This window comes from Symphalangus syndactylus, chromosome 13 (assembly GCF_028878055.3).
Source record: "Symphalangus syndactylus isolate Jambi chromosome 13, NHGRI_mSymSyn1-v2.1_pri, whole genome shotgun sequence".
NCBI classification, from domain to species: Eukaryota; Metazoa; Chordata; class Mammalia; order Primates; family Hylobatidae; genus Symphalangus; species Symphalangus syndactylus.
The window spans coordinates 22,514,602-22,584,643 of record NC_072435.2 but is presented as its reverse complement, the minus strand read 5'-3'; the positions used below and the strand labels follow the sequence as shown (position 1 = coordinate 22,584,643).

The window sequence follows — 70,042 nt, the reverse complement described above, 5'->3', positions numbered from 1 at the left end:
AGCATTTCTGTATTGCACCAGTCACAGTGGCGAATGCAGCTAAGGAGAGGCAGGTAGATGGAGGCACAGAACCAGATGTGGTCTGGGCAGTGTTTCATCCCACCAGAAATGACAGTGCATCTGCAGCTCCCAGAGGGCTGACACCCTAGATCCAACTGTGAGCAATCATCTTTACCCCCTCATCCAGAGGAAGGAGGCCAGTGGGATGCAGAGCCTCAGCAGCTTCAGCCCAGGCTCAGGGTTGAAGTGGAGAAGCATCCAGGCCAGTCCTGGCATTGGTGGAACCAGCTGGGCTGGGGCTTGCCCCGAGGTGAAAGGAACAGGACCTGTCACTGAGACCACAGGACACAGAACGCTGAGAAGATAGATTCAGGTGAGATGCACAGTTGAGGCTCGCTTGGTTTCTGAGAACCAGCATGTTGGATTACACCCAGAATCACTATAATCCTTTGCCCAATTTTCCCATTTTCCCTCCCAGACACATACTAGGACTGTACTTCCCAGCTCCCTGAAAGCCGGGCATGGCCATGTGCCTTGCTGTGGGGGATGAACTGTGAGCAGAAGAAGGGTGTGTCGCTTCTGGCTGGAGACTTCAAGAGCAGTACAGGATTTGCCAAGTCCCTCTGCCTGGACACGGCAAATGGTGAGTCCCAGAGAGTTGACAACATGGAGCAGAGCTCCCCACAACCCACGGCAGGCACGGAACACAAACAAGACAAAACGTTCAGTGTTGTGAGCCCCTGACATGGGGGCTGTTTGCTTGCAGCATGACCTGTCCTATCCTGACACATACTTGGGGATGAGGGCCACAGACTCAAATGCCAGGCAGGCGATGTGAGGGACCGCATGGGAAAGAGTGGGTGAGGGCTTGTTCAAACACAGGTGACAGGCTGGGTGTAGCTGCTCAAGCCTGTGATCCCAGCCCTTTGGGAGGCCGAGGCAGGCAGATCACCTGAGGTCAGAAGTTCGAGACCAGCCTGGCCAATATGACGAAACCTCATCTCTACTAAAAATACAAAAATCAGGCCGGACGCAGTGGCTCACACCTGTAATCCTAGCACTTTGGGAGGCCGAGGCGGGTGGATCACCTGAGGTCAGGAGTTCGAGACCATCCTGACCAACATGGTGTGAAACCCCATCTCTACTAAAAATACAAAAAATTAGCCAGGCGTGGTGGTGGGCACCTGTAATCCCAGCGACTTGGGAGGCTGAGGCAGGAGAATCGCTTGAACCCTGGAGGCAGAGGTTGCAGTGAGCCAAGGTCGCACCGCTGCACTCCAGCCTGGGCGAAAGAGAAACTCCATCTCAAAAATAAAAATTTAAATTAAGGCAAATGCCGGGCTGTTTACCAATCCAGCTGTTCTGTACCTCCCCTCTGATTTCTGTACATCTTTCTCTTTTTTATGTCTACAGCTCTTCCACCACGTGGTTGTGCCGGAGTCTCTGAATCGGCTGTGATTCTGGGGACTGCGTGATTCGCGAATCATTCATTGTTCCATTAAACTCCTTTAAATTTAATTCGGCTGAAGTTTTTCTTTTATCAGAGAGGAGACATGTGAGAGATGTTCCTTCTCTCTCTGCCCAATTTTCCCATTTTCCTTCCCAGGAGGACATAGGGAGAAGGCCACCATCCGCACGCTGGGAAGCAGCCCTCACCGGACACCAGACACGCCAGCACCTGGATCTTGGACTTCCAGCCTCCAGAACTGTGAGAAATGAGTGTCTGTTGTTTAAGGCACCCACACTACATATTTTCTTAGAGCAGCTTGAACAGACTAAGCAGGGGTGTCCAAGGGAGACAATACAGTCATGGGTTCTCAGTTTCTGTTTGTGGTTGGACCAGTAAAGACCCTTCCTCATCCCTCTTTTCCACTTATCACTAGAGACAGAAACTAAACTCCATGGCTTCAGGCTGCTAAAAGCCTAAAACAAACAGAACAACAACAAAATAAGGTGGGTTGGACGAGCTTGGTCTACACCAATATGTTTTATTTGGTTCTCATGGAGGTATTCCACTGTTTTTCTTTCAATATACTGTTGCTGGCTTGAATCATGGAGATATTAAGGAAGAAAGTCTGATAATTATGATGTTACATGTTACTTAAATCTGTCTTGCCAGCTTCTCTATTAAAAAAAAAAAAAAAAATCAGGCCAGGTACGGTGGCTCACGCCTATAATCCCAGCACTTTGGGAGACTGATGGGGGGGATGGATCACTTGAAGCCAAGAGTTTGAGACCAACCTGGCCAACATGGTAAAACCCCATCTCCAAGAAAAATAAAAATTAGCCAGGGGTGGTGGCGCACACCTGTGGTCCCAGCTACTCAGGAGGCTGAGGCACAAGAATCACTTGAACCCGGGAGGCAGAGGTTGCAGTGAGCCGAGATCGTGCCACTGCACTGCAGTGTGGGTGACAGAATGAGACTCTGCCTCAAGAAAAATTAAATAAAAAATGAAGGCCGGGCGTGGTGGCTCATGCCTGTAATCCCAGCACTTTGAGAGGCCGAGTTGGGCAGATCACGAGGTCAGGAGATTGAGACTATCCTGGCTAACACGGTGAAACCCCGTCTGTACTAAAAATATAAAAAATTAGCCGGGTGTGGTGGCGGGCGCCTGTAGTCCCAGCTACCTGGGAGGCTAAGGCAGGAGAATCACTTGAACCCGGGAGGCAGAGCTTGCAGTGAGCCGAGATGGTGCCACTACACTCCAGCCTGGGCAACAGAGCGAGACTCCGCCTCAAAAAAAAAAAAAAAAAAAAAAACCCCGGCATCATTAGGTCTGACTTCTCACGGGGGACCACAATCAGTGTAAGCTGGAAATGGAGCTCCTTTCTCCTGGGCTACAGTGCTCTGGTTTCCCCACTCTCCCATCTCACACTGGCTCCCTTATTAGCCTGGTGCTGTCTCCAGCCCCGTGGGGTGCACCTGGAACCCCGAATTAACCTCATGCACGGAGCTGGATGCTTGTGGCACAACTGCCTCTTTTGGCTTTAGTTGAAACACTCATTCCAGGCTCTTCGTTTTACAAATGAGGAAATGGGGTTTAGCAAAGAGAAATGAGTTTTCAAACCAGAGGCCAGTGGTTAGGCCGTGCAGCCACCTCTCCTCTCCTCCCTGTGTCAGCAGGGATATTCCGGAGCCTGGTCTGAAACTGCTGAGCTCGAAGGGCTCAGATCCAGCAATGCTGATCATGACCACGGCGGTGTGGAATGGCCACTAGGGAGAGGCTGGGCTGGAGGGGCTTGGGTCTAACAATGCTGATGGATGACCATGGCGGTGACATGGTCACAAGGGGGCGCCACATCCCGCCTTCCTACCCTAACCGCCTCCTTCCCACTCAACTTCCTTCCAGCTGGGGCGCTTTGCATCTGTGGCTATTGCTGCATGTGAACAAGTGCTCCTTGCGCCCCACCCCACAGGGCCTCTCCCCTGCCGTGGCCCCGCCTGGACCGCGCTTCCTGAACTGCCCTTGGAAGTTCCCCTCTTCCCTCGCGGCTCAGCTTCTCCGTCCACTTACTCGCCCGTGTTTATCGGGCACGCACTTCCTGCCAGCGGCTCTGCTAAGCAAGGGGACGCGGCGGTGACCTCGACAGGCACAATCTCTGCCCTCACGGGGAGTGGGAGTGGCTGGGAGGGGACACACACAAATGAGGACTGAAGAGACAAAATGAGACCCCCGGGGGTGAGACATGGAGGAGGTCCCGGGCATGGGCAGGTGTGACAGGCAGCTGTATGGGAGGCGGGTCCCAGGGGAGTGAGATCCAGACAGACGTGGGCGAGAGGAAGGGGATCCTCCACCCAGATCACTTCCTGGTCTGAAGGCCGCGGTCTGTATCCCTAAGGGCAGGGACTAGTGTGTCCGCCCCGCTGCGTCCCCAGTGCCTGGAGCGGACGCCTAGTCGAGGGCGACTCCCCAGGCGGCTGCGCTGTCAAAGCAGCTCGGCGTGGGGTCCGACTGTCCTGAGTTTGTATCGGGTTCCTCACTTACTGAGCGTGTGATCTAAAGCGAGTGGCTTCACTTCTCTGAGCCGGCTTGCTTCTCTGTGACTAGCGACATCCAGCCATGTCTAAACAGTGTGGGCAAAGCCAGGCGGCTGAAACCAGCTTTGCTGTGTCTTAAGTCCTGGATAAGTCCCTTCCCTCTGAGCCTGCTTTCCCGTCTGCAGAGTGGAGGGTTAAACGAGGTTGTTTTGTTTCATTTTGTTTTGTTTTTTGAAATGGAGTCTCACTCTTTTGCCCAGGTCGGAGCGTGGTGGTGCGATCTCGAAGCACTGCAAACTGTGCCTCCCGGATTGAAGCAATTTCCTGCCTCAGCCTCCCGAGTAGCTGGGATTACAGGCGCCCACCACTACGCCCAGCTAATTTTCATATTTGTAGTAGAGACGGGGTTTCGTCATGTTGGCCAGGCTGGTCTCAAACTCTTGACCTCAGGTGATCTGCCCGCCTTGGCCTCCCAAAGTGCTGGGATTACAGGCGTGAGCCACCGTGCCCGGTCTAAACAAGGTATTAATGAAGGACCCGGCACACAGTGGTGCACATTAAACCGTCACCTTGCTCCCCAGGGTCCCAGCTATCAGCTATACCCAAGCCCTCACTGCGGAGAGTAGGTAAGAGATAGTCATTTCATACATTCTTGGGGACATGATAAGTGTCTGACCTCTGGGGAGGGTGATACAGCCGGATCTGTTGGGATCCAAGCGCACATACCCCTTCATCCCGCAGTTCCTGTCAGGACAAGCAGCACAGGGTGTGGGTCGGATTTGGTCGGATTCTTCCTGCTGCATTGCTACAGTAGCAGAAGACTAGAAACAGACAGACTGCACGTCAGTCAGGAATTAAACACTGTATCTGCACAAAGGAACGCTTTGAAAGTGTTTTTTAAAATAAATGTAGATAAGGCTCTCTGGAACAATCATAGGTAGATACATAAATAGGTATAGTTGATAGACACATAAATGATAGCTAAAAATAGATGACAGATAACAGATATAGTACACAAATATATTATTGAGAGATAATAGATGGTGAAGATAGGAAGATAACAGATATGTACTACGGAGGTAGATGATAAATTGATACATATCTATGTAAGTAGGTAATACATGATATACATATATGATATAGATTATAAATGATTGATAGACACATGGATAGATGGTGTAATGATAATAGATGACTGATACATAAATGACAGCTACATATAGATGACAGATGATATAATTGATTCATAGATGGAATAATAGACAATGGATTGGTATATAAATGATATATGTAGATGATGTATAGTCGATATATACATGATGATGATAGAGACACATACGCAAGGAGCAGAATAATATGCAAGGAATGCTTTCATTTGATAAATTTATTTTATTTATTTATTGAGACGGAGTTTCGCTCTTGTTGCCCAGGCTGGAGTGCAATGGTACGATCTCAGCTCACTGCAACCTCTGCCTCCCAGGTTCAAGCGATTCTCCTGCCTCAACCTCCCAAGTGGATGGGATTAGAGGCATGTACCACCATACCCAGCTAATTTTTTGCATTTTTATTAGAGATGGGGTTTCTCCGTGTTGGTCAGGCTGGTCTCGAACTCCCAACCTTAGGAGATCTGCCTGCCTTGGCGTCCCAAAGTGCTGGGATTACAGGCGTGAGCCACCGCGCCCAGCCTGATAAATTTACGTTTTAAGCCCACTTATAGATTCACTGAGTATTTCAAGGGATAATGCAGGGAGAGGAATAAGGAATCTGGGAGTTGAGATTTGGTAAGTAATCTCTTCCTCCAAGTATCCATTACTTTTTTAAAAAAAAAAATCTTATTTGTGACCAAACATCAATTGCTGATCCAAATCCCCCTGCTAGAGTCCCCACCAGCCTGAATGAGGCTGTCCATCCACAGTCTACTTGCTGTCATGGCTAGTGGCCACCCCACTTCACAAGCATCCCATAAGGTACAGATAGACTGATTTAAGTGTTGGCATTAGATTCTGACTATTAAGCTCTACTACTTATCAGCTGTGAGAGACTGGAGGACTGTTTAACCTCCCCAAAGCCTCTGTTTCCTTATCTGTAAAATGGGAACAATACCCTCTTTGAAGTGATCAGGAGGCGTTAAAAGGGAATGTGTATGGATTAAACTGAGCTCCATCATTCCAGACTCAGCTGGGGGGGGGGCGGGGGGGGGGGGAATCTCTGTCCATGGTGCTGAAAGACCGGCGCCAGAAGATAGGGAATTTCTGGATAGACTTGTCCATCAAGGCAGGAGAGGAGGCAAAATCAATGGTGCCAGAGGCAACTCCGTCCCCACCCCACAGCCTCTTTGAGCGGTAGACATGAGGGGAAGGATGGGTGGATGTATACCACAGACACACACATACCCACATGCACACAGACATACATATGCACAAAGATACACACACACTATCCACACACACTATCCACACAGACATGCATCCATACATGCAGAGAGACACACACAATTCACATGCATGCACTTCTCTAAGGATGGCCTGGAGTATGCTCTATAAATGAAGGTTTTCTGACAGAACAAGTTCAGAAAATGCTGCATGTTATCACCTACCCCTGCCCTGGCCCCCAGCCCCACCCGGGTATACAGAACCACAGTGAAAAGCTCTGGGCCGGGTGGGTGTGGAGGGCTAGTTTTATAATTCATCCAGTCAACTAAATCTCGGCTCAGCACCTTCCACCTGCCAAGTACTGTTTTGTGTATGAGAAAACTTCAATCCAGCAGGGCGCAGTGGTTCACGCCTGTAATCCCTGCACTTTGGGAGGCCAAGGTGGGTGGACTACTTGAGGTCAGGAGTTCAAGACGAGCCTGACCAATATGGTGAAACCCCATCTCTACTAAAAACACAAAAATGAGCCGGGTGTGGTGGCAGATGCCTGTAATCCCAGCTACTTGGGAGGCTGAGACAGAATTGCTTGAACCCAGGAGGCAGAGGTTGCAGTGAGTCAAGATCGCACCACTGCACTCCAGCCTAGGTGACAGAGCAAAACTCCATCTCAAAAAAAAAAAAAAAAAGAAAAAAACTTGAATCCAGCATTTTCCCAGGTTACTTGAACACAAGATCCTGTTCTCTCCAAACATCTTATCAATATTCCCTGGAACCTACACTCTCCAGGCTACCCTTAGGGAAATGGGGATATATGGAATAAAATCACTTCCAGATAAACACTGCCTTCAGGCTGGGGAGTAAGCTGGGTGGAGGGTCCCTTTCCACTCCCCTGGTATTGCCTGTCACACCTGCCCCCTGCCCCCTGCCCCCTGCCCAGGACTCCTCTACCTCCTGCCTCCTGGGAGCCTCTTTTTTGTCCCCTCCCAGTCCCCATGACAGCAGAGATTTGTGCCTGTTGAGGTCACTGCTGTGCCCCCATGCTTAGCAGAGTCCCTCACAGGAAAGAAGTGCCCGATAAACATCTAAGATTAAGTGGATCAACTCAGCAGGGGGCCGGGGGTGGGGGGCATGGGTGTCAGGACTTTAGATCCAGATTAAGGTTCTACCACTTTACAAACCAGTAGCCTGGGCAGACTGCTTCCTCTCCTCGTACCAGCTTCAGCAGCAGCAGCAGACGAGGAATGATGCCGACCACACAGACCTTTGCCAGGACTGGACTCTGTAAGGGGCATGAACGAGTCTGCGCGTGCCCTCCCCAAAGTGAGCATGAGAGGAATGGGGGCCGAAGGAACTTCTGCCGTCACTGCCAGGGTGGGTTCGTGAGCATGGAGTGGCCGCCCAGCCTCACCTTGCTGTGGATGAGCAGCTCCAACACAGGTGCAGTACAGGGCTGACGGCAAGTGCCACAAGAACTCGTGTTCCTTTCTTTACCTGAGACCCATGCCGCGCCCACTGGGCACGGGGCTGCTGCCCAAAACACATCTGTGGAGTGAGTGAGGGGTCGGCGGTGACTACCTGAGTGCATGAATCGGTAACGGACGGCGTGTGACACCAAAGCACAGGTCAGGTGCTGGGTCTGGTGCAGGCTGATGTCACGGTGGTCATGTGAGCTCGCTGAGTTCTGTATTATAAAGGGGGACGAGTAGTGCAGAGCCGGGATTTGAACCTGGCTCCTCGCCCCTGCATCTTTGCTCACGCCTGGGAGGGCAGCTCCAGTGAGTTAACACATGGCTTGGGGATCCCCCCTCCACACACACAGTCACACAAGACAGGCAGGCAAGGGTCAGAGAGGTTAGTCCACTTGCCCAGGGTCACACAGCCTTAAGGGGCAGGGTGCAAACTGGCCCTGAATCTTTCTTGCTGTAGGTGTCAGCAGCTCCTGCCACCATATTCTGGGGCAGGTAGAGGAGGAGGCTGGCCCGAGACTCAGTGTGCCCACCTTACAGGGCACCGAGCTGCCAATTCTACCAGACAGGGCACCTCCCATCCTCCCAGGCCTCCAGAAGCGCCCAAGGCCAGGGCTCCACAAAAAGACCCTAGGAGCACTGAGCAATGCTTCCTCAGTCTTTGCTAACCCAGCCCACTCTGAACCGCAAGGTTCACCCCCTCCTTTCGAGTGACCTGAAATTTCAAAATAAACTGACATGCAATACCAATTATCTAAGCAAGGCAATGGCCACTTGAGAACATGCTTTTCTGACTCACAATCACTCCCTAGTCCTCTAACAAATCCTCCAGGATCTGTAGACCATCAGTGGCCCTGGTTTCTAAACCCCCAGCCTCCAGATGAGGCCCCAGGACCCTGCTCAAGCACATCAGGGTGTGAAAGGGCAGATTGAGGGTTCTAACTGGAAATCCGAATTTCTCCTTCAAGTCCCCCTCTACTATGAAACCCCCAAGTCAAAGGCGCCTGCAGCTTGCCGCCTCTAATCGTTCCTGAGCAATCGCAGCCTTCAGCCAGGTTGAAAATACACCTTTGGGACCCTCACTGCGGCCTCCCAAGGCCCCAGGAACATGGGTCCTCAGGATCTGGGCTGTGGGTCCAGGAAACCAGTCACCAGGGTCGAACCCCCTTCTGATCATGAACAACAGCGCTCACCTGGCAGGGCGGCTGCAGCGGCTCTATGAGACCAAGCGCCTGGCCCCTGCAGCAGAGACCGCTGAGCGCACCCTCCGGGAGGAGTCCCGTGGGGGGCGGGGGGGTCCTGTCCCCCAAGCGGCAGCCGCCGGGACCTCATCTCCCAGCCTCCTTCGCAGGGAGACGCAACCACGGGACCAGCCCCGTGAACGGCCCAGGCAGGGAGACGAGCGCCCTTTGCAGGCGGTGAAGCTGGAGGCAGGAGGAGGATGCTTTTGGGGTTAGGGGCGGGAGCCCCACGATAGAAGTGGAGGAAGCCAGCCGCCCCTGTGAGAGGGTGGCTGAGGCCGTGGGGCTCCTTCCACCGTAGCGGGCAGGCCTGGCCCCGACCAGTCCGCCCTGCCCCATCTACAAGGGGCTCCCAGGCCCTGTGAGCGCCCACACTGCAGTGAGGATATCCAGGGACAGGCCGCCCTGCCCAGCACTCTCGGTGGGTGACCCAACGGGCCACTCCCGGGGCGCGGCTGACACTCTGCTGCTGCCCCTCCGTTTACCCCTCTTGCCCTTCTCCCTCCCGGACTCAAGAACCACGCAGAGGGGGACGTTTGGATAGTGCCATTTATTATTCTAGCACCCCTTCCTCCACCACGCCCAGGCCTGGGACAAACGAGCACCCGCCTCCTGCGGGGCTTTGCTGGGCACAGGGGCCGCCTCTGCTACCCGGAATCCAGGAGGGGAAGGAACGACTCGAGCTCTAAGAACGGATGGGACCCGGAAGGCAGAAAAAAATAATGGATTGGGGAGGACGGGGAGTCAAAAGGTGGGCTGATTAAAAGAAAATTCTAAGAAAGGAGCCCCTATTTCCCTTCCCTCTCTGGGACCCGCTAAACGCAAAGGGCCTGGTTTCTCCATTCCTCGCAGCACCCCCACCCCCACCCCGGACAACTGAGGAAGAGGAGGGAAAATGGCCTTCCGCTTGAGGCCTGGTCGCCGCTCGGCCCCTACACTTCTCTCCATCGTCCGTCTCTGGCTCGCAGGCCGATAACCTAGGAAGGGCAGGCCAGGCTGAGGGGAGCAGCGTCTTGAGGCGGAGAAGTGAACTGGCCCTAATACCCCCCAGTGCACGGCGCGGGGGCAGAGGAGGGCGGGGAGCCTGGGACACCGCGGGGTCCATCGCACCCCGTCCGCTTCTCCCTGGGTCTCTTGGTCTTGCACGTCGTCGTTCCCACCAAGCCCGAGGGGCCCTGCCCCCCCCTCGGGCCCCGCCCCTACCGGCCCTCCCCAGCGCGGCACTCGGGGCACCGCCCGCCCGCGGCCTCGTCATCCTCCTCCTCCTCCTCCTCCCCGCCAGCCCGGTAGTAGCTCTGTCCGCAGCTGCTGCAGACCGAGGGCGCGCCCACCGCGTGGATCTTCTTGTGTCTCCGGAGCGCGGCGCCCTGCACAAAGCCCTCCCCGCACTCCACGCAGATGTGGGCCGGCTCCTCGCCCCCCGCCGCCCCGAGCCCGTCCCCGTGCTGGGCCCGCTGGTGCGCCAGGAGCCCGGCCCCGTGCCCGAAGCCCTTCCCGCACTCCAGACACACGTACGGCTTGGGGGCCGGGGCGCGCCGCGACCGGGGCCCCGCGGCCTTGGCCCCCGCGCCCGCCATGGCTGCCGCGGCCGCGGCCCCCTCGCCCGGCGCGCCCACCACGATGATGCCCTCGCCATCGCCCACCGGGATGGCGATCTCGCCGTCCGCCGCCACCGCCTCTTCGGGCCCCTTGGCCCGCCGGACGCTGGCCGCCAGCACCTTGGCCGCCACGCCGGGCCCCGACAGCTCCGGGTGCAGCCGCAGGTGACGCGCGAGGCTCTTGGGCTGGCTGAAGCCGCGGCCGCAGCGCGGGCACACGAAGGGCTTGAGGCCGCTGTGCGAGCGCCGGTGCTTGGCTAGGCTCTTGCTCTGAGTGAAGCTGCGGCCGCAGTCGGGGCAGGTGTAGGGCTTCTCGCCCGTGTGGATGCGCTGGTGCTGCATGAGGTTGGAGCTCCAGCTGAAGCGCTTGCCGCACTCCAAGCAGGCGTAGGGCTTCTCGCCCGTGTGGATGCGCCGGTGCTGCACCAGGTGCGAGCTCTGCGAGAAGGTCTTGCCGCAGTCGGCACAGGCGTTGGGCCGCTCGCCGGTGTGCGTGCGCTGGTGCCGCGTCAGCTTGGACCAGTGGCTAAAGCTCTTGCCACACTCGTTGCAGATGTAGGGCGCGGGCGGCCGCGGCCGGGGAGGGGGGCCGGCTGGGGGCGCAGACTGGGGCGGGGACAGCTTGGTGGGAGGCCAGCTGGGAACGTCGTCATCATCCATGATGAGGATGTCCACTGGAAGGCAAGAGGGGAGGGGGAGGTGAGTCAAGAGAGACAAGGGCTCCACGCCGGCCTCGGCTGCCTCGCTCACCAGGGAGCCTTTCCAGGCTCCCCCTGGCGCAGGACCTGCCCTGGTGTCCTCACAGTGCGCATCACTCCCTGCATTTTACTAAGTATTTATTACCCCTCTCCCCAGCTAAGACCTCAGCTCTGTGAGAGTGAAGACCCTCCGTTTACCCCCAACCTCTAGAACAATGCCTCAGACACAGAAGGCTTGGGCTGTAAACAACCAGTCAACATAAGAGGCATGGGCGAGGGGCGGGATCCACGGAAGGCTCCCAGGAAAGGACCCCTGAAACCCAAAACACCAGCCTGGACGCCGGGGGCAGAGGATGAGGAAGGCTCACGGGCAAAGGCTCCACTAGGCAGAGTGGCCGCAGGGCTTGAATGCAGGCCTGGACACCTGGACCTGAGCCAGGGAGTGGGTTTGGGACCCTGCAGACGTGCCCGCCAGGGAGTGATGGTGTCACATTCGGGCTCCAGGAAGACAATCTTGGCTGCAGACAGGGTGGGCAGGGGGAAGCAGACAGGTAATGGGACTGGAGACGAGCATGAAAAACCCGCCTCCGAACCTGGGGGTAAAACCTGGCTTAACACCGCCTACATTACAGAGGCTCTGGTCAGCCCCTGGTGTGGGGGCTCCTGTCTGCTCAGTGAGGACAATTCGGGCCCACAGCGCTTTGCCTGCACATCTTTACACTGAGGACGCCCTTCCGGCAGCCAACGAGGCCTTTCACGCATCTGCACCAGGCCTGCCCCTGGGGGCTCTCCCAGGAGGAATGGGCTTGCCTCCTCCCCAGCTCATTCACTCCTGAGAAGGATCCACGTGCAGCGTCTATATTTGCTCTCCCTTGGGGCCTGGTCCAGAGCAACAGAATCAGGTGGGAGGGCCTCAGCAGGTGCATCTCTGACCCCCGTGGACACCTCAGGTGCACCCCACAGGGTTTTTTCAAAGCGTGAATCACAATTACAACGTTCTCACTCCTGACCTTACTAGACTGTAAGCTCCTAAGTCTCTATCCCAACACCTGGCACGGTGGTGCCCAGCACACAGAGCCCAAACACCCTCCCGGACGCCATGCTGGCAAACACGCAAGGAAGGGCCATGACGCCTCCCTGCGCTACACACTTCAGCGTCAGGTCCTCATAAGCTGGGAGCACAAAACTGAGCCTTTACAAGGGAGAAACTGAGGCACTAGGGAGTCGAGTCACGGCCCACAGCTACACGATTGCAAAGTGGCAATGCCCAGAAGTGCATTAGTAGTCTGGGTCCAAGAAACAGCCATCTACCGCTAACTGCGGCCGCCCACCGCTAAATCCCCCACCCCACATGCAGCACACCCTACAGGCTGAGAGACTGCTCCACAAAGTGGGATCCTGCGACCAGTAGCATCGGCACCACAGAGAACATATTAAAAACATTTATGCACGGCCGGGAGAGGTGGCTCACGCCTGTAATCCCAGCACTTTAGGAGGCCGAGGTGGGCAGATCACTTGAGGTCAGGAGTTCAAGACTACCCTGGCCAACATGGCGAAACCCCATCTCTACTAAAAACACAAAAATTAGCCAGGCGTGGTGGCGCATGCCTGTAGTCCCAGCTACTTGGAAGGCTGAGGCAGGAGAATGGCTTGAACCCGGGAAGCAGAGGTTGCAGTGAGCCAAGATCACACCACTGTACTCCAGCCTAGGTGACAGAGCAAGACTACATCTCAAAACAAAACAAAAACGCTTATGCTCAGGCCTCCCTCCAGACCCACTATATGAGAAAGTGCTGGGCCAGGGCCTGTGCTTCAGCAAGCCCCCCAGGTGATTCTGATGCCAGCTCCAGTGTGAGAATCACTATTCCAAGGCAGACTGTATTCGAATATGACTCTTGAATCACCTGCGGCAGAAGCAAAAACTCCAGGTGAAGTCAGGAAGGGGGGAACCTTCTGGAGAGATGGCATGGAGCCCACTGCATTGTCAACATAAATCAAAAAATGTTGTAAGTTATAAGCACATTACTTAAAGATATAGAGAGAATTAAAAACAAACATCAGAAGCTATTTGCCCCGAGGCAGTGTGACTGAAGGGGACAGAAAGGGACGGTTAGGAAAGAGATTTGCTTGTCACCGTAAACCGAGCTATACTATCTGAACCTTACAAGTGCTTCTATGCCTTTAATTAAAATAACTGCTTTGTTTTTGAAGTTGGGAAGAAAGAAAGTATAGCAATGCTCCCTGTGACTCAGCTATGAATAGCATTTACAGTCATGAAGACATGAATTCTGAACACAAAACTTGTGACACCGTGGCAGCTAAGACGGGGGCACTGGGGCGGGCGTGGAGCGCGTGGAGAGTGGAGTGCGTGGAGAGTGGGGAGAGGATGTGGGAGCCATGTCCTCACCTCCCATTAGATTTGCAACTAGCAAAGCAATTGCATGAGCTCTTTACCTAGAACCAAGCAGAACCCCAAAGAGTGCATGGAGGGGCTCCTTCCTCTAGAGGCAAACTGGGAGTGGGGAGGGCAGGAGGTGGGAGCTGTTTTCTGTTTTACGCCGTAGGCGATCTGGCTTCTCTACAGGCATCTCTGCACTACTTCTTCTAAGTACGAGTTAAGCACTGTTAAATGGACAGGGTTTAATTACCTAAAAGGCAGGGGCTCTTTTACATCTTGCAGATTCCTGGGCTCTGCGCAAACCTTCCCGTGCTGCATCTCAGTAACGCCCAGAAAACCGCGCTTCACGGGCACAGACTGGTTCTGACAAGAGGTTGCGTCTGCACCGCGCATGGGCCAAGATGGGCCACTCCACTTGCCGCAGCCGCAGCCGAAGCCGAAGCCAAAGCCGAAACCGAAGCCTCACCCTCACAGGAGCGATGAGGCTAACAGCTTTCTCCACCTCACAGCACCATCTTTAAAAGGATTCAACGAATTCCCAGAAAGAGAAGAGCACGGTGAGGAGCACAAGAGTTCTCATTCAATTAAAAAAATAAACAATGAGAGCCGGGCCACTCTGATGGTGGCAGCAGTTACCCTTGGGAGAGGGCAGAGTCCCCAGACGCCTGGCCCTGGGCTAAATGTGTTCCGTGGATTACCACATGTAATCCATGGCTAACACTATCACTGTCCTCCTCTCACTGAAGGACTTAGCTGAGGTCCCGAGGGCATGGGCTGGGGGGCGGTCCTCCACTCCAGATCCCCTACGCCCCAGGCTCTAACTCTACGCCTCCTGCCCCACCTGCAGCACCACCCCTCCAGGAAGCCCCGGTTTCTCTCTACGGGAGACAATGTTTCTAGAGCAAAATCTGGAAATAGTCATTTTTTTTTTTAAGATAAAATTATTGAGTTCACACTGATACTTCCCATAGAAATTCAGGACTAAGGTTTTTATTTAGCCTTTCCTTTGTGATATCTGCACTTTCCTTCTGCACCACGGAGAATCCTGGTTCTCAAGGACATAGGGGATGACAGAACTGTAATATCCCCCCTGGAATATCCCAAAGACACAGGGATGGCGGAACTGGGATACCCCACAGTCCCAGGGGATGACGGAAGTGGAATATTCCATGGACCCAGAGGATGGCGGGAATGGGATACCCCACAGACACGGGATGACAGAGCTAGAATATCCTATAGACACAGGGGATGTCGCAACTGGGATACCCCATAGACACGGGATGGCAGAACTGGGATATTCCACAGGCACAGGGGATGGTGGAACTGGGATCCCCACAGACACAGGGGGTGGCGGAACTGGAATATCCACAGACACGGGGTGGTGGAAGTGGGATCCCCACAGACACAGGGGATGGCGGAACTGGGATACCCCATAGACACGGGGTGGCGGAAGTGGGATGCCCCATAGACACGGGGTAGCAGAAGTGGAATATTCCATAGACACAGGGGATGGCGGAAGTGGGATATTCCATAGACACAGGGGATGACAAAAGTGGGATATTCCAGATACAGGGGATGGCGGAAATGGGACAGCCCATAGACACAGGGGATGGCGGAAGTGGAATATTCCATAGACATGGGATGGCGGAAATGGGATAGCCCACAGACACAGGGGACGGCGGAAATGGGACATAGATACAGGGGATGGCGGAAATGGGATAGCCCATAGACACGGGATGGCGGAAGTGGAATATTCCATAGACACGGGATGGCGGAAGTGGAATAGCCCACAAACACAGGGGATGGCGGAAATGGGACAGCCCATAGACACAGGGGATAGCGGAAGTGGAATATTCCACTGACATGAGATGGCGGAAATGGGATAGCCCACAGACACAGGGGACGGCGGAAATGGGATAGCCCATAGACACGGGATGGCGGAAGTGGAATATTCCATAGACGCAGGAGATGGCGGAACTGGGATACCCTATATTTTGACCCTCTTGCTGGGTGCACACGGGATCTCAGGATAACAATGCTACTGCTACCACTGCCAGGCACGGCTCCTGGACTGTGCTGCACGCACCGTCCTCCTTCCCCTCAGTGTTTTCTCGGCTGCATCCCCTCCATCAGGTGCAGGTCTTGGCCGACTGAGACGTGTTCCGTGCTCAGGAGACTGACCTGCTCGCACCCTCCTCCCATCCCTCTCCCTGGTCAGTTGTCTGAAGCTCATTCGCTTGTGGGTTCCTCAGGAAAGGCACAGAGGAACGGGGTTCACGGGGCTCTTGCTGGGTAGCCTGTCTGTGCCCTTCCCATCTGAAGGTCCCTTTTCTGTGAGTCATAATGCCATTTTCTCCTAGCATAAAGTGCTTAAGTCCGAGCATAGTCATGTTGACTTTCCAAGTCATCCGCGCTTTCTGCCACGAAGGATCGGTGACTTCCTTTAGCGTCCAGCGATTCTAACGCAACCATCTGTGATTTGCGCTTTCAATGCGCAGCTTTCATGTGTTAAGGGGTGTTTCCTTGAATAAGTTTTTACTATCCGCTCTATTCTTTTGCTTTGGGTCTCTTCTTCAGGGACTCTGCCTATCCATATGTTGGATTTTCTTTTCCTAACTTGTTTCCTTTACTCTGTTTTAATCTTTTTTCATTTATTTATTTTGAGACGGAGTCTCACTTTGTCACCCAGGCTGGAGTGCAGTGACATGATCTCGGCTCACTGCAACCTCCGCCTCCCAGGTTCAAGTGATTCTCATGCGTCAGCCTCCCGAGTAGCAGGGATTACAGGCATGAGCCATCATGCCCGGCTTTTTTTTTTTTTTTTTTTGCATTTTCAGTAGAGGCAAGGTTTCTTCATGTTGGCCAGGCTGCTCTTGAACTCCTGCCCTCAAGTGATCCACCCGCCTTGGCCTGCCAAAGTGCTGGGATTACAGGCATAAGCCACCATACCTGGCTAATTTTGTGTGTGTGCTTTTAGTAGAGACAGGGTTTCTCCATGTTGGCCAGGCTGGTCTCAAACTCCTGGCCTCAAGTGATCCACCTGCCTTGGCCTGCCAAAGTGCTGGGATTACAAGCGTGAACCACCACACCCAGACTTTTTTTTTTTTTTCTCATTTTAAAATGATCCTCCTTTTTGCCTTCAATTTTTTTAAGGAACGATGTTTTTATTCTTGAGTTCCTTCTACATTAGTCTTCATTTTGAAAGGTTTTTGTTCTTATTTCCAAATCTTTGCCAAGGCTGCCCCTTCGTTTCTGAGTTTGTGATTATGCTTTTCTTTCACATGTTACACTGTCTCAGCTCGTTCAAAATCAGCGGCCCCCAACCTTTTCGGCACCAGGGACCGGTTTTGTGGAAGACAATTTTTCCATGGACAGGGTGGGGAGGTAGCGGGGGATGGTTCAGGGATGAAACTGTTCCACTTCAGATCACCAGGCATTAGATTCTCCTAAGGGACCAGGCTCGGTGGCTCACACCTGTAATCCCAGCACTTTGGGAGGCCGAGGCAGGCGGATGACCTGAGGTCAGGAGTTCAAGACCAGCCTGGCCAATGTGGTGAAACCCCATCTTAACTTAAAAAAATACAAAACTTAGCTGAGTGTGGTGGTATGTGCCTGTAATCCCAACTACTTGGGAGGTTGAGGCAGGAGAATCACTTGAACCCGGGAGGTGGAGGTTGCAGTGAGCCAAGATTGCGCCATCGCACTCCAGCCTCAGTGATAGACTGAGACTCCATCTCAAAAAATAAGATTCTCATAAGGAGCACACAACCTAGACCCCTCACATGTATAGTTCCCGCTCCTGTGACAATCTCATGCCGCCGCTGACCTGGCAGGAGGCGGAGCTCAGGCGGTAATGCGCGCTCATGCACCACTCACCTCCCGAAGTGTGGCCTGGTTCCTAACAGGCCACGGAGCAGTACCAGTACCAGGGACTGGGGACCCTGTACTAAATGATCTTGATCTTGTTGGGATGCACTTCTGGCCTGCCTATCTGTAGAAATGCCATCCTGTCCCTTATCTTTGTTATTATAGTCACTTTTGGGAAGGTTGAACTCAGTATTTTTCTGTTGCTCATTTTTATGTGTAAGTTTCCTTGAATTTCTAGGAGGAGGCTCGGTTCAGGGTAGCTGTTCTAACTTCTCAGAGGTTCTCCCACAGAAGGTAAAAACGCGGCAACCAGCCTACACAGATGCACATGCTCCAGCCGCTGTCCCCACTGTCATCAGGACCTTCTCCTGCCTTCCTCTGTTGCCAAGGACAGGGGCCTGCTCGATTCTGACTCCTCACATGAGGTTCTGCCCTGCACAGCACTTTACCTGGTTGCTTCGAGAGCTGCAGGGCCTGCGCTGCCCCAGTCCCTTTTGGGCCTTCCCACCAGCCTCTCTCCCCACTACCCTGGTTTGGACAAAACAGCTCCTACTTCAGCTGCTGGTCCTAAAGTGACCCCGACTCGCCTGCCCAGCTTTGCAGTGAAGACCTGGAGGCTGTCTGTGGCTCTCCTTTGCTTCCCTCCTCCCAGTCAGATGCTAACATCACACAGGCCTCGGTGGTTTATCCTCATCCAACTGTATTTTCGAACTCATGGGGATACCTTAGGACCTAGTAACTTCGCAACTGTGGTCCAGGGGACTTGAGTTTTGCTACCTGGTTGCTGTGTTTTTATGCAGGGATATAGGAGATTCAAGGGCCACGCTGTGGCTGCTCTACCATCACCCAACAGTCAGAACTGTCATCTGGCCGGGCACGGTGGCTCACACCTGTAGTCCCAACTACTTAGGAGGCCAAAGCAGGAGGTTAACTTGAGCCCAGGAAATTGAGACAAGCCTGGGCAACATAGTGAGACCCTGTCGCTAAAAAAAAAAAAAAAAAAAAAACTAGCTGGGGATGGTGGTGTGTGCCTGGAGTCCCAGCTACTCAGGAGGCTGAGGTGGGAGGACAGCTTGAGCCCAGGGGGTCAAGGCTGCAGTGAGCAGAGATGGCACCACTGCACTCCAGCCTGGGCAACAGAGCGAGACCCTGTCTCCAAAAAATAAAAAGAGATAGGCCGGGCGTGGTGGCTCATGCCTGTAATCATAACACTTTGGGAGGCCCGAGGCGGGTGGATCACGAGGTCAGCAGTTTGAGACCAGCCTGACCAACATGGTGAAACCCCGTTTCTACTAAAAATACAAAAATTAGCCGGGCATGGTGGCGGGTGCCTGTAATCCCAGCTACTCAGGAGGCTGAGGCAGGAGAATCGCTTGAATCTGGGAGGCAGAGGTTGCAGTGAGCCGAGATCGTGCCACTGAACTCCAGCCTGGGCGACAGAGTGAGACTCCGTCTCAAAAAATAAATAAAAATAAAAAAAGATGAGGGTGCGCTGAAACATGGAGCCCGTGCTCACCCGAGGGCAGCCAAAACCCCAGCTCCAAGACACCAGCTGAAGCTTTCCTGTTGGCACCGCTCCCTCCTCAGAAGCAGAATATCTTTATTTCGTTATCTGAACAGCTCTGAGGCTGCCTGAGCTGTCTCTGCCCGGTCCCACACCTCTCACCCACTCAACAGCGGGAACTCCATCTGAGGTCATCAGGAGAAAAGGCCCCAGGAAGCAGGTTAGGAAGGGCCACTCAGCCTGCAGCCATGGGTCTCACCCTCCTGAGATCGTCAGGAGGCCTGGCCTCAGCCTGCAGAAGGCTGCATGCCACCCACCAGCCCCCAGCTCCATGGCCCAGACAGGTGTCTCGGCCCCTCTTTCCCCAGCACCCAGATCTCATGGGGTTTTGTGCAAATCCAACAAGATAACCACCTAAGGGGGCTGCGCTGACTGCAGGCACACAAGATGTGATTATGAAGCGGCGGCCATTATTCCTAACAGTATTAGCTCAGAGGATCTGAACACACCTCCCAGAAATATTCAAATATAGAAAAAAATCACAAAATTTCTAAGGTTTCAAAAACGCCCCAGGTCAATCTATCTAACCAGAAAGAACACTGGCTTCGTGGCTCTTTCCAATCTCACATGCAGTTCTTCACCGCGCTGCACGTGGGAAACGCCGTGCTGTGAACTTCACGCCCACCATAGGCCACGCCTTGCGTCTCCACTGCGGGCCTCAGCCCGGCAGGCACTAGGATGGACTGCGTGGACAGCGGCCAGCATGTAAATGAAACGGAATGGAGGCAGGAGGAGGAAACACCCGCACGTGCTGCTAGCACAGGAAGAACTGTTCTGTGGAATTTTATTTTGGTCCCCTATAAATCCGTACGTTTCTTTTTATCTGGCTGTGTTCCTGCGTGCAGGCAGGGGGCGAGGGATCAACTACTCCCGGCCCTGACGGCAAAGGTGCTGCAGAGCCAGTTTACTAAAATGAAGGAAGCCGAGTCCCCGGGGACAAAGCCACCTGGCCCAGGGGACACACAGCACCCTGCTGTGCCACGTCTCTCAGGGGCCTTCTGCTCATCAGCAGGGGCAACCCTACTGGAGTGACCTCCAGTAAGAGATGGGGTGGGGAGGTTCAAACCTTTGGAATTTCAGGAGGCTTGGGGGAGAAGAGGCATGGAGACTTTTGTTCTGACAACCTCATGCTGAAGCCTGGCCTGCTAAGCCCACCAAGGGCACCCCCGGTCAGCACCCGAGGCCCCACCCCCTGACCCAGGTCTCCAGGGACACTGAGGCAAAGCCATGGGCCTGGGGGAAGGAGCCCGGGGTCCATACAGCTCCACGGAGGGAACATGTGCCAGGGGTTCCGGGCACGCTACTCTCCCCACAGCCACAGAAAGCTTTCCAACCACCCAAGCCTCCCTGGGGACACCTCTGAACAGGGAACACGGCCGGGAGCTACCCACAGTCCAACTCCTTTCCTCTTCACAAGAAGGTCCCAAGTGTGGGCTGCCTGGGATTTCTCTGGGTCATGGGGACCCACCCGCCCTGGCCAGTGAGGCCTGCCTGGGAGCTTCAGAACCCATTTTCCTCTCACACTCCTCAGGAGAGGCCCAAGGACAGGCAACCCCATGCTGCAGGGTGATGCCACCTGGGTGATATGGCCACAGGGTGATGCCGCCCGGGTGACACGGCCGCAGGGTGATGCCGCCCGGGCGATACGGCAGCAGGGTGATGGAGCCTGGGTGATAAGGCAGCGCCAGAGAGACGTGGCACAGCAGGACACTGCCGGAGCTTCCTGGGGACCCACCACCTGGGGCTGAGGCACTGCCTCGGTGGCCAAGACGTCACAGCGAGGGGCCCAGGGCACTGAGCCCAGAGATAAGCGGCTCTCAGGAGAGAGGCCGCCCTGGATCTGTCCCGCCTGCAGGCCGGCTGCCCAAGAACATATCGAGTCCTTCTGGGCTAGGCCACTGCTGTCCGGGTTCCCTGTAAACAGCAGCTGAGGGCGTCCCCACTGCCCAGTGGCTTCCCAGGGCCCTCAAGCCACATTGCCACATCCCCTGCAGGGCAGCCCGAAGCCCCTTCCTCCGTGAACGAAGCCTTGCCTGGCCCCCAACACGGGACCCTCTGGTTGAACAGTCTGCACGCTGAGTGGCCTGGGCGCCCCAGGGAGTGATCTCCAGGAAGCTGAAGGGCAGGCACACAGGGGAGGGGACACGGGGACACTTCTGCTGAGACAGCATCTCATGGAGCAGAGAGCTGGGGGAAGGGGACAGAAAGGGGGAGTCACGCCGGGTACGGTGGCTCACACCTGTAATCCCAACACTGGGAGGCCGAGGCACGCAGATCACCTGAGGTCAGGAGTTCGAGACCATCCTGGCCAACATGGCGAAACCCAGTCTCTACTAAAAATACAAAAATTATCCAGGCGTGGTGGTGGGTGCCTGTAATCCCAGCTATTTGGGAGGCTGAGGCAGGAGAATCACTTGAACCTGGGAGGTGGAAGTTGCAGTGAGCCGAGATCGCACCACTGCACTTCAGCCTGGGAGACAGAGTGAGGCTCCGTCTCAAAAAAAAAAAAAAAAGAGAGGACGAGTCACACAACACCCTCTGGGGACAAAAACTACAGCAGGGCCACGCAGGCTGGGGGCCGTGTCGCCGCCCAAGACCAGCTGGGAGGCAGACGGAGAGAGTGTGTAGGGCTGGGAGGCTGGAAGGCAGCGGGTTCTCACTCCCGTCAAGCCAGGACACCTTCACAGGGTTCTGAACACAGCGTCGGGACCTCACCTCTTCCCCAAGAGGCTCAGGAGGGGACAAGGACAGGGACAGAGATCGCGGGAAGGCCAGCACGCCATGACTGTGTAAGGCCACACGGCTGGGGCCATGGTGGGAAGAAGCGACCATACTCGGGATGTATTCCCAGAGCAGGTGCCAGGACACACGGAAGTCAGGAGCTAAGGAAGGGTCCGGGGTGAGGGCCCGCTGGCCCACGGCATCTACTCCAAGGCCTCTCTGTGCTGAGCGCCTGCAGCCTGGCTCGGGTGGCACCCTCCCTCTTTGGCACTCCAACCAGCATCTCCTGCCTCCCACACAGGACATGGACACCCTGCTCCATGCCCCAGCACTGCAGGGTTGGGGTTGGCAAGGGCTCGGGCTGGACGCCTCCTGCTGCTGGTTCTCTCTGCCTCCTTCTCAACCTTTCCTAGGCCACTCCTCACATGCAGGATGGTGAAAGTTGCCTCCTCCCTGTCCGAGGACCCCACAAGGTAGGCTGAGGGCCTGGACGCTAATTCCGCAGAAGAGGCTGCAGCCAGGTGGGCTGCGAGCCCTGCTGGTTCCCTTTTCTCCGCCTAGCGGGCATGCTCCCCTGCCCCTCCAGGGCACACTCCTCTCCCAGATGCCTGCCCCATGGGCCCCCATATCCCTCAGCAACAGGCTAGAGAAGGGACCACACATGCCATGGCCAGGCCAACCCCCGCCACTCCACCCCCACCTACGTCCGTCTGTCACTGTCACATCATAGGAGGGACGCATGTAGGCAGGACCCCACACGCCATGGCCAGGCCAACCCCCACCACTCCACCCCCACCTACGTCTGTCACTGTCACATCATAGGAGGGACACATGTAGGCGGGACCCCACACGGGAGTTAGGCGAACACCGGACGCCAGAGCAGCTTGGGAGTGTGCGCAGCCCACCCCTGACAGCCGAGCAAGGGCGTCACACGGGGGTGATGCTCCAGAGGCGGCGCCACGCGCAGGCTCTCCAGGAGCCAGCTGCCCAGTGGGCGACAGCACTCCCACACACACAGGGCCAGGGATGGGCAGGGCAGCGGGCTGGACAAGGGGACCTGAGACCTACCTTCTACAAAGAGAGTGAGTTTATGAGTGACTTGTAAAATTAAAGATGAACTTACTCAAAGACAAGCATTTTGGAGACAACAAGGTATTTTAACAAGGACTCAGTGCTAGATCAGAGATGTTCCTAAAAAATGACATGCTGGAGACAACTGGAGACCACGGGGTATTTTAACAAGGACTGGGTCCTAGATTAGATGATGTTCCTAAAAAATGACATTTTGTTAGATGAGATCAGCTTCCTGTAGGGCTTTTTTTTTTTTTTAAGGAGTCCTTACATGTTGGAGAATTTACAGACAAAATGACGTGATGGGTATTTTCTCTAAAACACTGTGGAAAAAGAACTACAGTGGGCAGAAAAGGACCAGCAGTGCCGCGAGTCGCTGGCGCAGGAAGAGGGATTCACCACACTGCGTCCACACACTTGAGATTTCCACAGAATTAATTTTCAAAAAGGTTCAAAGGCCAAGGACGTATGCAAGGGAGAAGGCAGGGGCAGGCCTTGAGGGCTGTGGCGGTGCGGGACGGCAACCACCCACTGCGGCATGGGACGGCAACCACCCACTGAGACGCGGGGGCAGCCTGGGGCTGGAGTGTGCGCCCCCTGGGCATGCGGTCCTGGCAACGCACTCAAAACCCCCATCACAGTTTCTCCCCCAGGACCAAGGCTGCCACAGCCCCACCCACATGGAGCTTCTGTTCATACTCCATCCACGGATCTCAGAAATCACTCAAAAAGGGGCTGAGGTGCTTTACAAAAGCGATCCCAAACTTCACCCCGGTCTTTGTATGGGGCGACTCAGCTAGGCCGGCCTGAACTGGCAAGCTCTGCTGGCCTGTCCTTCTGCATCAAGTCTCACCGATGTGCCCGCACGTTTCCGTGTGGACTGTGGCTGCATGGTATCTGTGAGGCCCGCAGCCTGCAAGATGGACAGTATTTCCCCTCTGGCTCTCTGCAGAAAAGGTCTGCTGAGCCTGGGCCAGTGTGGGGCCAGCGTGGGCCTGGGACCTGGGGTCTGGCATGCAGACGCACCTTATTCCTCAGGTCTGAGGCAGGGACGCGGCCTCCATGGAGGGGAGGGAGGCCATGAGGTGTCAGGGGCCATGGTGGGGTCACCATGGGGCCTCAAGCAAACCTGGGCCCCACATAGCCCACAAATGAGTTTTGCTCAACCCCAATAATGCTTTATTAAACAAACAAAACACGTTGCCAATGTCCAAAAAGTGAAGGATCTCACATAAAAACCCAAACTGACAGCTTTCCCTGAAAAGTCGGCGCCAGCCTGCGGGTTCCCTGCGCTCCTGGGCCACCCCTGGTCTAAGGAGTTTCCTGCTAGGGAGGGCCACAGGGCCGCCTGGAATCACAGCAGAGGGTCCAGGATGTGGAGGCGGAGCTGTGGGGAGAGGAAGGGGGCACCCTCAACCGACGGGGGTGCTGCCCAGGCTGGAGGGGCAAGGACAGAGGAAGTCAGGCACAGAAGGTGGCCCCCAGGGGTCCCCAAGATCGTCTAGCAGAAAAGAAACTTGGAGCCACAACACCAGCCCTCCCTCTACAGCCAGGAGTGCAAGGCCTAGGGTGGGAGGGGAGGCCAGGGCCAGGTGGTCCAAGGGCCCCAGGAGGGGAAAACAGGGAAAGGGGGTTTCCTCCCACCCAGAGGCAAAGGAAGCCAGGGTCAGGTGGGAGGCAGCAGGGTAGGCTGGGAAGGACTCTGGCCGCTCACCTGGGTTCTCGTGACTGGCCATCTGCTGGTCCTCAGAATCCAGCGGCCCCGGAGACCAGGCTTCTTCCCGCAGCTCCATGTCTGGGTCCCTGTTAGAAGGGGATGAGACAGAAGGACAGAGTTTACAGGGTGCCAGGCTGCACCGACGGCCCTGCAGGGAGGCAGACTGCAGACCCCGGCGTGACAGGCACAGCACCCGGCAGACAAGGCACACAGCACCTACCCCAGGACACCGAGAACTAGCCTGGAGCTAGCCTGGCCGCTCCCCATGGCAGGGACCAGCCAAGGCCTCACACGGCCGCAGGAAGGACTCAAGGACCCACATGGGCTACAACCACCGCCAGTTCCCATCCCAGCCCCACCACTCCCCAGCTGGACCTGGGGCGAGCAACCCCACCTCGCACCCCAGCTTCCTCACCGGCAAGATGGAGAACATGTTACCGTCAAGTGTGCACAAGACAGTGGACGCGTGGTGCTCATGCCAAACAGGGACTGGAGTTCCCACACCCCTGGCAGATACTGACCCATCACAGCAGAAACAGGGCAGCAGGCGCCCAAGGGTCTCTACCTTAGCAGGCGCCTAAGGGACACTCCCAACCCGTGCCACACACCGTGAGGGTCCCTACACACACCACTGACCTGTGCCACGCACCGAGGGTCTCTACACACACCACCAACCCGTGCCATGCACTGTGAAAGTCTCTAGGCACACCACCAAACCGTGCCACGCACACACACATCTAAAGTGGACAGCAGAGCCTTTGCCACGTGCCCGAGTTGTTGAAGGGTTCATACCCTGATCTCTCTTTTAAAACAGGCTCCCTGGCTGGATGCAGTGGCTCCCACCTGTAATCCCAGCACCTTGAGAGGCCAAAGCAGGTGGATCACTGGAGGTCTGGAGTTTGAGACCAGCCTGGCCAACATGGCGAAACCCCATCTCTACCAAAACACAAAAATTAGCCAGCCCTGGTGGCGGGGGCCTGTAATCCCAGCTACTCAGGAGGCTAAGGCAGGAGAATTGCTTAAACCCAGGAGGCAAAGGCAGGAGAATTGCTTAAACCCAGGAGGCAGAGGTTGCAGTGAGGAGAGATCACGCTCCAGCCTAGGTGACAGAGAAAGACTCTGTCTCAAAAATTAAATTTAAAATAAAATAAATAAATAATTAAAAAATAAAATGAAACAGGCTCTGAGGCAGCCCTCCCAGCCCTTCCCCCACCCTCCTGCAGGTGCAGCAGGAACCGGAACCTGAACCCTGGCACAGATCAGGGAAGGGCAGGGCCGCCAGGTGGAGCTGTGGCAAACGTGCCACACGCTGGGGTTTCATAAACCAGGAGCGCCTCTGGGAAACTCCACGGGGCGGACACAGGGCTGCCAACTTCCACAGCCAAATAAGGGCAGTTTAAAAAAACGTCCTGCCGGCCTAAGTGCAGCGGTGTTTACAACTAACTGCCAGTTACGGGTCTCTTTGTTCCTTCTCCACGCCAACTGCTTCACTTGACTAGCCTTAAAACAAAAAAACCTCCTACTTCACACAGTAGAGATTTGGGGCTTGGCTCCCCGAATCCCCCGGCACCTGCAGGAGGCAGGGGCTGTAGCCACCCGGCTTCTCGGCGGAAGCCTCCATCAGGAGCCACGAGAAACCTGCCCGAGGAGGCACAGCCTCCCACTGCCAGACCAGGGCTCACACCCCAGGGCCCACACTTCTTTATTAAAACAGCTTCATTAAGATGTGATCCCCTTACCCCAACATTCCCCCATGTACAGTGCACGATGCAATGATATCTAGTATATTCAGTTTTGCAGCCGTCACCACAATCAACTCTACAACAACCCCAAAAAGCCCGCGCGCCCACGGCAGTCACCGCGCATTCCCCTGGCCGCGCCCAGGGCAGTCACCGCGCATTCCCCCCTCCATACCCACGGCAGTCACCACGCATTCCCCCCTCCGTACCCACGGCAGTCACCACGCATTCCCCCCTCCGTACCCACGGCAGTCACCACGCATTCCCCCCTCCGTACCCACGGCAGTCACCACGCATTCCCCCCTCCGCGCCCACGGCAGTCACCACGCATTCCCCCCTCCGCGCCCACGGCAGTCACCGCGCATTCCCCCCTCCGCACCCACGGCAGTCACCGCGCATTCCCCCCTCTGCACCCACGGCAGTCACCGCGCATTCCCCCCTCCGCACCCACGGCAGTCACCAGGCATTCCCCGCTCCGCGCCCACGGCAGTCACCGCGCATTCCCCCCTCCGCGCCCACGGCAGTCACCACGCATTCCCCCCTCCGTACCCACGGCAGTCACCGCGCATTCCCCCCTCCGTACCCACGGCAGTCACCACACATTCCCCCGTCCGTACCCACGGCAGTCACCGCGCATTCCCCCGTCCGTACCCACGGCAGTCACCACACATTCCCCCGTCCGTACCCACGGCAGTCACCGCGCATTCCCCCGTCCGTACCCACGGCAGTCACCGCGCATTCCCCCGTCCGTACCCACGGCAGTCACCGCGCATTCCCCCCTCCGCGCCCACGGCAGTCATCGCACATTACCCCGCCGCGCCCACGGCAGTCACTACGCATTCCCCCGATTACCCCGCCGCGCCCTGCAGCCTCTGAACTCCTTTCCGTCCCTCTGGACTTGCTGCCGTGTGCTCTGCACAGGAGAGGGACAGCATCTGTTCCCGCGTTTGACTCCTCCACACAGCATGGTGCTGCGGCGTGCCGGCGTGTCGCTCCTCTCGGGCTGAACCCCACTCCACTGTACGGCGGCCACAGTGGTCCACGCACCCACCCATCGATGGCGGACAACTGTGGGCTGCTTCCACGGCGGGCCTTGTGAATACTCCAGCTTCAACGCCGGCATCCATCCATTTATTTCTGTGGACGTTCACGTTCATCTCTCTGGGAAGGAGAGGCCCGCGCAGGCCCCAGCCCCCCACCCCGTGAGTCTTCAATTCTGTGTCTTATCAGAGCTGCGTACTGAGGTGGAGGCGGGCACAACACTCGACCAACCATTAGCAAGCCCATGCTCCGGCCGTCTGGCCCCAGTCCCTGGTGTGACCTCACTCCCAGGTGGGCAGGACTCCTGGTGAGACACAGCGGCCACCCCCGCCACCCCGTCCCCCAACAACCTCAACACCGGAAGAGAAAACCCAGGCCAGGCCCCCTTGGGCTGCATGCACTCGGCTCTGAGGAAGCCTCCTCCAGCATCCAACACCTCATTCCAGGCAGACCAGCACATGGAAAGGGCGGCATCCAGCATCTCATTCCAGGCCGGGGTCTGCAGACCAGCACATGGAAACGGCGGCATCCAACACCTCATTCCAGGCTGGGGTCTGCAGACCAGCACGTGGAAACGGCGGCATCCAGCACCTCATCCCAGGCCGGGGTCTGCAGACCAGCACGTGGAAACGGCGGCATCCAGCACCTCATCCCAGGCTGGGGTCTGCAGACCAGCACGTGGAAACGGCGGCATCCAGCATCTCATTCCAGGCCGGGGTCTGCAGACCAGCACGTGGAAACGGCGGCATCCAACACCTCATTCCAGGCCGGGGTCTGCAGACCAGCACGTGGAAACGGCGGCATCCAGCACCTCATCCCAGGCCGGGGTCTGCAGACCAGCACGTGGAAACGGCAGCATCCAGCACCTCATCCCAGGCCGGGGTCTGCAGACCAGCACGCGGGAACAGTGGGGCTTCCACCTGAGCACCACACACCTCCTTGGCACAACCTGTCTGAACCGATTTTCCCAAGTCCCTCCAGTGACAAGAAGCTCACCACCATCCAGGCACAGAAGGGAGCCAACCCCACTGCAGGGTGCTGTCAACCTGCCCTCAGGAAGACATGAGAGTCTGAGAAGAACTCAGGACGTGCCTGTTTAAATAAATTCACGTGCACAGATACACCGTGTGGGTCACTGGGCAGTCCCTGACCATGCCACCCCACGGTTCCAGGCACTGCTCTAAACAGCTGATGAACTGTGAGTGGACTGGGGTCCATGGTAGCCCTCTGGGTAGGTCTGACTGCTGTCCCCATTATGCAGATGAGGAAACAGAGGCCCAAGGTCTCTCCGTGGGGAAGGGGAGAAGGGAAAGGCTGGAGGGGTACAGAGACACAGTTCACACACAAACCATCAGGCCCCAAGTCTATGCCCAGTACCACCCACCCCTAAGCTCGCCTCGGACACGGTGTTCAAATCCCATGTGGGAATATGAAGGCCGCGCTCTCCAGGGTCCTCATTTGCTGAGCACCTGCGAGGACCAGCAGACATGGGGTCACCAGAAGACATGAGGGTCACCAGGAGGGACGAGGGTCACTGGGAGACACGGGGTCACCGGGAGACATGGGGTCACTGCGAGACACAGGGTCACCGGGAGAAACGAGAGTCACCAGGAGACATGGGGTCACCGGGAGGGACAAGGGTCACCAGGAGAAATGAGGGTCACCAGGAGGGCCGAGGTCCTGCCCCCAAGGCTCACAGACAGCAGGAAAAGAAGCACACGGGGAGGGGGGTCTGGGGGCAGAAAGGGGAGGGGGGTCTAGGGGCAGAAAGAGACGGGCAGCTCTGTTGGGGTGGCTGGGTGGGCCCTCAGAAAGAAGGCACCACAGGAGCATGCCCTGGATGGGCAGCGTGGAGGGGAGGGGGCAGGCAGCAGCTCAAAGGCTAGGCATGCTGGGAGCTGCGGGAGAGGCTGCAGGTGTGTGGGGCGGTTCCTGCCGGGAGGGCTGCGAGTCACCTGGAGCGCAGGGGTCCCTTAGAGGTGGGCACTGTTCTGATGCTTGTCTTATGGATGTGGAACGTGAGGCCGGCAGGGCCAGACCCTCGGGTCCCCTGCAACACGTGAAGGGCAGCACTGGCGGCAGCAGCCAGGAGCAGTGTCTGTGCCAGGCACAGAGCCATGGGGACTCCCAGGAGACTCTCTCAGCTCCAGAAGCGGGAGGCACTGAAGGCAGCCCTGCCAGGAGCCGCCGCTCCCCGCTCTCTCCACCCAGCCCCTGCCCAGTGCTCCCTCCACCTCGCCCCTGCTCAGCACTCCCGGCTCCCTCCACCCCGTCCCTGCCCAGCGCTCCCAGCTCCCACCACCCTGCCCCTGCCCAGCACTCCCCGGCTCCCTCCACCCTGCCCCTGCCCAGAGCTCTCCTCCAGTCCTCCCAGCTGCCTCCTCTGGACTCCAGGTGAGGGCCACCTCCTCAGGGTCCCCACTTGTTCCACCCGCCTGCCTTTCTCTTTCTAACGCCTGCTACTCTGCCACTCTCCGTGTCTCTGCTTAGCTGGCCTGTCCTCCCGGCATCCTGTCATGTCAGCGCCCGCTCTGACACCCATGTGGTCCCCAGCACCCAGGGCAGCGCCAGGCACAGCTGGGTGAACACACAAACAGGTAGGTCCCGGCAAAGCACAGGCTTGAGACCAGACACAGCAAATCCCAACACTCAGCCCCTCGCCAGACCAGTCTCAGGAAGAGGTGAGACCCACGCGGAAGGACAGGCAGACCTCCCCTCGGACAGACCCCTGCGGGCTCTGGGTCTCTCGGATGGAAGAGTTCAGGCTAAACTGCCGTGAACATGCTTGCAGCCCGACCAGGCTCGCTCTACCTCTCCAGAGGCTACCGACAGGAAAGCCTAAATCTCAGGAAATGCTTCTTGCAGAGAGAGCCTCCATCACAATGAGGTTCCGAATGGGGAAACCGGGAGGAACCTATGAGACCCATGCCGGGGGAGGTAGGCGGAGTCACCCCTCCTCCACGGGGGCAAGGGAGCCGGCCAGGGAACGACGGCTGGCACCCCTCCCACACTCAACATCAAGAGTGAGAGTGATCTCAACGTTTTTCTTATGTTCATTTTCCTAATATTTTAATAACAGGTAATTATGTCTGTATTAAAGGAAAAGGCCTAAAGGGGTGTTTTGGACAGCGGCTGGGGCTACGTATCGGAACTGGTAGATGGCTGGGTGCTGGGGGGCCAGCAGTGAAGGCGACGGCACAGAATAGGCCACCCCAGTGCAGCCCCAAAGGCACGGGGACAGCAGCAGATGCGAGAAGGGTGCTCCGGCCTCCCCTTTTCTTCCTGAAAGCAGATGAAACCCCACGTGAAACACGCCCTCCTCGTAGAGGAAGAGGACTTGCTCATCAGCTGCACACACCAACCCTTATCTCCCTCAGCCTCCCCAAGGATTTCAGTTACTTCTTCACAGTTGCTGTTCTTCGGCATAGAAGCCCTCAGGCCTAACCACTCCGGGAGGTCTTCACTTTCTGAAGTCTCCCACGTACCTATAAAAATAACATTCGTGGCCGTGCACGGTGGCTCACGCCTGTAATCCCTGCACACTGGGAGGCCGAGGCGGGTGGATCACGAGATCGACACCATCCTGGCTAACACAGTGAAACCCCATCTCCACTAAAAATACAAAAAATTAGCCGGGCGTGGTGGCGGGCGCCTGTAGTCCCAGCGACTCGGGAGGCTGAGGCAGGAGAATGGCATGAACCCGGCAGGCGGAGCTTGCAGTGAGCCGAGATCGCGCCACTGCACTCCAGCCTGGGCGACAGAGCGAGACTCCGCCTCAAAAAAATAAAATAAAATAACATTTGTAAGCTTTTCTCCTGTTATTCTATGTCAACCTAATTCTCAAATTCTGCCAGAGACCCAAGGAGGAGAGCCACTGCACTACCCAGCCTAATGTTCAGGAATTACATAGTGGTGATGATTACACAACTTTGTGAATATATTAAAAACCAGTGAACTGTACATTTTAAAAAAGCAAATGTTGGCCGGGCATGGTGACTCACGCCTGTAATCCCAACACTTTGGGAGGCCAAGGCAGGCGGATCACGAGGTCAGAAGTTCAAGACCAGCCCGGCCAATATGGTGAAATCTTGTCTCTACTAATAATACAAAACAGCCAGGCATGGTGGCTCGTGCCTATAGTCCCAGCTACTGCGGACACTGAGGCAGGAGAATCGCTTGAACCCAGGAGGCAGAGGTTGCAGTGAGCTGAGATCATGCCACTGCACTCCAGCCTGGGCAACAGAGCAAGACTCCGTCTCAAAAAAAAAAAAAAAGAGAAAAAGAAAAACGAAATGTTGTAATACATTAATTGTACCTCTATTAGACAGTAAACTTTTAAAAATTGTACAGGCTTTCTAATTACAACACCCTAAACATTAAAAATGAGTAAGAATCATCAGCACTGTAGGAAAGGTTAAAAAAAAAAAAAAAAAAAAGCACAAGAGAAAAAGGGAAGAGAGCAGTTTGCAACCAGGGGCTGAGGAGGTGGCGGGGGCTGCTCCTCACCTCCTCTTCTTGGCTGAAACCTGTTTGCCAAGTGGCAATAATGTACTTCCAGTGAAACTCTATCACATCACTCAATAAAAGCAGGGACTTCCCAGCTCAGAGCCTTCCCCTGGCCTCTACCTCGGGCCAGCTTCCTGCAGGGCGAAGGCCTTGACCAGGCTGTGGATGGGGGAGGCGTGAGAGTCTACCCTCCACACCCCTCCTCTCCACCGCACAGCAGCCTGCCCAGAGGCCAGTAGAGATCACCTCTCACTTCGCAGGGATCTGCTGCGAGCCAGGAGGCCTGCGCTGCCCAGCTAGGCACAAGGCATGATTCCTGCTGTGGTGATCGTGGGGTGGGGGTGGGAGTGAGGCAGCCTATAGAGGTGGAGGGGCTGACCCTGGGCGGGGAGCGCTGGGCCTCAAACTGCCCTCCAGATACTAATGCCTTTTACATGTTTTAAATAAGACAGCCATATACCTACATGAAAAGTAGCCTTGATTTCCCCTCTTGGTTCCTAAAGCCTAAAATGTTTACTATCTGGCCCACTGCAGAGTTTGCTACCCTGAGGTAAATAAAGGAATGAGGGTGCCAGGGTTTGGGGTGCACACTTTCCAGGCCACAGCCAGGCCAAGGAGGCACAGCAGAGGGGCTGAGCACCTGGAATGGCGCCAGGAGGGAGGGGCAGGCAGGGACCTGGGGCAAGGCCTGGGCAGCTGGGAGGGAGGCCCAGCCTGGGGCTCCGTGCTCAGCAGCTGCTGCCCTGGAATTCCTGGTCACTTCACCTTTGACCCATATTTTGTAAGTGGGGTCCAAGGGCACAAGGGCTCGGTGCTGGGGGCTCACAGCCTGGGCTTGGGGGTCTCTGCACCCACCCCATGGGTGAAATGCCAAATACAAAACACCCTGGCCGACCCAGAGACCTCCAGGAAAGGAAGACGCTTTTTTCCTGCCTTTTTGCATAAGGATCCACAAATTCCATAGCCAGAGGGGCCAGGGGCAGCAGAGGAGGGGTAAGGGGCGAAGGGCCAGAGCTCAGGCTCTGAGACTCTTCTAAGAGGGAGGCGGGAAGGAACTCCCGCACCGTGGTGACCTGGGACAGGGCCCACACTGCTCTGCATCCCAACTTCCTCTCCGAGAAGAGGGAGGGGCTGACACCTACCAGAGGGATGTGAAACAAACAGCCTGGGTGACAGCACTGTGCCCCTGTGAGCAACGGGCAGCCGCGGTACCAGTCCTTGGCGTCATCACCGGCTGAGCCACCCTCAGAAATGGCTGAGCCTCGGCCGGGCGCGGTGGCTCACGCTTGTAATCCCAGCACTTTGGGAGGCTGAGGCGGGTGGATCACGAGGTCAGGAGATTGAGACCAGGTGAAACCCCGTCTCTACTAAAAATACAAAAAAATTAGCCGGGCGTGGTGGCGGGCGCCTGTAGTCCCAGCTACTCGGAGAGGCTGAGGCAGGAGAATGGCATGAACCCGGGAGACGGAGCTTGCAGTGAGCCGAGATTGCGCCACTGCACTCCAGCCTGGGCGACAGAGCGAGACTCCGTCTCAAAAAAAAAAAAAAAGAAATGGCTGAGCCTCAGCTGCCTCCTCTGCAAAGCAGGGACAGGAAGGGCAGGTGCGTTGCTGAGCTGTGTGGGGACTGAGTGGAGGCTTCTGAGGACTCATCAGGGTTAAGACAGGTGTTCACTCAATGCTCCCCAGTTCTCTTCCTCTCCCATCCCTCCATGCATGCCCTCAGCCCCTGCTGAGGCCTGTGTCCTAATCCATCAGGCCCTACCCCCAGGACCTCATGGCGGAGGCATGGGACCCTTACTCACAGAGGTGAACGATGGGAGAGGCGGGGGCACCAGGAGCTGCGGGGGCCTGAGGCAGCTCCTGACCCAGCTCTCAGGGTCCAGGCCAGCTCCCTAGGAGAAGGCCCCCCACTTGCTCTCAAGAAAACCCTGGGCTATTCAAGGAATCTGCCAGAAGGCTGGGAACTTCACATCTTCTGAAACGAGGGTCCCGGCCTCCCTGCCAGCCTCATTTCTCAGCCAGGGTCTCAGGCTCTCCCAGCCTCTGCAGGTGCTCACTCACCTGGCTCTGACCTCTGCTGCAGAGAGGAAGCACCTGGAGCACGGGCAGGGGTGCCTTTCCCTCGCCCCGGCCCTTGAGAGATCCAATTAGCACAAATGATTGTTATTATTGTTGTGATTAAGTCCCGCCCACCCCTCTGGAGGCCTGCCTGCCAATTATCCCCTTTCTTCTGCTGCCAATCTCACCTCCTCCTCCCCCGCACTCTCGGAAGCAACTCCTCCTGGCCCTCCGCGGCCCTCCCTGCCCAGAAACTTCTCTGGCACCCACCTGCTTTCTTCCTCCCCCCAGTCTCTTATTCCTTCCCCTCTACTTGCAGCCTGGAGCAGCCACCTCCTTTCCTTCCCCACCCAGTCATCCTCTAACCACTGGGCTAACAAACACCCTCTCTGACTTTTCACCAAACCCTGTGGCTCCTTCTCAGCCTGACTCCACAGCCTCTTTGGAGCCACCGTGCGCCCCACGTGGCCCTGCCTTTGCGGGGCGGGGGAGGAGCCCTGGGGTGCCCAGACCAGCCGTCCCCCCCACCCCACCCCCTCCAGCACGGACGGCTCTGGCCCTTTCCTCCCTCCCACCTGTCCACCCTCACTCTCTTCTCCCCATTCCCCCTCCCTTGGGGCTTTCGCTCCCTCCCACCATGATCCTGGCTCCCACCCTGCCTCTTGGAAGTGCCCTCCTCACACCACACACCAGCTCATCTTCCCCCTAAAGTCACTCAGTTCAAACAACCCAATTAGAACCTGGGAAAAGGATCCGAGAAGGCATCCCTCCAAAGAAAGACAAATATCTGATAGGCACATGCAAGGATGTCCTCATGAGCCGTCTCGGAGAGGCAGACCAAACCCAAAGGGAGACAGCACCTCACACCCACTGTGCCAGCCTCAGAAAACAAGTGCTGGTGAGGACCAGGAGAAGCGGGGAGACCCCCACTGCTGCTGCGAGGGCACCACAGGTACGGCCACCATGGGAAACATCTGGCAGTTAGTTCCTCAAAAGGTTAATCCCAGAACTCCCATAAAAACCCGCAATTCCACTCCTAAGTATAGACCCGAGAGAAAACATGCCTCCGTCCACGCAAAGATCTGCACACAAATGTTCACAGAAGCATCAGGCATAACAGCCAAAATGTAAAGACAACCCAGATGTCCATATGGATGAACTAATTGTGGTCCATCCATGACCGTAATGGAACACGACCATAACCAGGCGTGAAGTTCAGCTGCGACAGGGATGACCCTCCAACACGGCACGCTTGGTAAAAGAAGCCCGATGCACAACAGCGCATGATTCTATTTATACGCCTGCCCACAAGAGGCACACCCCGGGAAAGAAAGCAGATCAGCGCTTCCCAGGGACCGGGACGAAGGGAGGGAGGGAGGGACGGAGGGAGGGACCGGGACCCAGGGAGGCAGGGAGGGAAGGACTGCTGAAGACGCACAGCGTTTCTTTTGGGATGAACAGGTTCTAAAATCGACTGTGGTGATGGCTGCGTAAATCAGTGAATACACTAAAAACCTTACTGAACTATATACTTTATTTTTTATTTATTTATTGAAACAGAGTCTCGCTCTCTCGCCCAGGCTGGAGTGCAATCGCACCATCTTGGCTCACTGCAACCTTCGCCTCCCGGGTTCAAGCGATTCTCCTGCCTCTGCCTCCCGAGTAGCTGGGACTACAAGCGCTGAACTGTGTACTTTAAAACGGCGAGTTCTACACTATGGGAATCATATCATAATAAAACTGTTCTCATCAGCAAAAAGCAACTCAGTTCATCACCTCCTTGCCCAAACTGCCGCCACTGCATGTGCCGGCTGCCCCTCAATCCAAAATCCAAGTTCCTCCCTGGGCACCACAGGGTTCGATCTGGCTCCGGCACCTCTGCAAACCCCCTTCTTCCAGCTGGCCCAGATCTCGCTGTGCACTGCGCTGCTCCTGACGCACCGACAGGCTCAGTCCTGGCCAGGCCTGGTCTTTCTCCCTGAAGGACCGGCCCCACTCCTCTACCTGCCCCGGTCAGGCCTGGTCTTTCTCCCTGAGGGGCTGGGCTCATTCCTCCACCTGCCCCAGCCAGGCCTGGTCTTTCTCTCTGAGGGGCCGGGCTCATTCCTCCACCTGCCTGGCTTGGTCTCACCTTTCAAGGGTCTGCTCAAATGTCAGCTTCTCCCTGAGGCCCACACCCCACCTTTCCCATGGCAGGGCTGACTTCCTGGCCGGTCAGCACCTTCTGTCACCATGTCATGAGCGTGGTGGTATCACTTCTATTGGTATTTCCTTCCTGGGGCTCTGCATCTGCTCCTGGGCACAACGCTCCCTGAGGGCAGGTGCCAGGGGTATCCAGCACCCGCTGCCCCGGTGCCCATGGCTGCTTCCGGAACCAACACTGCTGCCCGGCCCCGCCGCAGAGCCCTCTCCTGCTCGCCTTCCCGCTCTGCTCCCAGCTCCAGAAGCCCACAGCGCCACCCCTCCACTCCCCCACCAGCTCCTTCACTGCCCTTTTCTGTGGCCACTCCACCCCTCACTCCTGGCCTGAAAACCTCATTCTTGTTCCCTCCTGCACCTCCGCCTGGATTCACAGGCTAGGCGGGGTGACGTCCTGCACCTCCGCCTGGATCCGCACGCTTGATGCGGTGATGTCTACACGGCATCTTGCATGGGGCCCTCATTTCCTCAGCCCTGGGACATCTCTGTGACACCATGGAGATCCCAGGCCTGCCTTCCCTGAGGGTGGTGGGGAAAGCTCCACACACCCTTTCCTGTTCATTCTACGGTGACTGGTCTGCGGAGACCCTCCCTCTCGTCTGAGCCGGTTTTGGCAGGTCACATTCTCCTAGAGCACAGCCTGCACGTCCCTCCAGCGAGGTTCAGGATGCACAGGTGAGCCGTCGTCCCCTGCTCTGGCCCCCTCTCCCTCTCCTCTAGAGGCCGGCCGCGGCGCGTTGATTTCGCTGCACTGTTCTCTTTTTTTTTTGAGACGAAGTCTCACTCTGTCGCCCAGGCTGGAGTGCAGTGGCGCGATCTCGGCTCACTGCAAGCTCCGCCTCCCAGGTTCACGCCATTCTCCTGCCTCAGCCTCTCCGAGTAGCTGGGACTACAGGCACCCGCCACCACGCCTGGCTAATTTTTTGTATTTTCAGTAAAGACGAGGTTTCTAACCTCGTCTAACCACGTTAGCCAGGATGGTCGCTGCTCTATTCTTTTCCAGCCACTTCACACCTGGACTCGCGCAGCAGCCTCCCAAAGGTTTCCCGCAGGTCTCCCACCCGTACCACCCACACCCTCCCCATCAGAGCTGTCTTCCTCCGGGGCACCAGCACAGCCACGGCAGAGACAGCTCACAGCCCCAGCCACCACACTCAACTACTTTCCGAGAGGGCGAGAGAGAGGGACTTCATCTACCGTCAGGGTGCAGTGCGTTGTGGGGATGGCGGGGCACAGCCGGCAGGACTTGGTGCCTGCAGATCTTCAGATCCTTAAGCAAAGCTTTCCGGGTCTTAGGGCAGCCGAGTAACTGAGAATTGTTTAAAAGACAAAACAGTCTTCAGGCCAAAAGCCCCACACACCTACAAAGTACACTATGGACTCTGGGTGATAATCAGGTGTCCATGTAGGTTCACCCACTGTCACAAAGCGCGCTGCCCTGGAGTGGGAGTTGACAGTGGGGGAGGCTGTGTCGGTGGGGGCGGCGGGGGGGGTTGGTGCAGGGGGATATGGGAAATCTGTGCACCTTCCTCTCAATTTTGTTGCGAACCTAAAACTGCTCTAAAAAAAAAAAAGAAAGCCCCTGGCCGGGCGCAGTGGCTCACACCTGTAATCCCAGCACTTTGGGAGGCCGAGGCGGGCAGATCATGAGGTCAGGAGATTGAGACCAGCCTGGCTAACATGGTGAAACCCCGTCTCTACTAAAAAAATACAAAAAATTAGCTGGGCGTGGTGGCGGGCGCCTGTAGTCCCAGCTACTGGGGAGGCTGAGGCAGGAGAATGGCGTGAACCTGGGGGGCGGAGCTTGCAGTGAGCAGAGATCACGCCACTGCACTCCAGCCTGGGCGACAGAGCAAGACTCCGTCTCAAAATAAATAAATAAATAAATAAAGCCCCTAGTCACCACTCATGTGGCTGAGGAGGCAGGATCAATTAAGCCCAGGAGTTTGAGACCAGCCTGGGCAACACAGCAAGATCCTATCTCTTAAAATATATATATATATATGAAATAAAACATTAAAAATAAAGCCTTTATATTAAAAAAAAAAAAAAGACACACACACACAAAACCACACCTACGGACAACCTTACATTCTGTGACCCCTCTGCTGGGCCAACAGGGCAGGCTGGCCATCTTCCAGATGATGTGGATTCTCCCCCTCGGCCTTTGCACAGCCCCTTCCTCCCACCTCACCTGCCCTCTCTGTATACACCTGCTTAGCCCATCTGCCAGGGCTCAGCATCAACAGCACCTCCCCCAGGAAGCTTTCCCAGACTGCTCCCTTCCCTCAGCTCTGTCCTCTCTTACCCAGCGACAAAAGATCACACTCATCAAGCATGGATTAAACCCCCAGGTCCTGGGTGCAGGGTGCCCTAAGCACATAAGCTCTGATCCTGGGCTCCACAATCAGTGGGAGACAGTGTAAGGCCATGAGGCCAGCGCAGGGACGAGAGGACAGACGCTCTGGACAGGGCAAGGTGGGATCTGGCCCCCCCAGGAACCAGACACATGACCTGGGCAAGGTGCTTGGGCTACCCGTCCTTCCTGATTAAATGAGATGATATGTGTCAAGTGCTCACCCAAAAGCCGTGGAGACGCCCAGTAAACACAGCCTATCACTGTGGTCCTTGTTGTATAGACAAGGAAACCGAGACTTCCACAAGCAGAGTGGCTAGTACAATGTCACACAGCCACAGTGAGGCTTCCACAAGTGGAGTGGCTGGAGCAATGTCACAGAGCCACAACGTAGCAGGCTGGAGCCACACCTGAGTCGGCCGGCTGCCAAAGGCAGCTTGCTTCCTTCTAACTCTTGGACAATGGCATTTGTTCCCTTTAACGTCCACCATTGAGGATGGTCCTGTGTCCCCCAGGGGGATCCATGTCTTACCCACCTCTGCGACACCTACTACAGGTCCCCGTCAGCCCCACAGTGCATCCAGCGGACTGTGCACTTGAGGGCGGGGCTATTTCCAGCAAAGACCCTGCACACAGCAGCCTCAGGAATCTATGGCTCTGACTGGCTGAGAGGCCAGGACCATTTCTGATGCATCTCTGGGTCCCAGCATTATCCACTGCAAGGCCTGGCACCACAGAGGCCTCGAAACAGGGGGGCCAGATGGGACCCCCATTTAGCACAAGAGAGATGTCCACACTCTGTGAGCCCAAAGGGAGAAGGCTCAGGCCAAGGCAGAGACGGAACCAGGAAAACTTCACCGAGGACGACCAGGTCCCCTGCAGGAACAGACAGGCCCTGGGCCGCCCCACCCGGGCTCAGAGCTTGGGCTGGTTTCTCTGCAGTTGTAAGGTGACAGCTCTGGGCTCCTGGGACAGGGCCACTGACACTGGTGGTGTGACTGCTCGAACTCTGCACCTGCCTTGCTCTCCCTGCTGCTGGGTGAGTGAGGCCTCCTTGGGGGTTGCATGGATCTCAGCACTCAACTTCTGAGCCACTTGTGCTTCTCCCACTAGGCTGGGGTTCCCCTGAACCAGCCAGCAGCCCTGTGTGTAGGAGTCCTCATGGACAGTACACCCCACTAGGCAGGGAGTCCAGCGTCTCCAAGCCAACGACTAACACCTAGAGGACTTCGGAACAGCCTTTGTTCCCCCAGACCCCAACCTGGGGGCGGAAAGGGGCAGTCATGATGGTCAAGGGTCTGGGCTCTGGAATCACAGTAGACGTGGGTTCTGAAGCTGCTGGGGGCCTTGGGCTAACAGGTGCCATCCAGAGCCTCCATCCCGAGCCTCCATCCCATCCCCCTAAAATGGAGGTGACCACCTCCATCCCTGAGCCTTGAGAATTTAGGACAGTGAGGACCAGGCACTGGGCCAGGATCCTGCAAAGTGTGCACCAGCAAGTGTTGTCGAATCTGCAGTTTCTCACACCACAGAGGCCCCAGCACCCGGCACAGTCCTCACTAGGCTGGAGGCCTCAGGATGCACCAGAGGACACATGAACGAGGTTTGGAAAGGCCTGTGAAACATGTCTGAGGATGGGTGTCCTGAGAGCTGTCTATGCGTAGTAACAAAAGACCTCCCAGGGCAGCCGGGCAGTTGCTGGTGGCCTTGAGCTGTGACCCCTGCCATTCCCTGCCCAGAGCCCATTGTCATCCTCCCTTAAGTACCAGGTTCCTGGTAGCCAATCCCTCCTCTCTGTCTTTCAAGACACACTACCTCCCCTGCACCACACACCCATCCCTCAAGGTCAGAGCTCCCAGGAGCACTCTGGCAAATCTCCCCACCCCTCTGCCCAGTGTGAATGGGTCTCAGCTGCTCTGGGACAGGGACTGTATGATTCCTGCCAGGCTGCCCAGCACGCAGCACCACTATACCTTGTGCTTGCACAGAGGGGGCCTTGAGATCCCTCTCTTCACCCAGGCTGGGCCAGGCACCTCGTCTGGGCCCTCACAGGACAATGCTGTGCCAAGACCATGTGTGACCTCATGCCCAGCACAGGGCCTGGCCTGTGCAGCCGCCCGGATGGATTACATTTACTCAGGGAATTGTGAACTTGCTCTCCTTTTTAGACGACTGAAGGGAAATTGAACCTGGAAAAAGGGAAGTGACATGTCCAAGGTCACAGAAGTGGAAGAGACAGTGCCAAGGCCAGGGCCCAAGAACGCCTGGCTCCAGAGCCCTTTCCATCTACTTTACACCCATCTGTTGAGGTCTGCTCTGGCTCTAAAACGAAAGCATTAAGAGCCTTCCCACTGAGGTCAATACTATTATTACCACTCCCACTCTGTCCTGGTGGAAAGTAAGGCACTGAAGTTACTCGTCTAAGGCCACAAAGGTGAGTGGTGGGGCTGGGACTTGAACCCAGGCCTGCCTGGTCCCAGAGCTCTTGGGGAATACAACCCAGTGCCTGCACGCACTCTGGCAGCGCACCAGGGAGGGGCCAGGCGGGGTGACGAGCCCTTCCCATCCCTCAGCTCTCCCGAAGCCCCGGATGGATGGATAAGACGTGAGATAAGCAAGCAGGAATCTGATCTGGATGTTCTCTGGGGCCGTGGCCGGAGGACCACAGGGACTGCGCAGAGGCAGGCAGGTGAATGTCAGCAGCGTTTAGCCAAAGAGGCTTACAGTCTTACACAGGAGCTAAGCCAGGATCAACGCAATTGTGCTTCCCAGCGCTGGGGTCAATCGGATCCCCAGATGGGTCCTAAGCACTGCCCAACATGGGACCTGGGACCAGGAAACCGCAAAAAGCAGACCAAGTCATTCCTTCCCTAAAGCCCTGACCGTCCCCCGGACTGGGCTGGGTCAAGATGCCTTCCCTGGCTCCCACAGCCCCTAGACCTCTCGATCAGGGATCTGGTCACCTTGGGTGGCGACTCTGTCGCCGGGGTCTCAGTCTCTGCCTTCCACCCAGACTCTAAGCCCTTGTTCATCTCCCTGCTCCCTGTCTCTAGCGCCCGGCACAGGGCCTGGCACTGGAAAAACTTCTGCCTCCCCTCACTCCTGCCTTCTGTGTCTGTGGGTCACTTTTCTGTGCGACTCTGACTCATCCACATGAATTGGGGTCAGCTCACTGGACTGGGGGTCGGGGTGGGGTGTCGGGGGGGGCGGGGCTCCACTCTGATCCACTCGGCACAGGGGAGGGAGGCCTCAGGAGTCGCCACCTGGTCCAGTCCCCGCCTTCGCCCTGCCCCGTGGGCCACGCGGTGGCTGACCTTGGCCCAGTCACTTCCCCCCCGGGGACGCGCTTCCTCCCCGCCTGCCGCGCAAGGACGAATGAATGGGCCTCCTGCCGGCCAGAATCCCCGTAATTACCCGCCTGATCAAAGGCCACGCGCAGCCCGCCCGGGGCAGCAACGGGACCCGGGCTGACTCGAAAAGGGGAAGGAAGGGCTGGGGGGGCCGAGGGCTGAGACGGTGCCCTCGGGGCCGCGGTATCCGGCCAGGCCAGCCCAGCCCGCGCGGCCCCTTCCCCCACCTGGGCCTCAACTTCCCCCCGAAGTCGCCACCACTTCCGGCCACGACCGGCGGAGTTGGAACTTCGGGGGGACGGACAGCGGCCCCACCCTCGAGGGCCCGCAAGAGAGGGACCCCCACCGAGGCCCCCGTTCCTGCCCCCGCCACGCGCACGCGCGCGCCCCGGACCCGGACCCGCGCACGCGCACCCCCCTCCAGCCCCGCTCGCTGCCCGCGGGCCGCCTGGGCGCGCGTCCCCTCCCACAGCCCTTCGGCGCGCACGCGCACTCCCCCCACCCGCGTCACCCCGGCCGCGCGCCCACTCACGCCCCCCCAGCAGCGCGCACGCGCGCCCGCCGCCCAGTCGCACTCGCCCTCCCGTCTCCCCACCCACCCCCAGCCCAAGCCCAGCTTCCCGAAGCGCGCGCCCACTTGGCCCCCAGCGCACGGCCCCCGCCCCTGCCCCTCACCTCCTTGGTCCCGGGGCCGCCGCGCCGCACTCCTCCTCCTCTCTCCTGCCTCGCGGATGGTGGCAGCGGCGGCAGCGGCGACTCAGACCCTGGGGTCAGGGGGACGGGCGCCCAGGCCGGAAGTGACCTTCCCGGCCGCTTCCGCCCGCGCCGCTCCCCCCTTCTCCCTACGCCCTCCCCCCGGGGCCGCCACCCTGTCCTCGCCGCTCTAGGAAGGCGAGCCCGCTATCCCGGCCGCCGCCCCCAGCTCTATGGTGCCCGGCGGGCGCCTGAGGGAGCCACTTCCGGAAGTGTCTAGGACGCAGGTCCTCCGTCCATGCTCTATGGCGCCCCGCGCCGAGGGGCTTCGGCCCCGCCCCCTTCCCGGACAGGAGGTGCGGGCTGGGCCCGTTAGGCGGAGACTTCCGGGTGTCTAGGGCGGTGCCCCCCCCAACAACCCGGGCTCCTCGCGCCTGCGCGGCCGGCTCCCCGGACCCGCCGTGAGGAAAGAGTGAAGTGGCGGAGAGGGACATTCGTGCCACCCCGGGTCCTCCTACCGTCTCTATTATGGTAACCCCTTCTCTGCCGCGGCTCCTCCCGGTGGCCCGCGTCCAAGTGCCTTAGTTACTGGACAGAGACCCCGGGTTCATTAGTTACTGGACAGAGAGTGCTGCGCTTCAGGTGCCATGGCCTCAGTTTCCTCCTTTCTGAAGTAATAAAAATACATTGTGCGCCTCCAAGTGCTTCACACGCACTAGGTCCTAGTCCTAACTAGGGCCTCATGATAGGTCCTATCCCTATGTTGCAGGTGAGGGGTCAAATCACCTACCAAAAGTCACACACCCAGAATGCCAGAGCCTGGGCCCAAACCCATGGAGTCTGGCTCCAAATTCGTGTATTTAACCCTTGACTGTACACACTGCCTCCTGTCATAGCCCTGAGAAACCGCTACTTCCCCCGCGTTAGGTAGGCACCTAGTAAGCACGCACTGGGTGTTAGATGTTGCTGTCAGTATTCTTGCAAAAAACACATATTTTAAAATAATTGTCCAAACCATAGTGTCCTTGCAGGCTGGTCCTTCTGGTCCCTCCTCTGTTCTGTACTTGGCTGACTCTCACCTAAGTGGCAGATGACTTATCGCTTATAATTGTTATCATCCTCACTGGTAGTCAGAAAGATAAGCTATAATTCACTGGTGGAATAACACCTTTCTCAGCCTCAATTTCTCATCTGTGGAATGGGAAAAAATAAGATAACCTGCAAGGTAATATGTGTAAGAGCTGCTTAGTTCAATACTTGGCTCATAGTAAGTTCACAAAAATGATGGTGGTTATTATTACTTATTAGCAGTGTTACATATAAGTCTATTGTTGTGGCCACTGTATACCCTCAAATCTCAGTCAGCATCAATCATAAGATGTGCATTATTGATTTAATAGCATCTTTCCATGGGGTGGGGGGAACAGTGCTGTATTAAGTGTGTGTGTCAATAGGAGGATATCTGTGTCCCTCCTTCAGAAATATCACAAAGGTAAATTTTTAAATATATCTTAGAACAGAAGGAAGTGTGGCCAGGTACAGTGGCTGACGCCTGTAAATCTCAACACTTTGGGAGGCAGAGGTGGACGTCAGGAGGTCAGGAATTCGAGACCACCCTGGCCAACATAGTGAAACCCCATCTCTACTAAAAGTACAAAAATTAGCCGGGCGTGGTGGTGGACACCTGTAATCTCAGCTACTTGGGAAGCTGAGGCAGGAGAATGGCTTGAACCTGGGAGGCAGAGGTTGCAGTGACCTGAGATGGCGCCACTGCACTCTTGCCTGGGTGACAGAATGGGACTCCGTCTCAAAAAAAAAAAAAAAGAGAGTGAAGTGCTATTATAACAGCAATAGAAACAAATTATTAGGGTACAAACTCTACACGAGGAAACCTGTTTATAAGAAAAGTCACGTGCTTGTGCTCCTCTGAATCAGATCATTCAGTGGGTGTCCTGCAGTGACCTGGTTGTTGGGAGGGACAGCCTCCTCCCTCTCCACCCCATTCCCCTTCTTCGCTGGTCAAATTGACAACTTAACGGCAAGATCGGGAACAGCTCATTGGCACACCAGATGGAAGCCAACACTGAGGACGGAGGAGAAACAAGACACAGGGAGACAGCTAGACACTGGATGGCTTCGTGAAAGAGGCTCCGTGCCAGCTGAGATTTTACATGAGAAAAGCACTTTCTAACTCACTGAAACCATTGGTTAATTCTGAGTCTCTCCTTTAAGACAACCCAACCAATACCGGGATGTTTCCCAAACATGGGATGGGTTGCAGCAGACATGGCTTAATTGACAATTAACATCTGTTCTTCCCTTCTGCAGTACAAAAATCACTCCTGGGATGCTGCTTCCCATCGATGGATTCTGTTTTCCACTCCTCTTGGCATCTAAGTGTGGCCTTGTGATTGGTTCTCACCAATGGGATGGGATGGAAACAATACAGACCTCTTCCGGGCCAGTGCTCTTAAGAAACATGTATGTTGGCCAGGCACGGTGGCTTACGCCTGTAATCCCAGGACTTTGGGAGGCCGAGACGGGCGGATCAACTGAGGCCAGGAGTTCGAGACCAGCCTGGCCAACATGGCGAAACCCCATCTCTACTAAAAGTACAAAAATTAGCCGGGTGTGGCGGGCGCTTGTAATCCCAGCTACTCTGGAGGCTGAGGCAGGAGAATGGCTTGAACCCAGGAGGCAGAGGTTGCAGTGAGCTGAGATCCCACCACTGCACTCCAGCATGGTCAAGAGAGTAAGACTCCAACTCAAAGAAAAAAAGAAACATATGTATGCCTGCTTCCTGCTCTTTCAAGGCCCTAAAGAAAGAGGGGAGCCCTAAGAAACCTGGGTCCCTGAATGACCACCTCGTGGAAACACGTCCTGTCACCTAACATCTATCCTAGATTGCTACATGATCAAGAAATACACATCTAACTTGTACACCCAATGCTCATAGCAGCATTATTCACAATAGCCAAGAGGTGGAAGCAACCCAGTGTCCATTGACAGATGAGCGGATAAACAAAATGTGGCACATAAATGCAATGGAATAGACCAGGCGCAGTGGCTCACACCTGTAATCCCAGAACTTTGGGAGGCCAAGGCAGGCAAATCACCTGAGGTCAAGAGTTTGAAACCAGCCTGGCCAACATAGTGAAACCCCGTCTCTACTAAAAATACAAAAATTAGCCAGGCGTGGTGGCGGGCGCCTGTAGTCCCAGCTACTCGAGAGGCTGAGGCAGGAGAATCACTTGAACCCGGAGGTGCAGGCTGCATTGAGCCAAGATCATGCCACTGCACTGGAGCCTGGGCAACAGAGCCAGACTCTGTCTCAAAAAATAAAAATAAATAAATACAATGGATTATTTTTTAGCCTTAAAAAGAAAGAAAATTCTGACACACGCTACAACATGGATGAACCTTGAGGACATTATGCTAAGAGAAACGAGCCAGTCACACAAGAACACATACTTCATGATTCCACTTATATGAGGGACCTAGAGAAGTCAAATTCATAGAGACAGGAAGTAGAATGGGGGTTGCTAGGGGCTGGGGGGAGGGGAATGGGGTGTTAGTGTTTATTGGAGACAGAGTTTCGGTTTTGCAAGATGAAAAGAGTTCTGGAAATGGATTGGGGTGATGGGTGCACAAGATATCAATAGGTTTAACACTACTGAACTGCACAGTTAAAAATAGTTAAGACGTACCCAGGCGAGGTGGCTCATACCTGTAATCCCTGCACTTTAGGAGGCCAAGGCCTCCTGGCTGAGGTCAGGAGGTCAAGACCAGTCTGGCCAGCATGGTGAAACCCTGTTTCTACTAAAAATACAAAAATTAGCCTCCTGGCTGAGGTCAGGAGGTCAAGACCAGTCTGGCCAACATGGTGAAACCCTGTTTCTACTAAAAATACAAAAATTAGCCAGGCGTGGTGGTGCATGCCTGTAATCCCAGCTACTTGGGAGGCTGAGACAGGAGAATCGCTTGAACTCGGAAGGCGGAGGTTGCGGTGAGCCGAGATCAGGCCACTGCACTCCAGCCTGGGCAACAAGAGTGAAACTCCGTCCCCCCCAGATACACACAAAAATAGTTCAGACGTTTAATTTTATGTTATATATAGCTACAATTTGAAATGTTTTTAGAGGAAAAAGTACCCTTCTAACGTGATGTCCCATTACAATGTGTGAGTTTCTTTATTATAGCAGCTTCACCCTTCCCTAATACAGAGTTTTCAGATGCCAGGCAGTAAAAATGGTAAAGCTCCCTTTCAGGGGTGCATCAGCATCTAGATGGAATTTAAAGCCTCAAGTCTGAATAAAATTGGGGTTGAGGGGCAATGGTGAGTACGGAGAAAATTGCAAATGGCTATAACAGCATCATTTCACCCAAGGTGGCCCATCAGTGGCTTTCTCTGGATCCTTCTCTTTGGAGAGTCCACCTCTCTGGCATAGATGCCGGGATGTGAGAGGCTGGAAAGCTCAAGGCAGTCTTGCTTCCCACCGTGTGGAGGAAGCCAGTCTGCAGGAGGAGAAAATGAAGCCTCACAGAGAGGTGAGAGTTGGAGGGAGACAATGTCCCAGCTGAGTTCAGTGCCCAGGCCATGGGCTCAGGTGCTTCCACTCTGCCTAACCTTCCTGACGGCTGGACGTTCCACTCTTCCTTCCCTTGAGTGAGTGAGTCTAGACTTCTTCCAGGAAAGCCCTGTTTTGGGTTCCTGCCACTTGTAACCAAAAGAGCCCCAGGTCTCCCCGCAGCACTCTGGGCATCGCAAGCCTCCATCTACGTTGAATGGGTGGTGGACGACCAGAATAGCCACACATCGCTGTAGCGATATGGAAGGTCAGAGGTCCCCGGTGCAGAGGCACGGGGCGGCAGCTCCTGCTGGGGAGCCCTTTATAACCGTCTCACGGTTTCCTCCTGAGGGTGTGGCCCTAGGCCGAGTGACAGGAACAGCTGCAGCTGGCAGATTGGAGAGGGAGAGTTTGCAGCTGTTGAAGTACAATTGCTTCGAAGTCCCTGATACACAGAGAAACGCACACAATCACACTTTTCAAATGATCCTCCTTACCGTGATAATTAACAAACACTTCTTGAGTTTTCATCGTGTACCGGACACACTCCTGGGTGCTTTGCTTAGATGAACATGCTCAATCTTCATCTCTACTCCCAGATACAGTTGGGCCCCGGCAGGCAGCATTGACAGCACCCACAGACCCATGAGAAATGCAGAATCCCAGGCCCTACCCCAAACCTACAGTCAGAATCTGCATTTTAACCCAATCCTCAAGGGATTCTTAGCCATGGGAAAGTCTGAGAAGTATTGATGCCAGGCAGACTCCAGGAAGCCCAGTTAAATGTGAACTCCAGATCAAAGATGAGTAATTTTTTAGCGTAAAAATGTCCCAATACCGTCTGGGTATGGTGGCTCACTCCTGTAATCCCAGCACTTTGGGAGTCCAAGGTGGGCAGATCACCTGAGGTCAGGAGTTCGAGACTAGCCTGGCCAACACAGTGAAACCCTGTCTCTACTAAAAATACAAAAATTAGCCACGTATGATGACCCAGGCCTGTAATCCCAGCTACTCGGGAGGCTGAGGCAGGAGAATTGCTTGAACCCAGGAGGAGGAGGTTGCAATGAGCCAAGATCTGCACTCCAACCTGGACTACAGAGCAAGTCTGTCTCAAAAAAATAATTAAAAAAAAAAAAAGTCCCAGTACTTATTCAATCTATATATATAGGATGTATGTATACCTCTGTTTTTTATTTGAAATAAATGCGACTGAACATTGCATGTTAAATGCATCCTGTATTTTAATTTGCTAAATATGGCAAGCCTATGTGGATAACCCTTTGGCCGCCTCCTATAACGTTCTTCACCCATCTTGCCAGATTTGCATACCTCCTCCGTGTGCTAGCTGCTTCGGCTGGGGCACAGAGGGAGGGGCTTTGAGGAAGCAGAGCGACCCTGCCTCAGACCAACCATTCCGGCCTGTGCCCCATGCACACCGACGGGACAGAGACATGCTGAGTGGGGCTCTGGGAAATCTGGATGGCAGGACGTGGGACGTGATGATTGCAGCGGTGGCACGTTTCAGGTTGCATGAGACAAATGCAGCTCAAACGGATTGGAGGTTAAAAAAGGAGAAAGAAAACCTTATTGGCTTGGGTAACTGAAAACAAACAGCAGCAACAAACACCAGAAGCTGAAGCTGGACACCTTGGGGCGTGGTTGGTTGGATCCGGGAGCGCAGGGCCCCAGGCCTGGCCCGCTGTTTGGGCTTTGCGGACCTCTTTGGTTTCCATCCCTACACCGTGGGGAATAAAGGCCACTGCAGGGCCGAGGTTGCCCTCACTGCCCCACCCTTCTATTATTTCCCTGAATCTGATTGGCTCACCTGAGCCAATCACAAGGGCCAGGCAGGGGTGGGGGTTCTGATTGGCCAGTCCAGAGTCACATGTCCACTCCCGGAGCAGGGCGGAACCAGCTCTCATAAGCCACGTGGAAGGAGAGGATGGAAGGGGTGCTCTATTCTCCCTCCAGCACAGCATGGGTACAGTGACTACAGACAAGGGTGGGTGTCCAGAGCCAAAATAAGAGGTCTGGAGGAAGGGTCCAGGTAGCCACAGGCATTCCCCTCATGCTGTGTTCGCCACTGTCCAGAGAATTAATAAGATAACCCAAATTTCTCCAGCTTCAATTACTATATGGCATTTAACCCTCACATCAATCTCATAGGGTAGGTGCTGGAAATGGAAGATAGACACATATGTAAATGTGTGTACATGCTTCCAAGAGGATATACGAATGCATAAATCTGCATTTCTTCTCTAAGAATGAAATGTTGGCTGGGCGTGGTGGCTCACATCTGTAATCCCAGCACTTTGGGAGGCCAAGGCAGAAGGATCACTTGAAGCCATGAGTTGGAGGCCAGCCTAGGCAACATAGCAAGACTCCATCTCTACAAAAAAAAAAATTAGGTGTGGTGGCGCAAGCCTGTGGTCCCAGCTATTCAGGAGGCTGAGACAGGAGGATTGCTTGAGCCCAGGAGGTTGAGGCTGCAGTGAGCCATGATGGTGCCACCGCACTCCAGCCTTGGTGACAGAACAAGACCCTATTTCAAAAATAATAATGATAATAATCATCAAATATTTATCTCATTGAAATGCATTTCTAAATACATTTATTAAAGAATAAATCCTCAGTTTAAATGGAATTGTCCATCCATTGCACTTTGTCCTCTAAAGCTTTTTTTTTTTTTTGAGACTGAGTTTCGCTCTTTCCCCCAGGTTGGAGTGCAGTGGTATGATCTCCACTCACCGCAACGTCCCCCTCCCAGTTTCAAGCGATTCTTCTGCCTCAGCCTCCCAAGTAGCTGGGATTACAAGCGCCCACCACCACACCCAGCTAATTTTTATATTTTTAGTAGAGACGGGGTTTCAACATGTTGGCCAGGCTGGCCTCGAACTCCTGACCTCATGATCTGCCTGTCTCAGCCTCCCAAAGTGCTGGGATTACAGGTGTGAGCCACCGCACTCGGCCTGTCCTCTAAAACTCGTGATGCCAAAGAGAAAAAGATTGACCAAACCAAACACCCAAAGACCTCCTTAACTACAAAGCTTATTTTCATTTAATGAGAAAAATATATTATGGCCCTTTAGGCTTCAGTTCATTTCAAGCGAATCCTTCTGTGGTAAAGACAAAATGTGATGAAAAATTAACGAGAGCTCTTAAATAAATCGTAAACCCTGTTAAACTTTCTCTCCAGGTGATGGATTGTTCCCAGTGCTATAAAAATTCTGTATAAATTCCAAGTGGTTTAGAGGAATACTTCTACCTGTTTTCTTCTTGTTGCTGCAGGAGTTTATTTATCTGGGGCAGTTTTTCCTGACATTATTGCACACAGTAAAATGTCTGAGGCTGCTGGCTATTTTATTTTATTTTATTTTATTATTTTATTTTATTTTTTGAGATGGAGTCTCGCTCTGTCACCCAGGCTGGAGTGCAGTGGCGCAATCTCGGCTCACTGCAAGCTCTGCCTCCCAGGTTCACGCCATTCTCCTGCCTCAGCCTCCCGAGTAGCTGGGACTACAGGCGCCCGTCACCACGCCCAGCTAATTTTTGTTGTTGTATTTTTAGTAGAGACGGGGTTTCACCGTGTTAGCCAGGGTGGTCTACGATCTCCTGACCTCGTGATCCACCCGCCTCGGCCTCCCAAAGTGCTGGGATTACAGGCGTGAGCCACCGTGCCTGGCCAAGGTTGCTGGTTAGATCTCACAGACCCCTGCCTACCCAAAGGGGCTGCTTGGAGAAGTGGCACCAGTCTTTGTGAAGGTCAGACAGCCTGGGCCATAATTCTCAGCCCCGTCTCCTGAAGGCTGCGCAGTGTGGTGAGGAGAGAGAGAGAGGCTTTGGGCCCCTCCTAGCCTCTGTGGAATGGCCAGAAATAGCACAGGAGGTCCTCAATGTCCCAGAGTAACTGGCACTGGGAAAAGATCACTTAATACAGCAGCCCGTATTTTATATTTATGCAAGACAGTTATTTCCATGTTTGTTTAGGATTCTTGACAAATGAAACAACAACAAAAAAAATCATTTTAAGAAAATACGGGCCGAGCCAGGTGTGGTGGCTCATGCCTGTAATCCCAGCACTTTGGGAAACCAAGGTGGGTGGATCACGAGGTCAGGAGTTCAAGACTAGCCTGGCCAAGATGGTGAAACCCCATCTCTACTAAAAATACAAAAAAATTAGCTGGGCGTGGTGGCAAGCACCTGTTATCCCAGCTACTCGGGAGGCTGGCGCAGAGAATTGCTTGAACCCAGGAGGTGGAGGTTGCAGTGAGCTGAGACTGCACCACTGCACTCCAGCCTGGGCGACACAGCGAGTATCCATCTCAAAAAAAAGAAAGAAAGAAGGAAGGAAGGAAGGAAGGAAGGAAGGAAGAAGGAAAGAAAGAAAGAAAGAAAGAAAGAAAGAAAGAAAGAAAGAAAGAAAGAAAGAAAGAAAGAAAGAAAATAAATACGGGCCGGATGCAGTGGCTCATGCCTGTAATCCCAGCACTTTGGGAGGCCGAGGAGGATGGATCACCTGAGGTCAGGAGTTCGAGACCAGCATGGCCAACATGGCAAAACCCATCTCTACTAAAAAATACAAAAATTAACCAGGCGTGGTGGCGTACACCTGTAATCTCAGCTACTCAGGAGGCTGAGGCAGGAGAATCGCTTGAACTGGGAGGTGGAGGTTGCAGTGAGCCAAGATCACGCCACTGCACTCCAGCCTGGGTGACAGAGCAAGACTCTGTCTCAAAAAATAAAATAAAATAAAATACAGTGCATCATCTTCATTATTTGTGGATTCCATATTTGTGAATCTGCCGACTCACTTACATTTATTTGTAACCTCACCGTTAATACTCGCAGTGCTTTCGTGATTTTGCTGGTCATTCACAGACATGCTTAGAGCAGCATACCAAAAAAAGAAAAACCGGTGGCTTAATGTGCAAGTTCCCTGCTGAGACTGAACAAGGCAGCCCCTGCCTTCCCCTTTCAGCTCTCACCCTGTAAACAAGCATCCTTCTCAGTCCATTGAGTGCCACATTTTCCACATTTTTATGCTTTCTCTTGGTGATTTTGTTGTTTAAATGGCCCCCAAGTGTAGTGTTGAAGTGCTAGCTAGTGTTCCTGAGCATGAGAAGACTGTGATATGCAGCGACCTGGATGGGACTGGAGACTATTATTCTAAGTGAAGTAACTCAGGAATGGAAAGCTAAACATCGTATGTTCTCTCTCATAAGCGGGAGCTAAGCTCTAAGGATGCAAAGGCATGAGAATGACACCATGGGCCGGGCACAGTGGCTCACGCCTGTAATCCTAGCACTTTGGGAGGCCAAGGCAGGTGGATCACAAGGTCAGGAGTTCAAGACCAGCCTGGCCAAGATGGTGAAACCCCGTCTCTACTAAAAATACAAAAAAGTAGCCGGGCATGGGGGCAGGCATGGGGGCGGGCACCTGTAGTCCCCGATACTCAGGAGGCTGAGGCAGAGAATTGCTTTAACCTGGGGGTCAGAGGTTGCAGTGACCCAAGATCATCGTGCCACTACACTCCAGCCTGGGCGACACAGTGAGACTCCGTCTCAAAAAAAAAAAAAAGACACAATGGCTGGGTGCGGTGGCTCACACCTGTAATCCCAGCACTTTGGGAGGCCGAGGCAGGTGAATCACCTGAGGTCGAGTTTGAAACCAGCCTGGCCAACATGGCAAAACCCCACCTCTACTAAAAATACAAAAATTAGCCGGGCATGGTGGTACACGCCTATAGTCCCAGCTACTCAGGAGGCTGAGGCAGGAGAATCACTTGAACCCGGGAGGCTGAGTTTGCAGTGAGCCGAGATCACGCCACTGCACTCCAGCCTGGGCGACAGAGCGAGACTCCATCTCAAAAAACAAAACAAAACAAAAAACAAAAACAGAAAACAATGTATCAACAAAGAGATGTTTAAATAAAAACATACGTAAAATAAGGCTTGTGTTGATGAACATGTGGCCGGAGGCTCACAGGAAGCTAATGCAGTGTTTCCCGAGGAGCGTTGGTTCAGTGTTCACTGATGAGATGTTCACGGTGACTTGACAGAATTACCAAGAACACTGAGAATCGACTCCACATTGATTTTGTTGTATATTTAACAAAATGTAAGCAACAATTGCAATGATGAATGTATGCCCCGATTCTTAGAAAAATCAAAACATGAATGAGGTGTGGGTTTGTAGAATTTCCCCGATGCGACTTCCACAGCACAGTTATAAAGAGGGGGCGTTTGCACTCTGCGGGTCTCACCAGTGGACGTTTTTACTGCTGTGATAACTTCATTCTTGGCAGCAATCAGATGATGACTTTTTGTTTTTCTTTTTTCTTTTTTTTTTTGAGATGGAGTCTCGCTCTGTCGCCCAGGCTGGAATGCAGTGGTGCGATCTTGGCTCACTGCAACCTCCGCCTCCAGGGTTCAAGCAATTCTCCTGCCTCAGCCTCCTGAGTAGCTGGGATTACAGGTGTGCACCACCACGCCTGGCTAATTTTTGTATTTTTAGTGGAGACGGAGTTTCACCATGTTGGCCAGGCGGGTCTCGAACTCCTGACCTCCCTGACCTCAGGTGATCTGCCTGCCTCGGCTTCCCAAAATGCTGTGATCACAGGCGTGGGCCATCACGCCTGGCCGGAAGATGACTCTTTGGATAATGTACCCTATATCCTCTGACCCTGTTAGGGCAAAAACCTCACAGGTGTGGCCAGTGCTAAATGAGATGCATAAAGCCGCTAAACCCAGGGCTCAGACACATAGGAAGTGCTCATGACCGTGAGTAGTTATTACCATTATGGCGATTGTCTAAAGTGGAATGGAGAAGTGTCTGAGTCTGGGTTTGAGAGAGAAAACAGGCAAATAGACCCCACCCCAGGTATTTTATCTACCAAAGGGTTTAATATAGGGAATTAAATGTTCTCAAAATTGTTGAATGGGCCAAGCCTCCTGCGATAACTCAGAGAACCACATAGAACTGTCCCAGCAAGGAGCCACTGCCTTTGAGGACTCACCTGTAGCTCTGAGTTCCAGAACACATCCCCAAAGCTGGGATCCAGGGGCCAAAAGCTGCCACTTGACGCACAGGAAGTCAGAGAACGGCCCTGACTGCCTGCTGTGGAGACACCTCATATTCCACTGTTACACTTGCCAGGAGGAACAGCACAAGAGGGGCAAGAGAACGGGGGGAATGAAAATGGGCCCTGCTGGCAGCCAAGTCATGATGTTCCAAGCAAGCAAGAATAGGGTTCTTGGCTGGGCGCAGTGGCTCACGCCTGTAATCCCAGCACTTTGGGAGGCCGAGGCAGGTGGATCACGAGGTCAGGAGTTCGAGACCAGCCTGGCCAACATGGTGAAACCCCGTCTCTAATAAAATACAAAAATTAGCCAGGGGTGGTGGCGGGCGCCTGTAATCCCAGCTACTCAGGAGGCTGAGGCAGGAGAATCGCTTGAGCCTGGGAAGTGGAGGTTGCAGTGAGCCAAGATCACGCCATTGCACTCCAGCCTGGGCGACAGAGTGAGATTCGGTCTCAAAAAAAAAAAAAAATTGTGTTCTGTATAAAGAGTCACACCACAACAGCAAAAAATTCAACACCTTCCTTCCTCTGACATCATCTCATTCTTTACTGCTGCTTCCTTACCATTGAAAACGCAACCCTGTGCTATCTTCCTGCCTTCAGGGCAAAAATTAAAGAGAAGAGCTGGGCATGGTGGCTCACACCTGTAATCCCAGCCACTTGGGAGGCTGAAGCAGGAGGATCACTTGAGGCCAGGAGTTCAAGATCAGCCTGGGCAACATAACAAGACCCTATCTCTGTAATTAGCAAAAAAATTGAAGCCGGGTGCGGTGGCTCACGCCTGTAATCCCAACACTTATGGGAGGCCAAGGCGGGTGGATCACAAGAGGCCAAGAGTTCGAGACTAGCTTGGCCAATGTTGCAAAACCCTGTCTCTACTAAACATACAAAAATTAGCTGGGTATGGTGGCCTGTGTCTATAATTCCAGCTACTCGGGAGGCTGAGGCATGAGAATCCCTTGTACCTGAGAGGCTGAGGTTGCAGTGAGCCAAGATCGCGCCCCTGCACTCCAGCCTGGGCGACAGAGCGAGATTGTCTCAAAAAAAAAGAAAAAGAAAATTATAGAGGAATCCAATCAGTGCATTGCCCTGCTTCTTAAGCCTTCATTAGAACTACTCTCCACTTCCCCCAACCCCGGCAGAGCCCTCTAGCGCAAGCCCTAAGGCTCTGAAAGGCCTCTCTGACTCTTTGTACAGTGATCCCCGGAATGCGTCCTCCCTGCTGAACCAAGATAAATAAACCTCACTGCCAGTGGTTCTTTTGGCCCTTGATCGGCTTTCCGCATCTTACTTGAGTGCACTTAATTAGCAAACCCAATTCAGCCCAGAACTCTAGCTCTCCAGAGGTCTGGGAAATGCAGCTTCAATCTCCAACAGGAGAGATTTCTCTCCAGAGAGTAAAGGGGTGGAAGTGGGGGTGAGACGGAAGCTGCGTTCACTCCGGCCAGACATTGCGAGATACAGTTGGGAAGAATTTCCAAGGAATTCTTCTCTGCCTTGGCAGTGAGGGTAAGGCCAGCTTGACTCCCTTCTCCTGTAGGCCCTGCTCACTCTCTGAACATCTAAGGAAGGAAGAGGATATATCTGGCTGGTGGAAAACCTGCTGCCTGAGCTGGGCGGGGACCTCAGAATGCCTTTTTTTTTTTTTTTGAGACAGAGTCTCACAGTGTTGCCCAGGCTGGAGTCCAGTGGTGCGATCTTGGCTCATTGCAACCTCCACCTCCTGGGTTCAAGCAATTCTTCTGCCTCAGCCTCCCGAGTAGCTGGGGTTACAGGCATGGGCCACCACGCCCGGCTTATTTTTGTACTTTTAGTAGAGACGCAGTTTCACCATGTTGGCCAGACTGGTCTCAAACTCCTAACCTCAGGTGATCCACCCACCTCAGCCTCCCAAAGTGCTGGGATCACAGACATGAGCCACCGTGCCCGGCTAGAATGCCCTTCTTGAGCCTCAGTTTCCTCATCTGTGAGAGAGGCTCAGGACACCTGCTGCTGGCCTTAAAACCCGGGTCTCTTGCTGTGTCACCTGGGAAAGTACATCTGCTCCACTGAGCCTCGATTATCCCAACGGCAAAATGGGGTGATTCTCAGGCCAGGCTCGATGGCCACACCTGTAATCCCAGCACTTTGGGAGGCCGAGACGGGCGGATCACAAGGTCAGGAGACCGAGACCATCCTGGCTAACATGGTGAAACCCCGTCTCTACTAAAAATACAAAATATTAGCCGGGCGCGGTGGCGGCCGCCTGTAGTCCCAGCTACTCGGGAGGCTGAGGCAGGAGAATGGCATGAACCTGGGAGGTGGAGCTTGCTCACTGCCCAGATTGTGCCAATACACTCCAGCCTGGGCAACAGAGCGAGACTCCGTCTCAAAAAAAAAAAAAGTGGGGTGATTCTCTGACAAGCTCTGCTGCCTCGTGGAGGGAGCATGAGGGGGAAATCAGATAATGGGCAGTGTGATCCATCATTAAGCAATTCGTTCATTAATTTCATTATCCTTTCTCAAACGTTTCCTGTGGCCTGGGAAGCCAACGATGACTCAGGTTCAGATCCAGCCCCCTGGGAGCCTGCACTGGGAGACAGAGACTGACATCCATACGCCATCCCCTCTTCTGCTAGTTCTCCCCCGTCACACACTCACTCATGCATCCATCATCCACTCACCCATAAACACAACCCGAGCCTCCAGAGATGAACCAAACCCCATCCCTGCCCTGGGGGATCTTACTGCTTCAAAGCACCATACAAAGAGAAAAACCTTAATTATTATTTGGGGTAATAATTATAGCAGAGCTGCAAAGAAGCCGAGAAGCTGGAAGGTATGAGCTAAATTTGCTGTCAAAGGAATTCTCGCCCTCAGGCCTGGGAAGCAGGGTAAGAACCACTTGCCTTCACTCTTATTTACTCTTTCACAGGCAGGCCCCAAGCCAGGAGGTGGGTACAGCAGGCAAGGAGGGTTGGTCTCTGTTGCTGAGTCGCTCAGCATGTGGTGGGCGGAGCAGTCACCCAAAAATAGTATATGAAATGGAGAAAGAGGGGGCTCTGCGGAAGCTCCAGTGAGGCACTTGGTCCAGACTTACAGGTGTGGGGGTGGTCTGGGAAGGCTTCCTGGAGGAGGGGACATCTGATCACAGAGGATTATATGATGTTACCAGATGAAGAATTGGAGGAAGGACATTTCCGGGAAGTCGTTCCTTCATTTCATTCCTCACCAAGATTTATGGTCCACTTACCATACATTAGGCCCCGTCTTAAATGATGGTGTGCCAACATTGCACAGATCATCAAGGTGATATTTATGTAAACAGGACCCAGGACAAAATTAAAATGCAGAGCCCTGTGCTTAAAAAAAAAAAAAAAAAAGGATTAAGAATTTCAAGCTGGGTGTGGTACCTGTAATTCCAGCTACTCAGGAGGCTGAGGCAGGAGGATCTTGTGAGGCCAGGAGTTTGTGAAACCTTATTTCTTTAAAAAAAAAATGTTGGGCCGGGCACGGTGGCTCACGCCTGTAATCCCAGCACTTTGGGAGGCCGAGGTGGGTGGATCACGAGGTCAGGAGTTCGAGACCATCCTGGCTAACACGGTGAAACCCCCCCATCTCTACTAAAAATACAAAAAATCAGCCGGGCATGGTGGCAGGCACTTGTAGTCCCAGCTACTTGGGAGGCTGAGGCAGGAGAATGGCGTGAACCCGGGAGGCGGAGCTTGCAGTGAGCCGAGATCACGCCACTGCACTCCAGCCTGGGTGACAGAGCGAGACTCTGTCTCAAAAAAAAAGAAAAAATGTCAAGATAGCCACAGCTGGGCATTCAACCAAGTGCAGGGCACCCTGCAACCACACAGGTTGCATCCCATGAAGCTAGCCCCAGATATGTGTGACTTGCTGTCACTTTTGGCTTCAACAACAGATAACTTGACTCAAAATGGCTTGAGGGGACGTATTACTTCATGCCAAGAGAAGCCTGGAGGTAGGGCAGGTCCAGCCACTGTTGATTAAAATTCAGCTGCCAAACCATGCCATGAAGGACCCAGATTCGTCCGTCTCCCCTCCCTTCCATCCTAAGTGAGAAGCTCCCACTACCAGCCCTCATGGTACCCAGGTGGCTGCCACAGCTTGAAGTGTCACCTGCAGAGAGGGCAGGGCTCCAGGACAACTGTTTCTTCCTGTTTATCAGTTGCTTAAGAGTTGGGAAAATCTTTCCCAGCAGTGCCCCAGCAAATCTGCCTTCAGGTTTCATTGGCCAGAATAGTGTCATATACGTGAGCGTCAACCAATCGCTGGCAAGGAGAAGGGGCACAGGAAGATTGGCTTACACCAATAAGGACCTGCTCCTGGTCGGGCAGGGTGGCTCACGCTGGTAATCCCAGCACTTCAGGAGGCTGAGGTGGGCGGGCCTCACTTGAGATCAGGAGGTCGAGGCCAGCCTGGCCAACATGGTGAAACCCCATCTCTACTAAAAATACAAAAAATATTGGCCAGGCGTGGTGGCGCGTGCCTGTAATCCCAGCCACTTGGGAGGCTGAGGCAAGAGAATCACTTGAACCCAGGAGACAGAGGTTGCAGTGAGCCAAGATCGCACCACTGCACTCCATCCTGGGTGACAGAGCGAGATTCCATCTAAAAAAAAAAAAAAGCTAGGCCGGGCGCGGTGGCTCACGCTTGTAATCCCAGCACTTTGGGAGGCCGAGGCGGGCGGATCACGAGGTCAGGAGATCGAGACCACGGTGAAACCCCGTCTCTACTAAAAATACAAAAAATTAGCCGGGCGTGGGTGGCGGGCGCCTGTAGTCCCAGCTACTTGGAGAGGCTGAGGCAGGAGAATGGCGTGAACCCGGGAGGCGGAGCTTGCCGTGAGCCGAGATTGCGCCACTGCACTCCAGCCTGGGCGACAGAGCGAGACTCCGTCTCAAAAAAAAACAAAAACAAAAACAAAAAACAAAAAAAAAAGGACCCGCTCCTTATTGGGCCCTTGGGCCCTTATTAACCACGCCCACCCCCAATCCCAACTCTCTGAGTGCGTTATGACCTCCATTCAAGTGAAGACGCTGATGAGCTGAGATCCCCAGGCTCTCTCGGCTGGGGCATGTTGGGTGGGTTTGGAGCCCTGCCCTCACCCACTGTGCTAGGCCCTAAACTCTGGCTGGACACTGATTCTGTGTACTCTGTCCACCCTTGTGTCCTTTGTGCCCATACAACATTTCATCTGTCTCATTATAGGTGTCCAGTTTGTATGAAGTGAACAAATGCTGAGCAGACAATAGCCTGTGGTGAAACAAGCTGTTTTTGTTGCATGGATGTGGGGAGGGAGGGAAGAGTCAACTTTGCATTTGAGCTGGGCTTGCTTTTATTAGCGACTCCACTGGAGGTTAAGTAAGAATAGCGAATGTTTATTGAATTCTTACTCCCTGCCAGGTAGCCCTTCTGAGTGCTTTGCGTGTATTAACTCATGAATCCTCCCAAGCACCCTGTGAAGCGGCGACTATTCTAGAGTGCAGGCAGGAGGTACGGATGCACAGGAGTGCGCCTTTGCATGCCCTGGAGGCCTTGGGCCCCCTGCTAGAGTTGCTGATTCAGTCTGAGGCAGAGACCGAGAATCTGCATTTCTTTTTTTCCTTTTGTTAGACAGAGTTTCACTCTTGTTGCCCAGGCTGGAGTGCAATGGTGCGATCTTGGCTCACCGCAACCTCTGCCTCCCAGTTCAAGTGATTCTCTCGCCTCAGCCTCCCGAGTAGCTGGGATTACAGGCATGCAACACCACACCTAGCTAATTTTTTTGTATTTTTAGTGGAGATGGGGTTTCTCCATGTTGGTCAGGCTGGTCTCAAGTTCCCGACCTCAGGTGATCCACCTGCCTCGGTCTCCCAAAGTGCTGGGATGACAGGCGTGAGCCACTGCACCCGGCCTAGAATCTGCATTTCTAACAAGCTCCCAGGTGATGCTGTGCAGCTGGTCTGGGGACTACACTTTGAGAACTGCTGTGTTAGAGGAACTTAAAAGAGTGACCTGTGAGGCTGGGCGCGGTGGCTCACGCCTGTCATCCCAGCACTTTGAGAGGCCGAGGTGGGCGGATTACCTGAGGTCAGGAGTTCAAGACCAGCCTGGCCAACATGGCAAAACCCCGTCTCTATTAAAAATACAAAAATTAACTGGTGTGGTGGTGGGCGCCTATTGTCCCAACTATTCAGGAGTCTGAGGTGGGAGAATCGCTTGAGCCCGGGAGAAGGAGGTTGCAATGAGCCAAGATCAAGCTACTACACTCCAGCCTGGGTGACAGAGCGAGACTCAGCCTCAAAAAAAAAGAAAAAGAAAAAGAAAAAAAAAGTGGCCAATAAGTTGAAGCATAGTCATGAAGAGGGAAACGGTGTTGGATTGAGAGCCTGTGTGAACTCTGTGTGTGACATGCAGGCACCTGGCCAACCAGGAAGAGGTGGCTGGAATATTCCTCTGGATCTGCCTGCCAAGCTGTGTGCCCCGGCTCAGTTCTGCAGTGCTTCTGAGGGCCATGCTTTTCTAACACACACAAAGGCACTCTATAAGCTAAAGGAGCTCTGGGTCTGAAGGCAGATCATGTGGGACCGTGCAGGCCAGCGACAAGGGTTTGCAATGGAGGGTTTTAAACAAAAGTGACATGACCCTATTTAAGTTTAAATAAGATCCCTCTGGGACCAGTTTCCGTGGCTCACGCCTGTAATCCCAGCACTTTGGGAGGCCGAGGCAGGTGGATGACCTGAGGTCAGGAGTTCAAGACCAGCCTGGCCAAAATGGTGAAACCCTGTCTCTACTAAAAATACAAAAAAATTAGCTGGGTGTGGTAGCGGGTGCCTGTAATCCCAGCTACTCAGGAGGCTGAGGCAGGAGAATCGCTTGAACCCACGAGGTGGAGGTTGCAGTGAGCTGAGATGGAACCATTGCACTCCAGCCTGGGTGACGAGGAGGAAAACTCCATCTTAAAAAAAAAAAAAAATTCCTCTGATAAATGGGTAAATAAAATATAGTCTGTGTATGCAAAAGAATATCAGGCAATCTTTAAAAGGAAGGAGATTTTGACATACACTACAACATGGATTAACCTTGAGGACATTCTGCCAAGTTAAACAAGCCAGTCACAAAAAACAAATACAGTATGATTCTACTTACATGAAGTATTAATGTAGTCAAAATCACAGAAACTGGGCTGGGCATGGTGGCTCACACCTGTAATCCCAACACTTTGGGAGGCTGAGGCAGGTGGATCACTTGAGACCAGGAGTTTAAGCCCAGCCTGGGTAACATGGCGAAACACTGTCTCTACAAAAAAAAAAAAAAAATTAGCTGGGTGTGGTTGTGTGCACCTGTAGTCTCAGCTACTCGGGAGGCTGATGTGGGAGAATCCCTTGAGCCTGGGAAGCGGAAGTCACAGTGAGCCAAGACTGAGCCACTGCACTCCAGTCTGGGAGACAGAGTCAGACCGTGTCAGATAAATAAATAAATAAATAAATAAATAAATAAATTACAGAAACTGATAATGGAATGGTGGTTGGCCAGGAGCTCGGGGGAGAGAGGAATGGGTGGTTCACATTTAATGGGTACAATTCCAATTTGGGAAGATGAAAAATTCGGGAAATGGACAGTAGTGATGATTGCACAGCTTGAATGTACTTTTTTTTTTTTTTTGAGACAGAGTCTGACTCTGTTGCCCAGACTGGGGTGCAGTGGTGCAATCTTAGCTCACTGCAACCTCCACCTCCCAGGTTCAAGCGATTCTCTGGCCTCACCCTCCCGAGTAGCTGGGATTACAGGCACCCGCCACCATGCCCAGCTAATTTTTGTATTTTTAGTGGAGACAGGGTTTCACCATGTTGGCCAGGCTGGTCTCGAACTCCTAACCTTGTGATCCGCATGGCTCGGTCTCCCAAAGTGCTGGGATTACAGGCGTGAGCCACCGCGCCCGGCCTAGCTTGAATGTACTTAATGCTACTGAACTGTACCTTAAAAATGATTAAGATGGTAATTTTTATCTTGTATATATTTTACCACAATTAAAAAAAAAAAAAGATCCCTCTGGCTGCTGTGTGAAGCAGGAACTAGGGGGCAGGAGGCAGAAGAGGCCAGAGTGGAAGCATGACAGTGTCTAAAGAGGCCATGGGGACTTAAACGAGGTGGTAGCCATAGACGGGAGAGCTGTGGACAGATTATGAATCTATTTTGAAGACAGAGCCAATAGGACCTGATGATAGATTGCATGTGGATGGTGATGAAAAAGAGGAATTGGCTGGGCGTGGTGGTTCACACTTGCAATCACAGCATTTTGGGAGGCCGAGGAGGCAGATCACTTGAGGCCAGGAGTTCGAGACCAGCCTGGCCAACACGGCAAACCCCATCTCTATTAAAAATACAAAAATTAGCTGGGCATGTTGGTGCGCACCCGTAGTCCTCCCTACTGAGGAGGATGCAGCATGAGAATCACTTGAGACTGGGAGTCGGAGGTTGCAGTGAGCTATGATCACACCACTGCACTCCAGCCTGGGTGACAGAGCCAGACCCTGTATCAAAATACAAAACAAAACAAAACAAAAAGAACCAAAGGCTGCTTTTCTATTTTTGGCCTGAACATTTGGGTGAAGATGGATTTGCTTTCTAAGATGGTGGAGTAATGGGAAGGAACAAGTTTCTTCGCAAGGTGGGGAACAGAGTGCAAAATTCTCTACTGCCCACCTTAGGTTTGAGATGCCTATTAAGAAATCCAAGAGGAGATGTCAAGTAGGCCATCGGATATGAGTGGGAAGAAGATCAGCGTGCTCTAGGAGCAGAAAGGAGGCATGACTGGAACGCATTAAACACGAGGAGAAGACAGTGGTAGACAGGTGGGCCAGGGCAGATTAGGCCACCGTGGGCAAACTGGTCACAAAGTTCTGAGTCAGCCACTCATCGCTTGTGAAACCTGGGGAAAGTTGTTCATTTATGAATATAAGAGGAACAACTTCCATGTAATGAATGCTTGTTATGGGTAAGCCACTGTCTTCGTTTTTATGCCGCGGAGTCTTCAGATCAGCCAGGGAGGTGGAGGATGGGAGGGGGATTCTCTTATCTTTGTTGTAAAGAGGAGGAAATACGCTGCGGGCTGGGGTAGGGCTTGTATGAGCCATAATCAGGTCTGGAACTGTCTAGATAAAAAGCGTCAGCTGATCTCTTAGGATGTCTGTCTGCTCTAAAATCCAAATATGCTTCTTCACAGTTCTGAGGCCTCAGGACGCGGCAGTAGTCTTGTCCAATAGGGGCAGACGCGAGGACGCGTGGCAGGTAGCGCTGTCCCCCAATTCACCCCAGGGGAAACTGAGGCTAAAGAGAGGGCGGTGTCCTGTCCAGGTTCACACACAGGAAGAGCCAAACCGAGGCCCCCGCGCTGGCCCCCTCCTGAGCCACCGCCCACCCCGGAACAGGAGGGCAGCCTGCTCACGTCCTGATTCCTGGCAACAACATCGGCCCTTAAGTTCTGCCCGGGAGGTGAGGGAGAACAAAAAAAAAAAAAAAATGCGATCCGTAGTCAAGGAGACGTAGCCTGCACTCCTGATTGGCGCAGAACTCTAGCCTGGTCTCCTCCTCCTCCTCTTCGCTTGCCAGCTTCCAGAGCTCCGGAGGCCCCACCTCCCAAATGCCCGGCGGTGCCCGGCCTCCCCTGATCTCCACAACAGCGCCGTCATGGCTCCTCCTCCCTTTTTTCCCGGCACGTCTGCGCATGCCCAGGGCCCGCGCGCAGACCACTGGGAAGTCTCCTCGTGCATTCTGGGAAATGTAGTCCAAAGCCTGACGTGCTCAGAGAGCCAGCGACATTTGCGCCGTCAAGGTCCAATAGGCTGCAGACGACGCATTCATGTATCTTGGGAAATGTAGTTCCAGTGTTGGCGAAGACGCCACGCGGTGACAAACAGGGGTGAGCCGGTCCCCACGGCGAGGGCCAATGGGCAGCCGCCTTTGCCGCGATGCTTCCTGGGAGTTGTAGTTCGGCTGTGAGGCCGGTGCTTCATTGGGAGTTGTTGGGCTGAACGAGCGACTCGGAGTATGGGATTGGGGGAGGGGGACGGGGGGAGTTTGGCGCAAAGCCTGCTGGGGCATGGAGTCCCGGTGAGCTTTGTGCGCATGTGCGGGGAGGTGAGGGGGCTTGGGGGGCCTCGCCTGAGAGAGTGAGGTGAGCGAGGGGGGAAGGAGGGAGGGATCGGGTGGGGGCGGTTGGACGAGGGAGGGACCAGAGCTTGGACGGGAAGAGGGGCGCTGGGGGCCTCAGGAGGGAAAGATGGGAGACCTGCGGGGAGGGGAGGAGAAGGGGGCTGAGTGATGGGGGAGGGGCTGGGAGAGAGAACTAGAGGGGGAGGGACTTGGAGACGGGGAGGGGTGGATAGTGGGAGGGGGTCGTGGATCCTCGAGGTCCTGAACGCGGGAGAGAGAAGCTGAGGGAGAGGACGGGGGAGGGACAGGTGGGGGAGGGGAAGGGGACCCTAGAGAGGGTGGGCTGTGAGATGAAAGCTGAGTGGGAAGCTGGACCCTACAAAGGAGTCTGGGGGCGCTGGGACCGGACCCCTTCGGAAAGGTTTGCGGGAAGGGGCTTCCGGGGACGATGGTTATTGTTGTAACGTAGATACGGCGCAGGTGGCTCGTTTTGCGCGCTGCTTCTACAAGTGCAACTTTTACAGAGTTGTGAAATTCCTGACGATAAAGATCGTTGCTCTGTTTTGCTGCTTTCTCGGTGAGGAGCATCTGCCTTTTTAGCTTGTTACAAGGCATTATTACCTTCGGTAATATGTGTAAAGTGCTTAGAAACTCTGTTTATTGTCATCTGAAGTTGACCCCCGCCACCTCTACCCCATTCAGGATGGAGTCACCCTCGTCTGTATCCGATTTTAACGCCTATTCCAATGTATACTTAGCATTTTAATCTGCGTGCGTGTTCACAGCTGTGTCCCCTGGGCACCTCGCAGGGAAACTTCGACAAAGTAACCCTAAGTCTGACTGGACACTTACTAGCCAGGTGTAGTTCTCAGCATTTTTGTTCTCCTTCTATCACTTTACAGTCAACTAAGTGGAGATACAGGGTATTACAAAAGGTGCCTTGTACCTTATCCAAGGACACAGAGCTGGTAGGAGGCAGAGCTGGAATTTGCCCCAGAGCCTTTGTGCTGTAGGTAAATATTTGTCCAGTGGGCTAGCGGCTCTCAACCAGGAGTGGTTTTGTCCCCCAGGGGACATGTGGCAATGTCTGGAGACTTTTTTTTTTTTTTCCAACTGGGGAAGTGCTACTGGCATCTCATAAAAAGAGGCAGAGATGCTGGTAGACCTTGTATGTTGCACAGGATAGCCCCCCACAACACAAGTGCCATTAATGTCGAGGTTGGGAAACTCTGGAGTAGACAAACCGGTCTTTGTCGAGCACTTAGCCTTTGGAGGCTGCTTCTAACTCCTGCTCCCAGCAGCCTCTTGAGAGGAAGAAGCTCTTGTTAGTCCTGTGTCTCAGGTGGAGAAATGAAGCACAGAGGGGGTAAGTCATATGTCCACAGTCACACTGCTGATGAGTGGCAGAGCTGGAAGTTGAAGCCAGGCTCCACAGCCTCTTAGCCATGATATTAAGCCAGCATGCGTGGGTGCTGGCGCCGGGGTACTGGGTGGAACTTGTGTGGACTCTGGAGTCACATCTGGGTCCCATTTGTGGCTCCTTCACTCTCTGAGCATTTCCCTATGGTAAGAGGGGACCCATCTCCCCAGCTCACAGGTCTGTTGGGAAGGTTGGGTGGGGTAGCATGAGACACTAGCTACTCAGTGGCTGTCTTTGAGGCATCCGGGGTGCCTGGCTCTGGACTGGACAGTGCTTTGTGGACACAGACAGCTAGACAGCAGGGTTACAGCTGTTGAATGCACGTAGCACAGGGTGCTCATTGGATGGTAGGGTGGATTGACATGGTGGAATGCCCTTACTTAACAGCATGTGCTTTCTTGGGGGCAGGCCCTGTGCTGGATGGCCCCACGGACCCAGAGAAGAGCTGGACTTGGTCACTGCCCCAGAGAGCTCACTTTCTGGACAGCCCAGGGTGTAGTGACCTGTGATCACCTCTGAGATTGCAAACAGGGTCAGCTTGATGGCCTGTGGCCTTGCTCTCTGGCGGAAATTCTTCCTTAGTCCCAGAGGGATCTTTTTTATAGCAGAGCAGGCATTTGTGTGGCTTTTGAGACTTGGATCTGGCCTGGGTCTTCTGATAAGCCTTTCTGCCCGCTCCCAGGTTCATCAATCCTTAAATTGATGGATGGGTGGGGTGGGAGGTGAGGCTGTGGCCTGGCTGTGGAGCCAGAGAGATGTGGATGTGTGAGTCCAGGCTCTGCCACGTGTTAGCTCAGTGACTTTGGGTAAGACACCTCCCCTTGCTCCATCTGCAACTTGGTAGTAACACCAACGTCATGGGATTGATCAGCCTGTAAAGTTTATTTGAGTGCTAGCCAGAGGCTGGGGTTGGAATATGGCGTCTCTTGCCCGCATGGAGCTTGAATTGTAGTGAAGAAAGTCAGCACACAGATATCATAACACTAGATCTTGTTAAATGCTAAAAGAAAACTAATAAGGGTGATGTGTTAGCAATTGGGGGAAGGGCACGTGGGTGCAGCCTCGGAGGGGGTGATCTGAGGAGGCTCTCCAAGGGGGTAATAAGTGCATGGAGGCCTGAGTCATGAGAAGGAGTCAGGTAAGGAAAGATCTGGGGGGAAAGAGTGATCCAGCGGGAGGCAGCAGCAGGTGCAGAGGCCTTGCGGTGAGCCTTCAGTCCGAGAAGATAGAAAGTGAGCCAGACCGGGCACAGTGGCTCACTCCTGTAATCCCAGCACTTTGAGAGGCTGAGGTGGGAGGATCACTTGAGTCCAGGAGTTTGAGACCAGCCTGGGCAATATAGTGAGACCCTGTCTCTACAAAAAATATAAAAATTAGTTGGGTGTGTTGGTGCCTGCCTGTGGTCCCAGCTGCTCAGGAGGCTGAGCCAGGAGGATGGCTTGAGCCCAGGAGGTCATGCCACCGCTCCAGCCTGGGCGACAGAGAGAGACCCTGTCTTAAAAAAGGATCCATTGTGGCTGGAGTATAGAGAATCTGGGAGCGGGCAGAGATGAGAAAGTAGGGCTGGGCTGCATGGTCTCATGGCCATAGTAAGGAATTTAGGTTTTGAGCATCACAGGAAGCAGTTGGAGGGTGCTGAGCAAGGAAGTGACAGGGATTTATGGTGAAAAAGTTTTTGTGATCACTGTGGAGTGATTTGGATCTAGGTGGTGAGAACAGGCATCCACGGGTCTTATGGCAGCCGTCCCAGCAATGAGATGACGTCTGTGGTTAGTAACATGGCGGTCAGGAGCCCAGGCTTTGGTTGTATCAGGAGCAAAATTGTCTGAACACAGACTTCCTCTCAGACCTCACTGGCTAGAAGCAGATTATGTGCCCACCCACTGCCTTGTGGTCAAGGGGACTTTGCTGTAGTTGCTTATGATACAGGCCAAGCTGCTGTAATGAAGAGACCCCAAGTACAGGGCCCCAGATAGGATAGAACTGATTCTTTTCTCCCATAATACTCCAGAGGTGTTCTGGGGCAGGCTGGCACCTGAGCTCCATGGGGTCATCAGGGTCGCTCTGTCCTGATCTTCCAGTGCCCTTGAGGTCAGGGGCCGGCAATCTTTTCCTGTAAAGAGCCAGCGAGTAACTATCTTTGGCTCTGTGGACAGCCTTGCAGGCCACCCAGGCCCCGTCACAGCCACTCAGTAGCTCCAAGGCAGCCGTGGACAGTGCATGAGCAAGTGGGCGTGGATGTGTGCCAGTGAGACTTAAGTAAAACAGGCTGCAGGCCAGATTTGGCCCACCAGCTCAGAGACCACCGTTTCTCAAATGTTTTGAAGTCAGGACTCCTTTCTGCCTTCAAAATTACTGAAGACCCTAACATGCTTTTATTGATGGAGTCGTATCTATTGTTATGTATCATAGTAGAAACCGAAACAGAAAATTGTAAAGTATTTATTGATGCATTTAAAAATGGCAATCACGGCTGGGCGCAGTGGCTCACGCTGGTAATCCCAGCACTTTCGGAGGCCGAGGCAGGTGGATCACCTGAGGTCAGGAGTTTGAGACCAGCCTGGCCAACCTGGTGAAACCCCGTCTCTACTAAAAATACAAAAGTTATCCGGGCGTGGTAACGCGCGTCTATAATCCCAGCTACTTGGGAGGCTGAGGCAGGAGAGTCGCTTGACCCTGGGAGGCAGGGGTTGCAGTGAGCCAAGATTGCACCATTGCACTCCAGCCTGGGCAACAGAGCGAGACTCCGTCTCAAAACAAAAATTAAAAAAAAAAAAAAAATAGAGACAGGAGAGCTCGCTGCCTCTCTCTGTTCTCCGCCATGGGAGGACACAAAAGGAGGCCGTCCGCAGCCTGGAAGAGGTGCTCACCAGAACCCGACAGTGCTGGCACCCAGGTCGCAAATTCCCAGCGGAAGGGACTGGGACAGGCCGTCATAGCTGTCATAGCAGAGCACCATGGACCGAACTGCTTAAACAATGAGCTTATTTCTCAGTTTTGGGAGCAGGAAGCTCAGAATGCCATCATGGTCAGTTCCTGGTGAGGCCTCTGCCAGGCTGCAGGTGGCCTCCTTGCTGTGTGCTCCTGTTGGCAGAGATGGACAGAGTCCCGGTGTCCCTTCCTCTTATAAGGCCACAGCCCTATTGGGCCCAGCCCTTGTGACCTCAGTTAACCTTCATTACCAGCTAAAAGCTTCATCTCCAAATACGGTCACACTGGGGTGAGAGCTTCTACAGGTGAATTTTGGGGGACAAATTCAGGCCACAGCAGTTAGTTGGGGTGGCTTCTGAGTAGGCTGCAAAGTGTCTGCTCCCAGGGTGTGGGGTGCACGGCCCCACAAGTCCAGTGAGGGTGGTGCTGATGGTGACCCGCTGCTGCCAGGCCTGCTGCAAGCTCTTTCTGTGTTTTCTGGTTGAATCCTCAGGACAGGCTGCGGGAGGAGCTGGACTGAGGTACAGAGGCCGGGTTCCCAGGGCGGGACCCAGCCTGGACTTGACTCCCTGGGATCCCAGGAAGGGCACACACTTTCCTCACCACCCGTGAGCGCTGCCCCCTCACACAGACCTCTTTGCCCCCTGGGCCAGGCGGGGCAGGTGAGTGCTTTATCTTACAGGGGAAACCGAGGCACAGAGGCTGGGCCTATCCTGGGTACGTGGGAGGCTCAGAAGCACGGGTCCCAGGCCGGGTGCAGTGGCTCACGCCTGTAATTCCCAGCACTGTGGGAGGACGAGGTGAGCGGATCACCTGGGGTCAGGAGTTTGAGATCAGCCTGGCCAACATGGCAAAACCCCATCTCTACTAAAAATATAAAAATTAGTCAGGCGTGGTGGCGGGTGCCTATAATTCCAGCTACTCGGGAGGCCGAGGCAGGAGAACCGCCTGAACCCGGGAGCTGAGGTTGCAGTGAGCTGAGATCCGCCACTGCCCTCCAACCTGGAGGAAAGAGCGAAACTCCGTCTCAAAAAATAAAAAGTAAAAAGAAGAGCGTGGGTCCCATTGTGAGTCTGGGCACCACGGGCAGGGGTCTTGGCGGGCGGGGGTCTCACCGGCCCGTTCCCTGCAGGCGCTGCGGACCAGGAGGTCCCATGGAGGTGGCGGTGCCCGTGAAGCAGGAGGCCGAGGGCCTGGCGCTGGACTCCCCATGGCACCGCTTCCGCCGCTTCCACCTGGGCGACGCGCCGGGCCCGCGGGAGGCGC

The 70,042-nt window shown here is 54.5% G+C and overlaps 2 protein-coding genes and 1 long non-coding RNA gene across 9 annotated transcripts in view; 2 read left to right on the top strand and 1 right to left on the bottom strand.

Moving 5' to 3' along the window:
* LOC129460830 (uncharacterized) overlaps positions 1–2,105 on the top strand; it is a 12,804-nt gene extending 10,699 nt beyond the window's left edge. Inside the window, exons 2-4 of the long non-coding RNA XR_008650314.1 lie at positions 1–373; positions 479–643; positions 1,414–2,105. The exon at positions 1–373 is cut by the window's left edge and continues 144 nt beyond it. This is a non-coding gene — a long non-coding RNA (uncharacterized lncRNA). The remainder of the gene's footprint in view (positions 374–478; positions 644–1,413) is intronic.
* Positions 2,106–9,589: 7,484 nt separating this feature from the next.
* ZNF787 (zinc finger protein 787) lies at positions 9,590–42,919 on the bottom strand. Of its 2 annotated transcripts, none has more exons than XM_055237185.2 (3): positions 42,619–42,919; positions 24,690–24,778; positions 9,590–11,330 (listed from the first exon to the last, which is right to left on the bottom strand). In XM_055237185.2, the coding sequence occupies exons 2-3, from the start codon at positions 24,766–24,768 to the stop codon at positions 10,258–10,260; spliced, it is 1,152 nt and encodes a 383-aa protein (XP_055093160.1). In that variant the 5' UTR covers positions 24,769–24,778; positions 42,619–42,919; the 3' UTR covers positions 9,590–10,257. The 2 variants fall into 2 exon arrangements, with proteins under 2 accessions (XP_055093160.1, XP_055093161.1); XM_055237186.2 differs by lacking the exon at positions 42,619–42,919 and adding an exon at positions 40,567–41,718.
* A 21,175-nt stretch (positions 42,920–64,094) lies between these two features.
* ZNF444 (zinc finger protein 444) overlaps positions 64,095–70,042 on the top strand; it is an 18,143-nt gene continuing 12,195 nt past the window's right edge. For 2 of the 6 annotated variants that reach the window (XM_055237006.2, XM_055237003.2), the window contains exons 1-3: positions 64,345–64,447; positions 69,270–69,438; positions 69,909–70,042. The exon at positions 69,909–70,042 is cut by the window's right edge and continues 185 nt beyond it. In XM_055237006.2, coding sequence (XP_055092981.1) covers positions 69,931–70,042 — 112 coding nt within the window. In that variant the 5' untranslated portion in view covers positions 64,345–64,447; positions 69,270–69,438; positions 69,909–69,930. The other 4 variants (XM_063615379.1, XM_063615378.1, XM_055237004.2 and 1 more) reach the window with 4 other exon arrangements.

Bases quoted from the DNA above. Each gene is read 5' to 3' on its own strand.
- ZNF787 (XM_055237185.2), bottom strand. From the start codon at position 24,768: ATGGAGCTGCGGGAAGAAGCCTGGTCTCCGGGGCCGCTGGATTCTGAG. The intron at 11,331-24,689 runs GTGAGCGGCCAG...CTTGCCTTCCAG, and splicing joins GGCCAGTCACGAGAACCCAG to TGGACATCCTCATCATGGAT.